General features: G+C 44.6%; 4 protein-coding genes across 6 annotated transcripts; 2 read left to right on the forward strand and 2 right to left on the reverse strand.

The window, feature by feature from the left end:
- Positions 1 to 309: 309 nt before the first annotated feature.
- Positions 310 to 4,942, reverse strand: LOC143776822 (translocator protein-like). 2 transcript variants are annotated; one of them, XM_077266584.1, is made up of 4 exons: positions 4,832 to 4,942; positions 1,428 to 1,610; positions 863 to 1,001; positions 310 to 699 (listed from the first exon to the last, which is right to left on the reverse strand). In XM_077266584.1, exons 2-4 carry the CDS (start codon positions 1,604 to 1,606, stop codon positions 529 to 531), a joined length of 489 nt encoding a protein of 162 aa, XP_077122699.1. In that variant the 5' UTR covers positions 1,607 to 1,610; positions 4,832 to 4,942; the 3' UTR covers positions 310 to 528. The 2 variants fall into 2 exon arrangements, with proteins under 2 accessions (XP_077122699.1, XP_077122700.1); XM_077266585.1 differs by lacking the exon at positions 4,832 to 4,942 and adding an exon at positions 2,851 to 2,874.
- Positions 4,943 to 5,104: 162 nt separating this feature from the next.
- Positions 5,105 to 9,073, forward strand: MCAT (malonyl-CoA-acyl carrier protein transacylase). The gene is made up of 4 exons (XM_077266577.1): positions 5,105 to 5,704; positions 5,835 to 5,922; positions 6,846 to 7,063; positions 7,802 to 9,073. Exons 1-4 carry the CDS (start codon positions 5,279 to 5,281, stop codon positions 8,216 to 8,218), a joined length of 1,149 nt encoding a protein of 382 aa, XP_077122692.1. The 5' UTR covers positions 5,105 to 5,278; the 3' UTR covers positions 8,219 to 9,073.
- A 3,465-nt stretch (positions 9,074 to 12,538) lies between these two features.
- LOC143774016 (uncharacterized) lies at positions 12,539 to 32,538 on the reverse strand. Its single transcript, XM_077261308.1, has 6 exons — positions 32,340 to 32,538; positions 32,187 to 32,220; positions 23,352 to 23,478; positions 16,911 to 17,018; positions 14,757 to 14,868; positions 12,539 to 12,989 (listed from the first exon to the last, which is right to left on the reverse strand). The coding sequence occupies exons 3-6, from the start codon at positions 23,474 to 23,476 to the stop codon at positions 12,888 to 12,890; spliced, it is 447 nt and encodes a 148-aa protein (XP_077117423.1). The 5' UTR covers positions 23,477 to 23,478; positions 32,187 to 32,220; positions 32,340 to 32,538; the 3' UTR covers positions 12,539 to 12,887.
- Positions 32,539 to 36,060: 3,522 nt separating this feature from the next.
- Positions 36,061 to 48,939, forward strand: TTLL1 (TTL family tubulin polyglutamylase complex subunit L1). 2 transcript variants are annotated; one of them, XM_077266586.1, is made up of 10 exons: positions 36,061 to 36,197; positions 37,477 to 37,593; positions 38,327 to 38,535; positions 40,243 to 40,423; positions 41,325 to 41,459; positions 42,046 to 42,154; positions 43,738 to 43,881; positions 45,594 to 45,680; positions 47,089 to 47,252; positions 47,835 to 48,939. In XM_077266586.1, exons 2-10 carry the CDS (start codon positions 37,481 to 37,483, stop codon positions 47,962 to 47,964), a joined length of 1,272 nt encoding a protein of 423 aa, XP_077122701.1. In that variant the 5' UTR covers positions 36,061 to 36,197; positions 37,477 to 37,480; the 3' UTR covers positions 47,965 to 48,939. The 2 variants fall into 2 exon arrangements, with proteins under 2 accessions (XP_077122701.1, XP_077122702.1); XM_077266587.1 differs by lacking the exon at positions 36,061 to 36,197 and adding an exon at positions 36,212 to 36,328.
- Positions 48,940 to 51,622: the final 2,683 nt, after the last annotated feature.

Genomic DNA, 51,622 nt, shown 5'->3' on the forward strand with positions numbered 1-51,622 from the left:
AACCCCACCACAAGGTAACCCAACATATATGACCCATATAAACTGGGAGCTTTTCTCACCAATGGCTCTACATTCACAGGGACTGAATATAATCTTAGTTGCCTGCAGCTACCACTAGAGGGAGCACACTGCATACAGTTGGATTACTGCAATGTGTATGCATTGAGCTCCCTCTAGTGGTGGCCACAGGCAGTATTTTATCTTCCTATGCCATAATACTGCATATCTAGGGGGCATATGGAGCTTTGGATCAATAAACCGAGGTCCAACTGCTAAATGGAAAAAAAAATTGTCCAGCTTAGCCATGCATGCATTATTTCCAATGTCCTTTATTTTGCATTTAGCAATGAGCACATGATTAAGGCACTTAAAGGATAGGATCGGGCATCATTGTGCCCTGGCACTGTAACATTATTAGTGTTCGGCTGGTGTGCAGGCAACAGACAAGTCCGATGCTAAAAAGTGACCATCTATATATCACTTCATCCTCCATCTTGTCCAAATCGACCTCCGGCGCCTAAATCCTCCTCACTCAGACTTGTCCTTGTTGTCCCTCCAAATGACGTAGTTCAGGGTAGAGGCCAACGACAACCAGGCGATGTAAGGGAACATGAGGTAGGCCGCCGTCTTACTGATCGGATACCAAGACGCGGTTGTAAGTACGACTGTACCAGTGAGGAGGACGATTTCAAAAAAACCCTGAAATAAAAAAAAAAATAAAATAAAAAAAAATGTAAAGGGGGACTCCACCAAACACAAATGTGCCCCCTTTCTATATTTCAATCTGCAAACATTTGCTTTTGGGAGAACCCTGGTAAATAAAGACATACTGGTGCCCTCCAGATTATATAGCACCACTTACCCAACCAATTTTGTGGGCTCCAAAGAATATTGGGGTCCAGGCCCAGTTAAGAGCCAGCTGTCCCCCATACAGTCCTAAAGGAACCACAGCGTCTTCAGTGAATCCACCCAACTCTTTATAGATCAGATAGGAACCATAACTAAAAAAAAAAAAAAAAAAAAAAGTAAAATATATATTTATCCAGTTCATAAAACCTATTATCATGTACACATATTGGGGGATTCTGAGTAACAGAGGGGGTCCTATGTGTAGAATCCTAATCTCCTGGTTGCAAAGAGCTTTTTACAATCTGGAGGACCCGTCCAGTCCTATATTAACCATTGATTCCAATAGGCCCTGTGTAATTCTTTATTTCCCCTGAGGGGGCGCTGCAGGGAAACTAAACACTTATTGCTAGTTGTCTCTACAGATCAGTGTTGATCGCTGATCACCTTTTGATAAAGGATCTTTCCTACCAAGATAGGGGAATCACATAGTAAAAAGCCGTGTCGGTTGGAAGTGATGGTGGTGGGATTTCAGTAAATCTCTAGGAATATATATATTTTTTTTTTTGGATCGTACTTACCCCATAGATGTGTACAGGGTTGTCCACACTGGTGCAAACATCCAATTAGGAGGCCGCCATGATGGTTTCGTTAGCGTCGTATACCACGTTTTGACCTCTTTACGGGTAATGAGTCCTCCAAGTATTCCACCCACATGGGGCAAAACAGTGAGACCGATGGCAGGAGCCCAGGAAGGCATTGTACTATTGAAAAAAAAAAAAAAAAGAAGAAAAAAACACTGAAGCGGACAGAGTAAAAACACTTCAAGTGCTATTATTAAAAAAGTGTATGCAGCTCCTCTGCAAACCTATGCGTTTCCAAGTCCACAATTAAACCCAGTATAGCCTGATCCTGAAGAAACATAGCACAGTTGGGAGAAAAAACAAAACAAAACAATGCCTGTCCATAAAGTTTAACTGAGATGTTTGGTACTCTTTTCAATTTGTCCCCTGCAACCATAGAGACATATACATTTGCAGAGGAGCTGTGAACACAAAACGGTAGATTTTTTTTTTAAATCAGGACTATTTGGAAAGCGGTTTTATTTCTAATTTCGGCTCCATTGGTAAACTTTTCTATTGACATATGAAGTGAAAGCCTCACTCTCACTTAAAGGGGTTGTCCACTACTGGACAACCTACCGGTAATTTGGTTTCAAGGTAGTCCCTCAGCACAGCACCACTGGAGGTAGTCCTTCCTTGACCTAAAGCCCTGTCCCACCTCCACCCTCCAGTGTTTTTCAAAGTACCACTGAAGGATGGATGCAAATGGTCTATACGAAACCCTATAAGAGACCCTCGATCTCGAGCCATGGTGACATGATGGATGAATGATCTGCAGGAAGATCGATCTTGTGTAAGACTAAAAAAGAACACAACGGAGAGAAAGCAATGGTGCTGTCCCGAGGGACTACCGGTAGGTCCAATTCCCTTTTTCCAGTACGTCCCTCTGGACAGCACCATGGAGAATATCTAACAAAAGGCCCCAGGGTAGGCACGAAAGCCCCAGTATATGGATAATGGGCCGAGTATTGGGGTTACTCATCTAGGAGCCCAAGGACGTGCATTATGAATCCTTAGATCTCTACGCCTCAACTACGGGGCTGGATATTAATGAAACTAAGAAAAATGCAGGCTGGCTGGCAACATCCCACCATTACCAACACTGGGACCATCCTGAGAACCCCCGATAAGGCAGCGTGGGACATCACTCCGATGATACCGATAATAACGACACAGGGAGTTTGGAAGTGATCAAGCTATCAAACTTGGTCTCAGCCTGGAGGAAATGAAGCCCTAAGGCAACTTGTTGCGTTCCCATACGGTCGGTATGAGGCTAGTATTAGCCCAGAGGACTAGCCTTTCAACAGGGTCAGCTGGTAATGCCGAAAGCCCACCATAGAGGGAATCGGCAAAGTCAGGAGCCACTTCCCGCTCTACTGACCTGGCTGAGGGACCTCTACCCAGCGAGGTATCAGCCCGGAAAGGGAAGGGAAGAGCTGGATGCCCGCCGATCCCCCTGAGCTCCCCAAGTAAATCTTCGTGTTGATGAGCTCTGCTCTCCTACTACCTAAAGGCAAAAATTAAAACCCCCCCAAAATTAACCTTTATACTATTCAATAATTGTTGTCCTTCTAGGGAGAAGAAAAACACTGTAGGGTCGAGGTGGGAGAGGCATTTTAACTTTTCTGCGATCCTGCCTCACAATAGGTGAAGGAAGGACTACCTCCATGGTGCTGTCTGGAGGGACCTGCTGGAAAAAAAAACAAAAACAAAAAAACCCACCTCCTTGACTGGGAGCACCAGTTCTGTTTTATGCGCTCTCTAATCCACCATTCCATGTAGGAGAAAAATCAGCAACGTCTCACATTCCTCTCCGACACTCCTATTCATTTCTATGGAGAGGGGAGCCTCCATATTGGAACCAATCAGAGTTCTTGTTTCACGGTCCCAGAGCAGTTTACAAAAGCTAAGCTACATTCTGATTGGTTGCTATGGGCAGCAGGGTCATTTTTTCCTTAGAGATACACTAGGCCTCATTCAGACTGCTAGATTTTAGGCCGCAATATCCAGACCCCGAGTAAAGCAAACCTAGAGCATGATAATATCCCAAGTTCACGGGAGGGGGATGTGGATCTTGAGTCACCTGAATGTGCCTAAAGGCCATTTTCTCACATGCGAATATTGTGTGGTTTCTTACAAGGGGCGTCTTCCCACATCAGCCCTTTACATACAAGAAGAATCAGCTTTCATCTTCAATAAAATCCCATAAACGCTCCTCCATTGTATAAGATGTCTCCTAACACACCCGTCAGTACACATTTATCTCCTACGAGCAGCCACGTTTTCGGATTTTTGCTGCCACAAGCAGATAAGACTCCAGCGTCGTCCGCACCCTGCGTCCAGTCAAGACTCGCAGACGTCTTGTATTTTAGGGGCACTTTACACCGAATTGGCTGAATATGTTAAGAAATTGCAAAAGTAGCAACTCCATATAACACGCTGAGCACAATTACTGCTTCAGGACAGCGAGTGCAAGATCTCCCTATTGATTTCAATGGGAAAGAATTGTAAAATACAACCTACACCACTTTTTTTTTTTATAGAATAAAAAAAAAAAAGTAAAAACACCAAGCTAAAAAAACCTTCTAAACAATGTAAAACAAGCGGAAAAAAACCCTAAAAAAGTGAAAATAATCAAGCAAAAAAACCCTAAAAATGTAAACATGCCAAGCAAAAAAAACCCTAATACCAAGCAAAAAAAAAAAACCTAAACATGTAAACATGCCAAGCAAAAAAAAAAGAAAAAAAACCCTTACGAAAAAAAAAGTTAAATTACACCTTTTACAGCCAAAACCTCCCCTCCCCCCACACAGACATGAAAATACCATTTCCCCATTGTCAGCCATAGATCATTATGGCTATTCTTCTCCATAACAACTTCCACTCAGGTATCATGGGAGCGCCAAGTATACGTTGTGTAAGCCGAGGGAGTGGTTTACCATTTACTACGGGTGTGGAGCAGTTTTCAATGTAATATGTGCACGGTAATAATAGTAAATAATAATATTAGAAAATAAATGCAAAGTAATACTATAAAAAAAAGCTTAAAAAAAGTGTAATCTTACAAAAATCTAAAGAAAAATAAATTACCGTAAATACTTTACAAATAAAAAAATAAAATATATATATATATATATATATATATATATATATATATATATATAATATGTTACACATGCATTGCTGGGACTTGTAGTTCAACAGTAGCAACAGACAAGTTTTCTATTGCACTAATATATATCTATTGTCTATTTCTACTGTGGAACTACAAGTCCCAGCAGTGCATGTTTAACAAATAAGCGCAGTCTTCTGTGCAATTGTGCATTAATAATAGTCAGGAAGGATTAGCTGGCTGCACTCACCTCTGCTGCTCCTGTCACCTCTGCTATATATGCACCAGCGCAGGGACAGACACATATTTTCAGGGGAGTGCACGAGTCAGCTGACCAGGGGGCGGAGTCTAGAGGGAAGAAGGGAGATGCCCTCATCGGCCATCTTAGCTAAGGGCAAAAAAAACCCCACAAAAATGAACCTTAATGCTATTGAATAATTGTTTTGTGCGATGTACCGTCACATAAGTTGCTCTTTTCATCCTAATATTGTTAAAATGGTAGGAATAAAGTGACGCGGAACATTTGTGTCTGTGATGAATGTTCCCGGGGAGGGGGAAGCCTTTGGCGGTGCACGGCTCACCCGGAAGTGTCCTTGAGAAGTCAGCGTGACCCACGTGTACGAGTGCAGCTTGTGTAGTCACGTGTTATCTGTCAGGGGGACCCTGTAGGGAGTTGGTGGGGGGGTCACCAGCAGGCATGGGGGGCTCCTCTCTTCTCAGGTCGTGCATCTATAGGAGGCTGCTGTATAGTGGGCACAAGGTTGCCCAGTGTCAGAGGTGGGCGTCTAATAGTGAGAAGGAGGACATAGTCAGTTTACTGGCGGAGGCAGAGGTGGACAGAGAAGGCGTAGAAGAGCGCCAGCCATCCAGGTCGCCGCTGGACAGCACGGTGGTCCTGTTCCCGGGGCAGGGCAGCCAGCAGGTGGGCATGGCCCGCGGACTCCTCCAGTACCCCAATGTCAGGGCCATGTTCCTGGCTGCCCACAAGGTGCTGGGTTATGACCTGCTGGACCTATGCCTCAAGGGCCCGGCCGAGATGCTGAATAAGACCGTGCACTGCCAACCGGCCGTCTTCATCACCTCCCTGGCCGCAGCCGAGAAACTCAGCCAAGAGGACCCTGAAGTAAGTACACCCCTCCCCATGCTGGGAGTAGTAGTTCCGTAACCACTGGAGATCACTGCTAATGATTTAGATTGGATCGTTAGGTCATTGCACATCTGTGTATTCATCATTTATCTTTCTCTTCCTCCAGGCCGTGGAGAACTGTGTGGTGACGGCCGGCTTTAGCATTGGGGAATTCGCTGCCCTTGTTTTTGCTGGTGCTTTAGACTTTGCAGAAGGTAAGAAGATGGGGGGGGAGCAAATTGATTTTCAGGACCTTGGTTCACTGGTCGTGTCAGTATACTATGGGCCTTATGAATCGCCTCCTACCGGTATCCTTTTCTTCTCCTTTGGGTAGCCGGCTTCATAGGCTGATGCCGTGCCAGGCTGAATAGCCGGTGATGTAGGTAGGAGGCAGGATACAAGTCTGCCGCAAGTTACTGACCCGACTACAGCACCAAGGTCCTGCAAATTTATTTGTTTGTTTTACTCTAGGAGATAAATGTTGGATTTATAGCGTCAGCTGTTTACTCTGCTCCAATCTATACCTACGGACGATAACTGAGAATGATCATTGGGACCCCTATTTCTGAATAATTGGGAGCCTTTTAAAAGCTGAAAAAAAAAAATAAAAAAATAAAAATATATATATATATATATATATATATATATATATATATATATATATATATATAGTATATATACCGTGTGTGTGTGTGTGTGTATATATATATATATATATATATACATACACACGCACACGGTGTGTATATATATATATATATATATATATATATATATACACATATATATATATATATACACACTGTGTTCGTGTGTGTATGTATGTATGTATATATATATGTATATATATATATATATATATATATATATATATATATATATATATATATATATATAAATTTGGAACAGCACCAAAAACGGTACCTTAACAAAGTGCACGCATCCCCAGCCAGCAATCTCGGAAGGCTCCTTGCTACAGTAGAAAACAAATTTGAGCAATAACAATAAACATCACTTTTTTTTTTTTTTCTGGAAGTCTGCTGTGCTGTTTTATATATATATATATTTCCTGTTAATAATGTAATAATGTTGATGATAAGATTTGATAGTTTTTACGTCTGGAGTATTTTTACTGCAGCTCTTTATGCGGTGAAAGTCCGAGCGGAGGCCATGCAGGAGGCGTCTGATGCTGTACCAAGTGGGATGCTCTCTGTGTTTGGGACGCCTAAGACGAAGTATCACTTGGCCTGTGCTGAGGCTGAAGAGCACTGCAAGACGTTGGGCATAGCGGATCCCGTCTGCAGGGTGGCAAACTTCCTGTTCCCGAATGGCAAAGTCATTGCTGGACATAAGGAGGTGAGATTCTGTATGTGGCGGTCCTACTTATCTACTTGGTCATAGACATAATTGATCTATAGCAGGGGTGTCAAACTGCATTCCTGGAGGGCCTCAACCTCAAACCATGCGGGTTTTCAAGATTTCCTTAGCATTGCACAAGGAGCAGGAATCATTATCTTTGCAGGTGGTTAAATTATCACCTGTGCAATACAAGGAAATCCTGAAAACATGACCTGTTTGCGGCCCTTGAGGAATGCAGTTTGACAACCCTGATCTATAGAGCCAAAGTGACAAGTGGGTCACCTCTATATTGGTTGTCATAAAGGAAACAAGCGGTAATGTAAATGACTGACGGCTTATCTACAATGGGGTGAAACGTTGAGGAGGTTGAAATGGTAAACCCTGGATCCTTCTTCCTACCCACATCGGTAAATATGAAGGATGTTGCAGGGCTTCTATGAACATTAAAGGGTTACTCTTGTTTTGGAAATTTGCGGCATGTCTACCATGTCCGATAGTCTCTCACATAAGACAATAAGGCCCCATCTTGGAGAGGTGGCTGCCGGACATGTGAGACGCTTTCTACTTTCTTGAGGTTTTGACGTGGATTCTCTAAGAAGAAACGTCCCTTTAACCGTAGCATAGTTCCTCTGCCCATTACAGTAATAATTATGGCTACTTTATCCCCTTCCGTGGACTTTCTAAGCAGAACTGTGGCATAAGTTCATGATGATAATTTTACTACTTCTCTTCCAGGCCATTGAGTTCCTGCAAACCAATTCCAAAAAGTTCTCCATCGCTCGGACTAAGTTGTTACCGGTCAGCGGCGCCTTCCATACCCCATTAATGGAGCCGGCTGTGGAGCCTTTACAGAAGGTCCTGAAGACCCTGAACTTTAAGCAGCCGTTGGTCAACGTGTACTGTAACGTAGACGGGAAGAGGTACCGACATGCCTCGGCCATGGAGGACCTCCTGTCCAAGCAGCTGGTCTGCCCTGTGAAATGGGAACAGACGATGCACGCCATCTACGAGAGGAAGCAAGGAACCAACTTTCCTCGCACCTTTGAAATGGGGCCGGGAGTTCAGCTGGGAGCTATGCTCAGGATCTGCAACTTGAAGGCCTGGAGGTCTTATAAAAGTATAGATGTTTTTGAAAGTGAGGAGGTGAAATGATGCATCTGGACTTTTAATGGGCCGCTGAATCGCTGGGTACTGATTTGCTACCTAAGGCCATTTTAAAGGCTTCTCACGTAGCCAACTAGTACTCCGTCCTCCACTGACTGCATACATTTTCCTTCAGGATGAATTGCCCACAAGGAGAATCGGTACTCCCCTAGATGTAGGAAACTTGAGTGACACCCAAAATTCTGCTTTGTCTGGGTCCTATTAAAATTCCAGCTCATTAACAGTGACCCCTCTAATATGATAGCCAATACAATGATCGGTTGATCGTCAGTGGTCCGGCTCACGAGACCTTGGTTGTGTGTTCTTCCCGCCAATGTTCGACCTACTACACTATGCAAATGCAGAATGGTCAGTGTTCTTGTTAGCAGGGTACTTGGGTTTGGTAAAATCCCTAGTTGATAGAAGGGTCCCTTGGCAATAACCTGATTTATTGGGGATCTATGAAGCAGGACGTTTCGTAATCAGCTGCGACCTAAGAGTAAATCTGGTGGTAAGTGTTGAGTTTGCCCACAGTGCCCCCACTGGGGAGGAGAAGTATTGCACATTAATAATGTCTGTGTGGGTTCTCCAGAGTGAGAAGAGATGGGGATCCTGAACAGAGGACGCCCCTCTGTTTGTTATTTAGATACTGTTTATTAACTCAAAATTACCTAAACGAGTATATAAAAATGTTTTTTTGTAAGTCTGACAACCCTTCTAATGTGGTGATCTTTTATCATTTCTCACTGCCCGCCTCTAGGTCTCCACTTTTTGCTTCCATGCGAAGCTTTGTAGAGTTTCATCCTGTATTAAAGTCAAAGTTTTGTGTTATCCGTGTGTGAAAAAGCAAAGAAAAATGTCTGATAAATGTATGATCGTCAGGACCCCCGAGGATCACTAGAACGAGGATCCCACCCCATTCTGGAGGAAATTGAATGGAGCAGTGGTCACGCTTGCGCACAGTGTCTGCAATGGCTGTGAGAAGAGGTATTTACTAGTGATGAGCGAATATACTCGTTACTCGAGATTTCTCGAGCATGCTCGGGTGTCCTCCGAGTATTTTTTAGTGCTCGGAGTTTTAGTTTTTCTTGCCACAGCTGAATGATTTACATCTGATAGCCAGCATAAGTACATGTGGGGATTCCCTAGCAACCAGGCAACCCCCACATGTACTCCGCCTGGCTATCAGATGTAAATCATTCAGATGCGGCAAGAAAAACTAAAACTCCGTGCACTAAAAAATGCTCGGAGGACCCCGAGTGTGCTCGAGAAATCTCGAGTAACTAATATATTCGCTCATCAGTAGTATTTACCCAATGGCGGACTCGGCCAGAGAACTAAGGGGCCTTTTAAAAATGCTGCAGCAGTGACACCTGCTGGCATGAGTCAGTACTTCCAGTAATTAAAGGGTTATCCCCTCTCCAAGTAAGGGTAAGTCTCCACGTTCAGGATTGCATCAGGATTTGGTCAGGATTTTCCATCAGTTTTTGTAAGCCAAAACCAGGAGTGGGTGATAAATACAGAAGTGGTGCATATGTTTCTATTATACTTTTCCTCTGATTGTTCCACTCCTGGTTTTGGCTTACAAAAACTGATGGAAAATCCTGACCAAATCCTGATGCAATCCTGAACGTGGAGACATACCCTAAAGGTATCCGCTATCCATATCATAGGGGGATAACTCGCTGATCGCTGGGGGTCACCCCCCCAGCGTTCTTAGGATCTGTGCCCTAGAATCCCAGAGACAGGGTTCTGCATATTTGGAAAATCAAGACAAGATGTAGTTTTCATTGGTGCCATTTTGGGATACATACAATTTTTTTTATCGCTTTTTATTTCATTTTTCCATGGGGTGAGATGGAAAAAAAAACAGCTATTATTTTTTTTGTGTGTGCGCCTGGGACATAACAGTACAGTAGATTGTGAGAAGCTACTTGCAATCTGGATGTACATTTGAATCCGTTTACGGGAAGCGGTTTAGGACCACAGCGAAGTTCAGCTGTACGTTAATGTGGTCTCCAGTCTTAGATTATATCGCAGTGGAGTTCAGAAAAAGACAGATTTGCATTACAAACTCCCATGTCTTAGCATGCTCGCTGATGGATTCTCTGTTAACTCAAGTACCATCCAAAGTAAAGAGAAACAGAGTCTGTAAAAGCCAAACGGCACCGACAAAGTTTACTTTTTGGAATAAACTTCTACAGTATCCTTCCTGGCTGATTATATCTTCGCATCTACGTCAGGATAGCCGCTTGTGTTTTTACATCATTGTTGGCTGGTTTCCATCAGAGCTCAATTCTCCTGCAATCCCTGTAATTATCAGGCAGTGCGGAGCTGTGTGTGTTGCCCTGTGCTGAGAGATCAGTGATGTGAAACTGCAGCTCCTGCTTGATTGATGCATATGGCAGAAGTTAATCCTCTGCCATTGTGGAGGAATGCAGGAGAGTTGAGCTCGGCTATAAACCAGGTAATAATGATAACACACAGAACATCTATGCTGATGTAGATGGCAGATGATATAGTTGGCGGACTGTACAGAAGCAGTCAGTACACAGAAGCATAAGGTGAATTCTACATTTAGCTTGGCCTGATAACAGAGGTGGGGCTAGTAACGAGTACACAGGAGAGTGGGGAGGGGGTCTGCAGCACTGAGGAGAAGCAAGTGCTGCTGAGAAATGTAGTTTTAGCAGAGTAAGAATAAGGCAGCCCATTTATGTGAAGCTGTATGCACAAGGGGCAGATGGATGAAAAAAGACATAAACGTATGAGAAAGAAACTCTTGGGATTAATTTCTATATTACCAATAAGTATGCCTTTACCGTGCTTTGTGAAGAAAAAAAAAAAATGCAATCTGCGGAATCTTCTTTTAGAACAGCACTGTATCAGTATGTAGATTCTGAGGCTCTTTTGTATGCCTTCTGTAATGATTTGTTGCCTGTGATATTGTTCCTTTTTTACACTGCTTACATTTTTTTCTAATGGCCCAGTTGTTCCTTCCTCAAACGGCAGAGTCTGTGTATCCCATGTGATTAATCTTCAACCCTCCAGAGTCTGAGTGCATCCTATGAGATGCAGTTTCAGCCCATTTACCATGCCTCCTGCTTGTGATACGTTTCTTCTTGTCAGTTACAAGCAGGAGTCAGGCTGAAGCTGCATTTCATAGAATACATTAAGACTCTGCAAAGTGAAGATACATCGTATAAGGTTCATTAAGACTCCTATATACGTCACATAGGGTACAATGAGACTGCTGTATCCATCACATAGGGTACACTGAGACTTTGCACACAACCCTCACAGATACTAATGACTGTGTGAGTCAGGGGAGAGAATATGCATATTCCTACCTATAATAGAAGGGTAATATTTTATTTTTTTAATGTTAGAGCTGAACAAATTGATTTGCAAGACCCTGGTCCAGTGTCCATGGTCCCTGGATGAGAGCCCTCCAAACCTGCTAGGTCAGAGCTAAGCCGGAGCGTACGTAGACTCTAACTTTGTGCAATATTTATATAATCTGTAATTTTCCTTGATCTTTGCAGTACTTATAATCCCGGCTATTACCGTTCTGTCCGCCTTCTCGCCCCCGCAGTTCACGGTGCGTTCTTCTGTCGATGGGTATTTTGTAAACAGTCTGAGATTTCGCTTCCTGGTATCGGATAATGAGGAAGTCGGCGGTTTCCAATGTCCGAATCCTTTTATATAAGGAGCAGGTTTTATGCCATGATCTCTATCGTTTAGATTCTGGCCAGTGAATCTCCTCCCTGCTGTGCGGGTGGGCTTCTATGTTCAGTTTGCGGGGGGGTTCTGGGACTGATAAGTGCATGGCCCTTCCCTGATCTGCCGATCATGCACACGTCCGATCCAGAATTCAGTGGCACCGAATAACTCTTATAACGTGACTAAACACCTTAGATTAAAGCATTCACCCAAAACCTGTTCCCCTACATGTGCACGCTTCATTGGGCTGAGTATTGTTCAAGTTCGCTGCTGTCCTCAAACTCCGGCATCAGTTTATCATGCTTGATAACCAAGGAGTGGGCATATCGAAATCCAACATGCCCAATCTTTTTTTCCTGATATTTGCCTTTGCGAATATTCAGACACCTTTTTTTTTTTTTTTTTTCTTTGCAGACTAGTTCTGCCGCTGTTTTTCATCTCTAGAACTCATCCTTTGGATAACTTTTGGGTCTGTTCACACATCTGACACACATTCTTAGGAGTTCATTTTGTTTGGTTTTTTTTTCAGCAAAATGCTTCAAAATCTCTTTTTCCTTTTAGTATATGTTTCGTACCACTCCAGAACAGACACGAGGTGTCGCTTAGTCATGGATTTGTAGAATTAAATCATTTTATTAAACATTTGATTCACAGATTGAGGGCAGATTTTGGGGGTGAGAAGAGGATGACCCGCATTCCTTCACTCACGGGTACAAAAAAAAAAATAAAAAAATCCGGTCCGGAGAAGATCTCGCAGGAAAACCGTCTAAGTGCTTACATGTAAAAACCCCCACAATTAATCAAGAGACCACCACATTTTAAAATTTATCATATTTTTTTTTTTTTCGTAAGTGACCCAGCACTATAAGATAAAAGATAAAAAATATTCCAGTGTATAAATGGCACCACCAGGGCGGCACGTGACGGCCAGAGTCCTGCCGTGGCCTCTTCCAGGATTTCAGTCATCCAGTCCCAGCTTGATGATGATTCCGAAAACTGCAACCAGCGCAGCTACGAGCAAAAGGTTGGGGTTAATGGTCACGGGATCCCTTGTGGATACCTGTGCGGATGGAGGAAAAAAATATATATACATTAAGGTTATTAAAAGGGGATGAGATATATAATTTCTGGGACCGAAAAATCAGTTATTCCCATTAGGATGGGAAATATATATATATTTCTGTATTTTCATGACTATGAAAATTGTACATTCACACTGAAGGCATCAAAACTATGAACTAACACATGTGGAATTATATACTTAACAAAAAAGTGTGAAACAACTGAAATGATGTCTTATATTCTAGGTTCTTCAAAGTAGCCACCTTTTGCATTGATGACTGCTTTGCACACTCTTGGCATTCTCTTGATGAGCTTCAAGAGGTAGTCACCGGAAATGGTCTTCACTTCATAGGTGTGCCCTGTCAGGTTTAATAAGTAGGATTTCTTGCCTTATAAATGGGGTTGGGACCATCAGTTGTGTTGAGCAGAAGTCTGGTGGATACACAGCTGATAGTCCTACTGAATAGACTGTTAGCTGGTTTTTTCTTGCCATAATACAAATTCTAAGTAAAGAAAAACGAGTGGCCATCATTACTTTAAGAAATGAAGGTTAGTCAGTCCGAAAAATTGGGAAAACTTTGAAAGTGTCCCCAAGTGCAGTGGCAAAAACCATCAAGCGCTACAAACAAAATGGCTCACATGAGGACCGCCCCAGGAAAGGAAGACCAAGAGTCACCTCTGCTTCTGAGGATAAGTTTATCCGAGTCACTAGCCTCAGAAATCGCAGGTTAACAGCAGCTCAGATTAGAGACCAGGTCAATGCCACACAGAGTTCTAGCAGCAGACACATCTCTACAACAACTGTTAAGAGGAGACTTTGTGCAGCAGGCCTTCATGGTAAAATAGCTGCTAGGAAACCACTGCTAAGGACAGGCAACAAGCAGAAGAGACTTGTTTGGGCTAAAGAACACAAGGAATGGACATTAGACCAGTGGAAATCTGTGCTTTGGTCTGATGAGTCCAAATTTGAGATCTTTGGTTCCAACCACCGTGTCTTTGTGTGATGCAGAAAAGGTGAACGGACGGACTCTACATGCCTGGTTCCCACCGTGAAGCATGGAGGAGGAGGTGTGATGGTGTGGAGGTGCTTTGCTGGTGACACTGTTGGGGATTTATTCAAAATTGAAGGCATACTGAACCAGCATGGCTACCACAGCATCTTGCAGCGGCATGCTATTCCATCCGGTTTGCGTTTAGTTAGACCGTCATTTATTTTTCAACAGGACAATGACCCCAAACACACCTCCAGGCTGTGTAAGGGCTATTTGACCGAGAAGGAGAGTGATGGGGTGCTACGCCAGATGACCTGGCCTCCAGTCACCAGACCTGAACCCAATCGAGATGGTTTGGGGTGAGCTGGACCGCAGAGTGAAGGCAAAAGGGCCAACAAGTGCTAAGCATCTCTGGGAACTCCTTCAAGATTGTTGGAAGACCATTCCCGGTGACTACCTCTTGTAGCTCATCAAGAGAATGCCAAGAGTGTGCAAAGCAGTCATCAAAGCAAAAGGTGGCTACTTTGAAGAACCTAGAATATAAGACATAATTTCAGTTTCACACTTTTTTGTTAAGTATATAATTCCACATGTGTTAATTCATAGTTTTGATGCCTTCAGTGTGAATGTACAATTTTCAGTGTCATGAAAATACAGAAAATCTTTAAATGAGAAGGTGTGTCCAAACTTTTGGTCTGTACTGTATATATTTATATATAATTTTTTTTAGTTTTCTTTTCATTTATTAAAAAAAAAAAAAAAAAAATTCTTACCAGCTCCCCCCTGCCAGGAGTTCGGGTCACACCATGATCCACACGGCTCGTGATATTTTTAACACTTCTCAAAAGGCTCAGCGCAAAATTTTGGCAATTACCCACAACACGTCTGCGAAGGTATAAAACATTCAGATTATTTTTTCCTTTTTTTTTTTTTTTAAATTTTGCTGTATTTGTTCCCGCTTTTGTGCCAAATTCTTCCAAACATTTTTAAAGCAAAAAAAAATTACAAAACCCTTTAAAATGTGGCACACGTTTCTAACATTTGCGCAAAAAAATTCTGGCAGGTAAAAAAAAAAATAATAATTCACTATGGGGGTAACGAGAACATTTTTTGTAAAAAAGAAAAAAAGTTTTTCTTTTTTTTTTTTTTATAATGGCAAATTAATTGGCTACAAATATCTGGATGACCAATACAGCGTCCGGGATGGTGGAGGAAAAAAAAAAAGATGAATAAGTAGAAATTAGACTTTAAAAAGTGCAATCTTATAAAAAAAAAAAAAAAAAAAAAAAAAGCCCTAAAACTGGACAGACTATACAAAAGATGCAATAATGAATATATGGCAATGGATTCACAGTGAGCGCTGCTGCCCCCTTCCGGTCTCTATTTCCCAGCCCCGCCTTGATAAACAGTAGCAGCCAATCACTGGCCACAGTGGTTACCCAGCTGAGCCAGTGATTGGTTGAGGAGCCATTTCCTGTGTGTAGAGACTGGACCAGGAAGTTGTGACCAGCAGGGACCCTGTACGGGAGAGGATGTGAATGAGCAGCATCGAGATTCAATTCCTTCTTTTATTTATTTTTTTAAAGCACCCTGAGCCCTTTGCAAAATATTTTTTAAACCCCTTCTCAACCCCTTTAAGCCTAGGGCCAAATGGTTACATGACAACTGAAATATGTGACGGGGGTCAGATTTTTACCTACGATCTAATATGACGCAACAGTCACATAAACCCAAATCTTGTTTGACTTTTGGTCCCAAGTTGCAAAGAAATAATTTTTTTTACTTGGTTGTGAGTATGCTGCAGTACCATACCCAACCTCTTGTCAGTGAGTGGCGCTGTTTCCTACAACCCCGTGAAGCTTTTCTGACGGGTTTCCATTTGCTTTCACCATATTAACCCTTACTTTAGTAATATATATATATATTTTTTATATATATAGATCCTCCCCGACTCTCTCGGTGCACTTACTGTACCCGATGATTTTGCGGAGTTGAAATGTGGGTTATGCAAATCAGTATTTCAAGAGCAAATATTTGGCCGCAGAAACTTTACCGACCACGAGAGCAAATAGAGAAAGAAAACGGCGCTGAATAAACAGGGTTATCGGAGTGAGTCTCGTCCTGTTTTATGCACACAATGCATTTTTAAAGAGACAGTAACCCCTGTAGCTGTTGAAATGGTGCCACCCCTGACCATGGGTTGTTCGTGGTACTGCAGTTGAGCTTTCTTCACTTAAATGGGGCCAAGTTGCAATACCAGCTCAAGCATCATAAGGTGGGTGATTTCCAAAAGAAATCATTATTTTCTAATCTTGGACAACCCCTTTAATTAGACGGTAGACCCCTTTAATGAAAGGAAGATCCCCCTTTTTAGACTCTTATCTATTACCCAGTGCAGAGATTGGCTGCATAGATCGTCATTCACAGTGGAGGACCCAACATGTAATACCTCATTTCCCCTGTGGCGTCACTGTAGGCATTTTAAAGTACCTGCTCCCAGAGATTACACATGATTCCGAGCAGCAGAAGATCCTTAAAGGCAAAAAGTATTTTCTATATCTGATTGAGGATTAGACCCCCCAATCATCACTGGTTTGGGCTCCAATAGGAAGTAAAGTAGGCCAAACCTCACGAACACCTTATCAGCGGGACTAGAAAGGATCGCACTGCCCCTTTAAATATAAAATGCAGCATGTAATATGTCATTGACAATAATAAAAAAAAGGGGCTGATTTATGAATCATTTGATACGTAGACTCCTAGGAGCGCTCATAAAATATAAGTGATGTAATTACCGGTGACTGTTATTCGGTGTAATCCATCAATTGACCTTTTACAATGGACTCTGAACTGAATCATTAAACAAAATCTTTTCCTAAAGCAAACAGTATATCATAAAAGCAAACAGAAGAGAGATAGTCACCTACATGGACTGGCGGATAACGTGCGCCATCTTGTTCTCGAATCCTTTCCCGTAACTTCTGTTAAATTCGTCCCCAATAGCGGCCAACCTCTGTCCAATCTGCGCAGCAGAACTGAAGGGAAAACACCAGACCCTGGTAACTGATGTGACACAGAAAAATGGTCCTGGTCCCTGGTTACTGATATGTGACACAGAATAACGGTCCCGACCCCTGGTTACTGATATGTGACACAGAATAATGGTCCCGACCCCTGGTTACTTATATGTGACACAGAATAAGGGTCCCTGGTTACTGATATGTGACACGGTCCTGATCCCTGGTTACTGATACGTGACACAGAATAAGGGTCCCGACCCCTGGTTACTGATATGTGACACAGAATAAGGGTCCCGACCCCTGGTTACTGATATGTGACACAGAATAAGGGCCCTGACCCCTGGTTACTGATGTGACACAGAAAAATGATCCTGGCCACTGATATGTGACACAGAATAATGGTCCCGACCCCTGGTAACTGATGTGACACAGAAAAATGGTCCTGGCCCTTGGTTACTTATATGCGACACAGAATAATGGTCCCGACCCCTGGTTACTGATCTGTGACACAGAATAAGGGTCCCTGGTTACTGATATGTGACACAGAATAATGGTCCCGACCCCTGGTTACTGATATGTGACACAGAATAAGGGTCCCGACCCCTGGTAACTGATGTGACACAGAAAAATGGTCCTGGTCCCTGGTTACTGATATGTGACACAGAATAATGGTCCCGACCCCTGGTAACTGATGTGACACAGAAAAATGGTCCTGGCCCTTGGTTACTTATATGTGACGCAGAATAATGGTCCCGACCCCTGGTTACTGATCTGTGACAGAATAAGGGTCCTGGCCCTTGGTTACTTATATGTGACACAGAATAATGGTCCCGACCCCTGGTTACTGATATGTGACCCAGAATAATGGTCCTGACACCTGGTTACTTATATGTGACACAGAATAAGGGTCCCTGGTTACTGATATGTGACACAGAATAAGGGTCCCTGGTTACTGATATGTGACACAGAATAATGGTCCCGGTCCCTGGTAACTGATGTGACACAGAAAAATGGTCCTGGCCCCTGGTTACTGATATGTGACACAGAATAAGGGTCCCTGGTTACTGATATGTGACACAGAATAATGGTCCTGATCCCTGGTTACTGATATGTGACACAGAATAAGGGTCCCGACCCCTGGTTACTGATATGTGACACAGAATAAGGGCCCTGACCCCTGGTTACTGATGTGACACAGAAAAATGGTCCTGGCCCCTGGTTACTGATATGTGACACAGAATAATGGTTCCGACCCCTGGTTACTGATATGTGACACAGAATAAGGGTCCCGACCACTGGTTACTGATATGTGATACAGGATAAGGGTCCTGACCCCTGGTTACTGATGTGACACAGAAAAATGGTCCTGCCCCTGGTTACTGATATGTGACACAGAATAATGGTCCTGGTCCCTGGTTACTGATATGTGACACAGAATGGTCCCGACCCCTGGTTACTGATATGCGACACAGAATAAGGGTCCCGACCCCTGGTTACTGATATGTGACACAGAATAATGGTCCCTGGTTACTGGTATGTGACACAGAATAAGGTTCCCGACCCCTGGTTACTGATATGTGACACAGAATAAGGGTCCTGACCCCTGGTAACTGATGTGACACAGAAAAATGGTCCTGGTCCCTGGTTACTGATATGTGACACAGAATAATGGTCCCGACCCCTGGTAACTGATGTGACACAGAAAAATGGTCCTGGCCCTTGGTTACTTATATGTGACGCAGAATAATGGTCCCGACCCCTGGTTACTGATCTGTGACAGAATAAGGGTCCTGGCCCTTGGTTACTTATATGTGACACAGAATAATGGTCCCGACCCCTGGTTACTGATATGTGACCCAGAATAATGGTCCTGACACCTGGTTACTTATATGTGACACAGAATAAGGGTCCCTGGTTACTGATATGTGACACAGAATAAGGGTCCCTGGTTACTGATATGTGACACAGAATAATGGTCCCGGTCCCTGGTAACTGATGTGACACAGAAAAATGGTCCTGGCCCCTGGTTACTGATATGTGACACAGAATAAGGGTCCCTGGTTACTGATATGTGACACAGAATAATGGTCCTGATCCCTGGTTACTGATATGTGACACAGAATAAGGGTCCCGACCCCTGGTTACTGATATGTGACACAGAATAAGGGCCCTGACCCCTGGTTACTGATGTGACACAGAAAAATGGTCCTGGCCCCTGGTTACTGATATGTGACACAGAATAATGGTCCCGACCCCTGGTTACTGATATGCGACACAGAATAAGGGTCCCGACCCCTGGTTACTGATATGTGACACAGAATAATGGTCCCTGGTTACTGGTATGTGACACAGAATAAGGTTCCCGACCCCTGGTTACTGATATGTGACACAGAATAAGGGTCCCGACCCCTGGTAACTGATGTGACACAGAAAAATGGTCCTGGTCCCTGGTTACTGATATGTGACACAGAATAATGGTCCCGACCCCTGGTAACTGATGTGACACAGAAAAATGGTCCTGGCCCTTGGTTACTTATATGTGACGCAGAATAATGGTCCCGACCCCTGGTTACTGATCTGTGACAGAATAAGGGTCCTGGCCCTCGGTTACTTATATGTGACACAGAATAATGGTCCCGACCCCTGGTTACTGATATGTGACCCAGAATAATGGTCCTGACACCTGGTTACTTATATGTGACACAGAATAAGGGTCCCTGGTTACTGATATGTGACACAGAATAAGGGTCCCTGGTTACTGATATGTGACACAGAATAATGGTCCCGGTCCCTGGTAACTGATGTGACACAGAAAAATGGTCCTGGCCCCTGGTTACTGATATGTGACACAGAATAAGGGTCCCTGGTTACTGATATGTGACACAGAATAATGGTCCTGATCCCTGGTTACTGATATGTGACACAGAATAAGGGTCCCGACCCCTGGTTACTGATATGTGACACAGAATAAGGGCCCTGACCCCTGGTTACTGATGTGACACAGAAAAATGGTCCTGGCCCCTGGTTACTGATATGTGACACAGAATAATGGTTCCGACCCCTGGTTACTGATATGTGACACAGAATAAGGGTCCCGACCACTGGTTACTGATATGTGATACAGGATAAGGGTCCTGACCCCTGGTTACTGATGTGGCACAGAAAAATGGTCCTGCCCCTGGTTACTGATATGTGACACAGAATAATGGTCCTGGTCCCTGGTTACTGATATGTGACACAGAATAATGGTCCCGACCCCTGGTTACTGATATGCGACACAGAATAAGGGTCCCGACCCCTGGTTACTGATATGTGACACAGAATAATGGTCCCTGGTTACTGGTATGTGACACAGAATAAGGTTCCCGACCCCTGGTTACTGATATGTGACACAGAATAAGGGTCCTGGCCCCTGGTTACTGATATGTGACACAGAATAATTGTCCCTGGTTACTGATATGTGACACAGAATAATGGTCCTGACCACCGGTTACTGATATGTGACACAGAATAATGGTCCCTGGTTACTGATATGTGACACAGAATAATGGTCCTGGTCCCTGGTTACTGATATGTGACACAGAATAAGGTCCTGACCCCTGGTTACTGATATGTGACACAGAATAAGGGTCCTGACCCCTGGTTACTGATATGTGACACAGAATAATGGTCCTGACCCCTGGTTACTGATATGTGACACAGAATAATTGTCCCTGGTTACTAATATGTGACACAAGAATGGTCCTGACCCCCAGTTACTGATATGTGACACAGAATAAGGGTCCTGACCTCTGGTTACTGATATGTGACACAGAATAATGGTCCCGATCCCTGGTTACTGATATGTGACACAGAATAATGGTCCCGGTCCCTGGTTACTGATATGTAACACAGAATAAGGGTCCTGACCCCTGGTTACTGATATGTGACAGAATAAGGGTCCTGACCCCTGGTTACTGATATGTGACACAGAATAAGGGTCCTGACCCCTGGTGGTTACTGATATGTGACACAGAATAATGGTCCTGGTCCCTGGTTACTGATATGTGACACAGAATAATGGTCCTGACCCCTGGTTACTGATATGTGACACAGAATAAGGGTCCTGACCCCTGGTTACTGATATGTGACACAGAATAAGGTTCCTGACCCCTGGTTACTGATATGTGACACAGAATAATGGTCCTGGTCCCTGGTTACTGATATGTGACACAGAATAATGGTCCTGACCCCTGGTTACTGATATGTGACACAGAATAAGGGTCCTGACCCCTGGTTATTGATATGTGACACAGAATAAGGGTCCTGACCCCTGGTTACTGATATGTGACACAGAATAAGGGTCCTGACCCCTGGTTACTGATATGTGACACAGAATAAGGGTCCTGACCCCTGGTTACTGATATGTGACACAGAATAATGGTCCTGACCCCTGGTTACTGATATGTGACACAGAATAATGGTCCTGGTCCCTGGTTACTGATATGTGACACAGAATAAGGGTCCTGACCGCTGGTTACTGATATGTGACACAGAATAATGGTCCTGGTCCCTGGTTACTGATATGTGACACAGAATAAGGGTCCTGACCCCTGGTTACTGATGTGTGACACAAAATAAGGGTCCTGGCCCCTTGTTACTGATGTGACACAGAATAAGGGTCCCGGCCCCTGGTTACTGATATATGACACAGAATAATGGTCCTGGTCCCTGGTTACTGATATGTGACACAGAATAATGGTCCCTGGTTAGTGATATGTGACACAGAATAATGGTCCTGACCCCCGGTTACTTATATGCAACACGGAATAAGGGTCCCGGCCCCTGATTACTAATATGTAACACAGAGTAAGGGTCCTGGCCCCTGGTTACTGATGTGACACAGAATAAGGGTCCTGGTCCCTGATGACTAATATGTAACACAGAATAATGGTCCTGGTCCCTGGTTACTGATATGTGACACAGAATAATGGTCCTGGTCCCTGGTTACTGATATGCGACACAAATTTTAGGCCCCTCCCTGGTTACTGATATGTGACACAAATTTTTGGTCTTGGCCCCTGGTTACTGACACATAATACAGAATAAGGGTCCCAAACCCTGGTTACTGAAATATACCGTAGGTGAGGTGGATCCTGTGTTATCTACTGTATATAGAGGTGTTATCAGACACTGTACAGGAGGAGGAGGTGAGCTGTGACATCACCTATTGTGAATGGTGGATCCTGTGTCATTACTGTATATAGAGGAGGAGGTGAGCTGTGACATCACCTATTGTGAATGATGGATCCTGTGTTATCTACTGTATATAGAGGTTATCAGTCATTGTACAGGATGGGGAGGAGGTGAGCTGTGACATCGCCTATTGTGAATGGTGGATCCTGTGTTATCTACTGTGGATCCTGTGTCTACTGTACATAGAGGTGTTATCAGTCATTGTACAGGAGGAGGAGGTGAGCTGTGATATCACTTATTGTGAATGGTGGATCCTGTGTTATCTACTGTATATAGAGGTGTTATCAGTCATTATACAGGAGGAGTAGGTGAGCTGTGACATCACCTATTGTGAATGGTGGATCCTGTGTCATCTACTGTATATAGAGGTGTTATCAGTCATTGTACAGGAGGAGGAGGTGAGCTGTGACATCACCTATTGTGAATGGTGGATCCTGTGTCATCTACTGTATATAGAGGAGTTATCAGTCATTGTACAGGAGGAGGAGGTGAGCTGTAACATCACCTATTGTGAATGATGGATCCTGTGTTATCTATTGTATATAGAGGTGTTATCAGTCATTGTACAGGAGGAGGAGGTGAGCTGTGACATCACCTATTGTGAATGGTGGATCCTGTGTCATCTACTGTACATAGAGGTGTTATCAGTCATTGTACAGGAGGAGGAGGTGAGCTGTGATATCACCTATTGTGAATGGTGGATCCTGTGTTATCTACTGTATATAGAGGTGTTATCAGTCATTGTACAGGAGGAGGAGGAGGTGAGCTGTGACATCACCTATTGTGAATGGTGGATCCTGTGTCATCTACTGTATATAGAGGTGTTATCAGTCATTGTACAGGAGGAGGAGGTGAGCTGTGACATCACCTGTTGTGAATGGTGGATCCTGTGTTATCTACTGTATATAGAGGTTGTCATTGTACAGGAGGAGGAGGTGAGCTGTGACATCACCTATTGTGAATGGTGGATCCTGTGTCATCTACTGTATATAGAGGTGTTATCAGTCATTGTACAGGAGGAGGAGGTGAGCTGTGACATCACCTATTGTGAATGGTGGATCCTGTGTTATCTACTGTATATAGAGGTTGTCATTGTACAACCATGTAGATTACCTGTGGTTGACATCAGTTGGATTTGAGGTATCGGGGCTAATGGTATTCTGGAGCCCGCTTTGTGGGTGACTATGGGAGACAACATAGCAGCCAGATGAGATGCTCCCCGGGACGTGTTGTGGCATTTCTGTCCAAAATAAAAGTTATAATTATATATAAATTATTGAAAAAATATATACAATAATGAAACAATACCTTCACTTATAGAGTTAGGATATATACAGATGTGAGCTTCTTTACTGTTCCTCCTGACACTGCATATCCCAAGATGAATAGTGTGACTAGCTTTATAAAAAAATTTTTTTTTTTTTGTTATACTCTGTCGGGAGATGTTTTTGCTACATGTGTCTATTTGTGGTCACCCAGTGGCTGTGATGTGAATTGCAGCCTGACAGGTGTTTTTTTTTTTTTTTTTTTTAGTGTGTCTAGTGAATGTATTGTATTAAGTCCTTAAAGAAATGTGTGGAAGGTTAAAGGTGGACACATCAGCAATGCAGGATCAGATGAGGGCAGTAGTTGAACAACGTAGTACAAGTATTAAAGGGGTTGTCCGAATAGGTTAACTCTGAAAGTTGTAGAGAACTGTATAAGGGACTGAAGTGAACCTCTTTATGTCCATGTGAGATGTGGGATGCTTTTTGGTGGGGTCCCCATGTTGAAATCTATAGCCAAAACTTTTTTTTTTTTTTTTATTTAGGAGTGACTATTAGAGTTTGTTCACACGGAGCATTTTTGTAGCTTCTTTTTTTGTGTGCAGGAAAAATGCTGCTCGTTTTTTAAGCGGAATTTTTGTTGCATTTTTACTAGTGTTTTTTTTGTTTTTAATCCATTTATTTGAATGGGTAATAATTGCTGCAAAAGATTGAAAAATTGCCGCAGATTTCCGAAACGAATTAATGCTTTTAAAAACTCAAGAAAAACAAAAACTTAGCATCTGGATGACAATTTGGAAACAAAAATAATTATGCTTTACTGTTTTGGCTCACGAAAAACAAAAAGATGCAAATGCTAAGTGTATGAACGAGCTCTAATGATCACATGGTGTCCTGGTGCTAGAACCCACAGCGATCGGCCGCAATCTGTAGGAGAATCCAGTGTTTGGTTTCCCTGCAGCGCCCCCGCAGGAGAAATGGAGCATTACACATTCCTATTAAAAATGAGTGGGAATGGGAGACGCTCTTGTAACCGTTCTCTATGCTAGAATAAATGGGGGTCCTGAACAGAGAAAAGCCACCTAATGCTTGGAAGTGTGCAATACTGGGTTTGTGCCCTATATACGGTAACGACGCAATAAAAGAAGCCTCTCCGTAATCCCTTCAGCCCTGCTATACCTTCAGGGTTATTTACCCATAAAGTACATATTTGCAGTAACTCGTGGAAACCAATCAGGATTGAGCTTTTGACGGACATATGTAAGGTGACTCTTTGTTAGCGGCTGGCCCCCACTCCGCAGCGAGCAGACAGTAGAGCCGCCTGGTTATGACCTGCGACGAGACACCAGACATCACAACACAAAGACATTCACCCCGGTGTAACACACACGTCACTAAACACCTGCCGTGCTAATCGCCTTCCCCCCAGAGGCTATAACAGAAGCCGCCATTGTATTGTCCGCACCGTCCCCAGAGTCACACACCCTAAATTATGTCAGCTGACGCCCCTCCGTAACAAGGCCACTAAATACGGTAATCCCTTAGAGCTTCCCGTAACATTCGAGCCAGGTGAGATCATTAAAGAGGAACACTTCCTAATATTCAGTGGTACAAACAATGGCCCCTGGGTGCCTATGAGGGGTATGGGGTCCTCCATTTCTGCTGGCGGCACCATAGAAATCATAGAGACTTTTTAGGGACAGTGGGTAGGCAGAGTAGGCAGCTGCCTAGGGTCCCATTGGGAAAAGATGCTTTGCCTTTAAAAGTGAACTTGCCAGGTTGTATTTTGTAGAGCAGGAGGCGCTGAGCAGATTGATATATGGTTTTATGGGAAAATATCCAACACAACTTGTTATTTATCACTTTAAATCTCTGTTTTTCTTTGCGTTTTAAGAGTCCAGTAGATGAATTTAGGGCCGCCCACTGGACTCCTAAGCCAAGAACGAGCGGAGATTTAAATGAATAAAATACAAGAGATATTTAATATTTTCCCACAACCCTATATATCGTTCCGCTCAGCTGCTCGTGCTCTATAACATGGCACAAGTTCGAGACAGTGTGACTTCATCGAAGAGATTAGGTTACTGAAGACGGGGCAGTGATCCGATGTTAGAAACTCACCCCCAAAAATGAAAAAAACGGATCTCCAGGGGTATTTCAGTACAGTAGATGACTTGAGTTGGAGGCTGTTAGACCTGATCATTGATGTTACTGCGCCTATCATGATGATGATGTCGTGTGTTGATCCATTGATTGCCCACATGGGCACCCAAAACTTGGCCCTAAATTGGTAAGTAATCCCCTGAGAGCTTCAGCCACAAGTATCACAGTCTTATTCAGTCCATGACTGGTGTCATTGTGGAGCCCGAGCCTAAAGGTAGCCTTACACGTTGACCGGCTATTCCTCACGATTCCCACCCCACGCATCCTCCAATACACATAATCTTATAGGTTGGCCTCTCATACATGCCAACTATTCTAAATTTTCTTAAAAAAAATTTTTTCCTTACATTTTTGGGTGTCCCGATTTGAAAAGGGGCGGTGTTTACCCAAACCACGCCCACGAATTTGTGGTCAGGACTAAATGTCTCTGCATTTCCAGCACCAATGCATTTACAGCCTCTGATTTATCAGCCGTGAGAATAAAAAGGATTAGGCATATTGAAATCCAACATGGCCCACCCTCCTTGATACTTGACAACTCTCCCGGGAATGTCTATGAGGCTCCCTTAAAAAAAAGGAGACTTTTCTAAAACTTTCCAAAATTTCTGGATAATGCCAAGATGAGTACAAGGGTCTAATTGCACCACGAGGGGGGACGGGTAACATAAAGTAAAGGGCTGTGGCTATGGTCAAAATTTTTTAGCAGTGCCCTTCACGCAGGCAACGGCTACAAAATTGGCCAAGTATGCCCTTCTTACCCCCGGCATCTGCCATGGGGTGAGACTTAAGACTCGGATTGTTCTGCTGACGGTTATCTGATATATATAGGCCGATGATACCCCTGATTTCGGCTGGACAAGTCAGCGGTAGATATTGAGCAAAGAAAGAATGATCGGGCATGCTGAGTTTCAACATGGCTGATCCCCTGTAGATACGTTGATACAGGAGGACCTGGCTACTATTGCATTGTGCATCCACATGATGTAATATCGCAGAAAACACAAGATGTTCTCGCATGGATCAAGTCGAGCACAAACACTCTCCCAATTTACCAGCTGCAAATGCAAAATGCCATTGAAATGGCAAACAAATGACCAGCGAAAATTTGCATCGAGGCGTAGTCATCATTGCCTGCATTCTCCGCAGACGTGACCTAATCCCAGGACTCTGAGCGCAGAAATGAAAACATCAGAGAAGAGTCACATGAGTTTAGACACTCGAATGTACACAAAACACACCATCTCGCCTTTCACCCTAGGGCTGACGGCAGCAGCCTGGCACTGTGCAGACAGCATTTGGACACTTATAGGGAAGAAGAGGTGGCTGAAAAGGGGCTTTTAAGGGAAGTCGAGCAGAAAAACAGCTTCAGACATGTCACCAAAACATTACTGGAGGGGATGTGTTTACGTGGATCCCGACAATTATGTCAGCTACTTAAAGGGAATCTGTCCGTAGGCTCAGCCCTCCTAAGCCGTCTATATGGGCATGCAGGTCATAGGAAGCTGAATAAAATGATACCTTGATATCTGCGATCTGATATCTAATTCCTGAGAAATCAACGTTTTTCTTAATATGTAAATGAGCTGTTAGGATCTATGGGCCGGACATAGATCTCCCGGAGAATCTGCCTCCAGAGCTTATTTTAAATGAAACGGGACGTTACCGACATGTAGATCAGGAGAGAAGACTGTCAGTCATTACATGTCTCACACTGGTAACTCTCCCATTTAATTTAAAATAAGCTCCGGAGGCAGATCCTCAGGGAGATCTATGTCCCGCCCATAGATCTATGGGTGGCAGTAGTGTAGGTGTATGACTCCTTCCCGATAGATTGTCGATGGTCATACATGTGTATAGGGAGGATGCAGGACCCTCGCTCTTGTGATTAGTTGGGGGTCCCCCATGTATTATACATTATCACCTATCCTGAAGATAGTGATAAACATGGCCGCCTTACTGATTTAACAGGCATCAAACATGGCAGACTCGGGGGTCTTCAAAAGGCCAATGCCATCAGCACCCCGCAGTTATATTGCAGTGGCGGTATTGCTCCTGAACCCTCTGGCATGGTGGATATTGCAAAGTGAACCTTAGGCAATATGGGCCCACCAGGTTCGGCAGGTGTATAGATCGTCCCTGGTTTTCAATGTTTTTTTGTTAAGGAATAACCCCTTCCAATTAGATCGGTAAAGCCTAAATTTTAAAGAGTTATTCCCATCTTCATAATATGGATATTGTCAGATAGTACTCAAAAAAACAAGCACTTTTGCAATTTATTGCTTACCAAAATCTGCAATCGTTCTTGAGATGTTAACACTTTTCTTGTGCTTACAGCTCGTTGCCTAGGAGACCGACCACCGCTGCTGTATGGTTTGTAAACACTGCGCTGAAGCTGGCCGGGATTAGGAGGTAAAAGCGAGCTCCAGCGATCCTGCCAACTTCAAAGCAAGGCTTACAAGCTCAATAGAAAGAGCCTGTAAGCACTGAACATGTTCTGTTGTATAACAGCGGTGGTCGGTCTCCACGGCAACGAACGGTAAACAAAAGAAAAACGTTAATATCTCAAGAACGGCGTAAAATTTTAACAAGCAGTAAATTGCAAATTTGCTTGTTATTATACGTACTGTCCGACAATACCTATTCATGAAGACGGCAATAATCCCTTTAAGTGTATCGTTTGTACATTACCTACTATGTACATAAAGAAACGACGTGTACTTCTCCTTCCTGCTGGATACAGGAAAAACAGGAACTAGAAATGTCAGAAACAAAGTCTCACAGCCATCCCGCCATTCTAGGAACGGACCAGGGAGGCGTCGTCATGAGGTTTATCAGGAGCGAGAATAACACGGATCATGTTCAATGGCAGAAATTAGTTTGTTTACAGATCGGTTACAGGATGGCATCGGCACCAGGATACGGCCGGGTGTAGCAGCCTGTGCCAGGTCCCGCGCCACGACTTCTAAAAACAAGTGACAAGCGCACACGGTGCATGGGGTTGTCAGGTTAGGATGGCTCCCTGACACCATCTGATCATGGGGGAGGGGCACAGCTCTTATCAGCTGTTATCAGCCAAAGTGCAGGGTAAAAAAAAACCAAAACAATGCTGGGCACCGAATTAAAATTAAAGCGTCGGTACTCCTCCACTAATTTCTATAGACTCCTGATCCAATATGGTCGCACTGGCCCTTTAATGCATGCGAGACTACGACTCTCAGTACGGCAGCTGCTGTGAAACTACAAGTCTCAGAATTCCCTGTTCTTAGCGCATGCTGGGAATTGTAGTATCACAACCGCCAGCTGTTAAGCCTATCTATCAAGAACCTATGATAGAAGTGAAGGAATTGCTATTTAGGCAGTTGTCTGTAATTTTTTTAATGGGTGACAACCATTAGGCGACTAAAATTAATATTATAGTCGAGAACTATTAACAAATGGCCAACTGGTGGCTAGTAGTAGCCATTTTACCGAAGTTTTAAAGGGTACAGACTGGGAGAAACTAGTGCTGAGGAAACAGGGCCTAGTTGCCCATAGCAACCAATCACATTGCTCCTTTCATTCACAAAAGGGCCTCTGAAAACTCTAAGCTTGAATCTGATTGGTTGATAGTGGCAACTGCACCATTTTTTTTCCCCTTAGTACTAGTTTGATCAGTTTCCGCCATGACGGTGTTCACAGAATCTCTCCCCTCCGTGATTTCTTGTTCAATATACACCGCAATACTGTAATATGGTAAAATTACAATTACCAAAGGCTGAGCTTCTTAGGTGTACAAACATGGCAGACAAATGGGTCTTCAATAGGCCCCTGGCTACCATGACAGCGCCATCAGTACCCCATTTTCAACCTCTTAAATGCTGCTGTCACAATTGGGGTATTCACATCTCCAGGATGCTATCCCAATATGTAGCAGGTGTAATAATAATAATAATAATAACAAATACCTCCCATTAGAAATGTAGTATAGTTCTTCTGATTCGCTATGTCACTTACCCCAAGTGCAGGGCATTAAGTAGCTTGGATATCCATGGTTACGACCACTCATATAGTGACAGCTGTTATTGGTCATAACCATGGATATCTAAGCTACTGTAATCCCCTGCACATGGGGTAATCGATAGAAAATCAGAAGAACTATACTAGGTTTCTAATTGGAGGTATTTGCTGCTGCTATTATTATTAGAGCTACTAAATATTGGGATAGGATCTTGGAGCTGGGAATACCCTTTTAAGCTTCTGTAATCAGAGCTACCTCGCACTTAGGGCTCATGCAGAAGTCTGTGCAAACTGGTCCAAGCACGGACTGCTAATGCCTGGACTGGCGGGAGCATGACAGCCTCATAGAAATACGTGAAGCTGTAATGTTCCTGTCGTGACACTTGTGGCCAGTCCGTGCTTGGCGGTCCGAAATCGGACTAATTTGCCCAGACGTCTGAATAAGCCCTTAGACTCAGGTGCTGGCTGTACAACACAGCCGGCAGCCATGCCATATGGTGCAGGCTCAGTTTCTGAGGCCGCTCCATACATGCAGTGCACACAGGGCAAAGTGGGACCCTCCTCTGCACTTGCCTTGGTTCACTGGGTGCCGGCCCAAAGGTTCCTCTGCCACATAAGAAAGACCAGTTTTGTAAATGGCGGGGCTGGGGGCATATACTTCACAGGAGACATGGGGTGTATACATCACAGGAAGGTCTGGGGGCATCAATATATTACAGGAGGAGCCTGGGGCATATACATCACAGGAGGGACTGGGGGCATATACATCACCGGAGGCGCTGGGGGCATCTATATATTACAGGATAAGCTGGGGGCATCTATATATTACAAGAAGAGCTGGGGGCATCTATGTATCACAGGAGGAGCTGCGGGCATATACATCACAGGAGGGACTGGAGGCATCTATATATTACAGGAGGAGCTGTGGGCATATACATCACAGGAGGAGCTCGTGGCATATACATCACAGGAGGAGCTGGGTGCATATACATAACAGGAGGGACTGGGTACATCTATATATTACAGGAAGAGCTGGGGGCATATACATCACAGGAGGGGCTGGGGGCTTATATATCACAGGAGGGGCTGGGGGCATATACTGTACATCACAGGAGGGACTGGAGGCATCTATGTATTACAGGAAGAGCTGTGGGCATCTATATATTACAGGAGAAGCTGGGGGTATATACATCACAGAGGGGAAGAGTGCGTATACATCACAGGACACATGGAGTGTATACATCATAGGGGAGACTGGGGGCATCTATATATTACAGGAGAAGCTGGGTACATAAACATCACAGGAGGGGCTGGGGACATACGGTACATCGCAAGAGGGGCTAGGACCATCTATATACTACAGGAGGATCTGGGAGGCAGCTATACATCACAGGAGGGGCTGGGGGAATATGTTCATCACACGAGGGGCTGGGGGCATATACATGACAGAGGGCTGGGCCATCTATACATCACAAGAGGGGTTGGGGGCAGTTATATATCACAGGAGGGGCTGGGGGCATATACATCACAGGAGGGGCTGGGGACATACGGTACATCGCAAGAGGGGCTAGGACCATCTATATACTACAGGAGGATCTGGGGGCAGCTATACATCACAGGAGGGGATGGGGGAATATGTTCATCACACGAGGGGCTGGGGGCATATACATGACAGAGGGCTGGGCCATCTATACATCACAAGAGGGGTTGGGGGCAGTTATATATCACAGGAGGGGCTGGGGGCATATACATCACAGGAGGGGCTGGGGGCATCTATATATTACAGGAGTCCTAGGGCATATCCCATATACCAGGTGCCCAGATGCCGTGATTAGCACCTCCTGTCCACCCACCCCGTGGTATATGGCCATACAGTGTACTGATTGCTGTACCATACAACAAGCACCATTCACTATGGTGTCCATATGACAGTGCCATACATAAGCCAAAAACAAATCCTATAGCGTTACCTAAGTAATATTGTCATACAGTGCCGAAACAACCATACACTTCGCAAATAATATATAATAAGCCAATAATAATAAAATAATAAAGAACCTAATGCATAAATAAATACCGCCATACAGTGCTCCAATATTACCGGTCCATTATGATAACGCCATAATAATGCTACAAAAATCAGTGACTAACAGACCGTGTTTTCCAATTTAATATCAAAACACCGAGACATGGGGACAAGGAACCTCCGACACGTGCCGACGGTTTGTTTTGCAAACGACAAAGGGAATCTGCGTCGTCAGGAGATGATTATCACATAATGACTGTTTTATTTTTGCCGCTCGCTCTCGACTACTGTTTAGGGTTGCGGTCCTCCCGTCATGTAAAAACCTAATATCACGTATGAACATCAATAGGGGAGCATTATCACGGGGCGGCACTATTAACCGTGTCGGCGCCAGGCAGGGCAGATCTAAAACAAGGCAAAAAATACAGCAGCGACACAAACATAAAAGCGTAAAAGAAGCGTAAATTAGGCAAAGCTATGAAAATTGGAGATATTTACCTTATTTTTTGGGGGGGTGGAAGCGACAGCTGCCCTGGAGGTAGATAGAATGGTAGGATTATCATATAATATGCCGCCATCCATGATATGTATAGAATGTGCATGGTATATAGTAGCGGTATTTTTTATACTGTAAGGGTAGAGAATACTTACAGCAGCGTCACTTGCAGGCGGTGGTAATGAGCTTACTTTCACTTTACCGAATTACAAGTCTTGGGGTGGAGACAGCCTGCACCTCCCCCTCCCTGTGGGTTGTTGTGATCGAGGGACAAAGCAATGACAGTCTTCCTGCCGCCTCCAAACATGTCAGCCAGACTAGTATAATGCCGCCATAACATTGCTCCACTGCACCAATAGCGACAAGTTGCACCAATTTTATAAACTGGGAGTTGACCGTTTCAAATTTTTTACCTGCCCAATTTTTGATAAGGGGCACCGGCAACGTCCCCTTTGGCTTTTTTTTTCTACGCCTTTTGCGTACCAGCCCAATTTACACAGCACCCTTATTTTTAGGCCAGTGGGGGTCTCCGGGACACAATACTCGCCTATAATAACACCGATTTGGGTCTCCTGAGCATTTCACGCCATTGATAAAAATGCTATAAAGTCCGGCACACCCACTGGGCCCGATTCATTAGTGCCTTTTTTTGTCTAGGTTTTTTGGGGGTCCCGATTCATTATTGCATTTGTGCCTGTTTTTTTTTTTTTTTTTTTTTTTTCACCCCCTTGCCAATCCAGAATAATTTTTTTGCATGACTGAAATTTTGGGGCAAATTTTGTCCAATTTTAGCAAAATATTCAACATTTTTTCCTAATAAAGGCACACAACAGGTGAAAAAGGCAAAATAAAAAGAACAAAATTTAATTGGAGCAAAATTCATAAAGCACGCACAAAAAAATGACAAGGAATATAAGACCAAAAAGAACAGTAACTTTACCCCCCAATACACAAATGATGAATTGGGACCAATGATTCTTTCCAGTGGTGGGAGAATTGTTCGACTATTGTCGGCTATTGCCATAATAAATGCCATTTCTTGGTCTTGCAGCCTCACTCGTATCTTCCATGTGGTCTTTTACAGGCCATGCCCAGTCCACGACCGTTTTCCACCTACCCCGTGCCCAATCTCTGCCACCTTTACACCTCGGACCATGACTCTCTGAGACGCTGAGCTAGAGAGTGAGGTCATTTCGCCTGGTCATTAACTCGCTTCAGGCAGTACGATGCCGCCTGAGTATTCAGGTACTTGGCTTTATTGCCGCTGCTAGATTAGTCCTCCCTGTTCCAGCTCTGCTAGATTAGTCCTCGCTGTTCCAGCTCTGCTAGATTAGTCCTCTCTGTTCCAGCTCTCCTAGATTAATCCTCGCTGTTCCAGCTCTGCTAGATTAGTCCTCGCTGTTCCAGCTCTGCTAGATTAGTCCCCGCTGTTCTAGCTCTCCTAGATTAGTCCTCGCTGTTCCAGCTCTGCTATATTAGTCCTCCCTGTTATAGCTCTGCTAGATTAGTCCTCCCTGTTCCAGCTCTCCTAGATTAGTACTTGCTGTTCCAGCTCTGCTAGATTAGTCCTCGCTGTTCCAGCTCTCCTAGATTAGTCTTTGCTGTTCCAGCTCTGCTAGATTAGTCCTCGCTGTTCCAGCTCTCCTAGATTAGTCTTTGCTGTTCCAGCTCTGCTAGATTAGTCCTCGCTGTTCCAGCTCTGCTAGATTAGTCCTCTCTGTTCCAGCTCTACTAGATTAGTCCTTGCTGGTCCAGCTCTGCTTGATTAGTCCTCTCTGTTCCAGCTCTCCTAGATTAGTCCTAGCTGCTCCAGCTCTGCTAGATTAATCGTTGCTGGTCCAGCTCTGCTAGATTAGTCCTCTCTGTTCCAGCTCTCCTAGATTAGTCCTAGCTGCTCCAGCTCTGCTAGATTAGTCCTCGCTGTTCCAGCTCTGCTAGATTAGTCCTTTCTGTTTCAGATCTGCTAGATTAGTCCTCCCTGTTCCAGCTCTGCTAGATTAGTCTTTGCTGTTCCAGCTCTGCTAGATTAGTCCTTTCTGTTCCAGCTCTGCTAGATTAGTCCTTTCTGTTCCAGCTCTGCTAGATTAGTCCTCTCTGTTCCAGCTCTGCTAGATTAGTCCCCGCTGTTCCAGCTCTGCTAGATTAGTCCTCTCTGTTCCAGCTCTGCTAGATTAGTCCTCGCTGTTCCAGCTCTGCTAGATTAGTCCTCCCTGTTCCAACTCTGCTAGATTAGTCCTCTCTGTTCCAGCTCTGCTAGATTAGTCCTCGCTGTTCCAGCTCTGCTAGATTAGTCCTCCCTGTTCCAACTCTGCTAGATTAGTCCTCCCTGTTCCAACTCTGCTAGATTAGTCCTCTCTGTTCCAGCTCTGCTAGAATAGTCCTCACTGTTCCAGCTCTGCTAGATTAGTCCTCGCTGTTCCAGCTCTGCTAGATTAGTCCTCTCTGTTCCAGCTCTGCTAGATTAGTCCTCGCTGTTCCAGCTCTGCTAGATTAGTCCTCTCTGTTCCAGCTCTGCTAGATTAGTCCTCTCTGTTCCAGCTCTGCTAGATTAGTCATCGCTGTTCCAGCTCTGCTAGATTAGTCATCGCTGTTCCAGCTCTGCTAGATTAGTCCTCGCTGTTCCAGCTCTGTTAGATTAGTCCTCTCTGTTCCAACTCTGCTAGATTAGTCCTCACTGTTCCAGCTCTGCTAGATTAGTCCTCTCTGTTCCAGCTCTGCTAGATTAGTCCTCTCTGTTCCAGCTCTGCTAGATTAGTCATCGCTGTTCCAGCTCTGCTAGATTAGTCATCGCTGTTCCAGCTCTGCTAGATTAGTCATCGCTGTTCCAGCTCTGCTAGATTAGTCCTCACTGTTCCAGCTCTGCTAGATTAGTCCTCGCTGTTCCAGCTCGGTTAGATTAGTCCTCTCTGTTCCAGCTCTGCTAGATTAGTCCTCTCTGTTCCAGCTCTGCTAGATTAGTCCTCGCTGTTCCAGCTCTGCTAGATTAGTCATCGCTGTTCCAGCTCTGCTAGATTAGTCATTGCTGTTCCAGCTCTGCTAGATTAGTCCTCACTGTTCCAGCTCTGCTAGATTAGTCCTCGCTGTTCCAGCTCGGTTAGATTAGTCCTCTCTGTTCCAGCTCTGCTAGATTAGTCCTCTCTGTTCCAGCTCTGCTAGATTAGTCCTCGCTGTTCCAGCTCTGCTAGATTAGTCATCGCTGTTCCAGCTCTGCTAGATTAGTCATCGCTGTTCCAGCTCTGCTAGATTAGTCCTCGCTGTTACAGCTGTTAGATTAGTCCTCTCTGTTCCAACTCTGCTAGATTAGTCCTCACTGTTCCAGCTCTGCTAGATTAGTCCTCGCTGTTCCAGCTCGGTTAGATTAATCCTCGGTGTTCTAACTGTTCTAGCTCCGCTACATTGTTCTTCGCTGTTCCAGCTCTGCTTCATCAGTCATCCTATTCCAGTTCTGCTTCATAAGCTATCGCTGTCCTAGCTCTGCTACACCAGTTCCCATATCCTCTACAGCCAGTTACATCCTCAAAAACTCCTCTCAAGTCTATACTGCCCTGCACCAGCGCCTCCTGGCCGGGCTGAATAAGGACTATTCTTCCGGAGTAGGGACTATTCTTATTCCCTGATTCACGTGACAAATTTCCATGGCTGATTATCCTCAGAATTTCCACACATTTCGTTTTCACAGTTTTTTTCTGCAGCGTGAGATCCCATTCACATTGCTCCTACAGTAATACGCCGCAGATTGCTGCACTGGATCTGAGGCATGACAGGGAGTCCATGAAAGGACTATTATTGCCATTACCCCAAAATACCAGCAGGTGGCTGCTCCCTTGAGCTGTCATGGGCATTTCTCCTCATTAGCTGGGTGTTATAAGAAAAGGACTGAAAGCTGCAAGAGGGGGAAGGGCAGCTATTCACAGCCAGAATGGGCTTGGTCGGTTACCATAGAGATGACCCGGAAGTGGATGTGTCAGCTGCACCTGCTCCTCTTGCTGCAGGGCTCTGGCTGCATCTCCACTGTGAGTATATTATGGGGGGATAATGGAGGAGAGGGCAGGACCTGGGGTCATTATTAGAGAGTGCGGACTACTATAACCGTGCCGTCTTGTCCTGCCCCATCTGTATACTCTCCTGGTACATAGAATCATTGGTAATTAACCCTCTGTGTCCAAAGCAAAATCTCAACCTCTGATAGAGAGAGAGAGAGCCCCCAAGTAATCGTGCCACACTGCTCCCCAATAATATGCCCTTAATGGGGTATTTCTTCTGGCACTGCTAATGGGGGCACTTTCTGTGTTGCACTGTAACGAGGGTACTTTTTATCTGCCAATTTTTATGGGAGTAATTCTGGCACTGGTAATGGGGGCACTTTCTGTCTGGCACTGGTAATGGGCGCACTTTCTGTCTGGCACTGGTAATGGGGGCACTTTCTGAGTTGCACTGGTAATGGGGGCACTTTCTGTCTGGCACTGGTAATGGGGGGCACTTTCTGTCTGGCACTGGTAATGGGGGGCACTTTCTGTCTGGCACTGGTAATGGGGGGCACTTTCTGTCTGGCACTGGTAATGGGGGCACTTTCTGTCTGGCACTGGTAATGGGGGCACTTTCTGTCTGGCACCGGTAATGGGGGCACTTTCTGTCTGGCACCGGTAATGGGGGCACTTTCTGTCTGGCACCGGTAATGGGGGCACTTTCTGTCTGGCACCGGTAATGGGGGCACTTTCTGTCTGGCATCGGTAATGGGGCACTTTCTGTCTGGCACCGGTAATGGGGGCACTTTCTGTCTGGCACCGGTAATGGGGGCACTTTCTGTCTGGCACCGGTAATGGGGGCACTTTCTGTCTGGCATCGGTAATGGGGCACTTTCTGTCTGGCACTGGTAATGGGGCACTTTCTGTCTGGCACCGGTAATGGGGGCACTTTCTGTCTGACATCGGTAATGGGGGCACTTTCTGTCTGGCACCGGTAATGGGGGCACTTTCTGTCTGACATCGGTAATGGGGCACTTTCTGTCTGGCACTGGTAATGGGGCACTTTCTGTCTGGCACCGGTAATGGGGCACTTTCTGTCTGGCACTGGTAATGGGGCACTTTCTGTCTGGCACCGGTAATGGGGGCACTTTCTGTCTGGCACCGGTAATGGGGGCACTTTCTGTCTGGCATCGGTAATGGGGCACTTTCTGTCTGGCACTGGTAATGGGGCACTTTCTGTCTGGCACTGGTAATGGGGCACTTTCTGTTTGGTCATTTAAGCACTGTGTGGCCGGCACTCATGTTGTCGCCCCTCTCTGCCGTCCAGGGCCATGTCGGGAAAATTGAAATGGGTGACGGATATTGAGAAGTCGGTGCTGATTAATAACTTTGAGAAGCGCGGATGGGTCCAGGTGTCGGAGAGCGAAGACTGGAATTTCTACTGGTAAGAAAATACCTATGGGTGGGATATGCACTTGGAAAATGGGGTCATCCTTAAAGTAGACGTCCCTGTGGTGGGGGGAGTCACGTAGTATGCAGCCCTCGGATGTGGCCCCCTTTTATTTTGGTGCCCCGTAGCCGTTGCCTCTATGGCATGTACCTACTTGATTCTGCCAATGAGTAATTAATTCCATATATCGGCCATTGAATTAAAACAGATCAAAGACAAATGTCTTGAAACATGGTTGCGCTTCTGTCGCGCGTCTAAGATAAATTTGAGTCATTTTCAGACAGAACTAAAAAGTGTAAATCCTACGTAAGCCACAAGGTGGCGCATTAGAACTACTTGTATGGCAAGTATGCATGTACAGTATTTGGGCTAAAAAAAAAAAAAATTTCTCATCATTTGACATTTACAGGTTGTTTTCCTGCGTGTTTTGACTGCAGGATGGGTTAACTGAGAGTCAGTCAGTGAGCTTGTTCTGATGGGGAGTTGGTAACTCTTTTACCTGTATTTTTTTCTTTGCTCCTCCTTGTTGTTTTATGAGTTCAGACCACAGCAAAGTGGAGCTGAACTTTGATGTGGTCATAAATCAACACAGAGGCGCTCAGAAACACAAAGCTTCGGCGACAGTAGTTTTTACTTACATCCCTAGACTCCAAACCTTGCTAATTGAATTGTTGGACTCCTCACTAATGTCGGGGTTCTTTCCTCCTCCCCAATCGCTCTCTTCCAGGATGAGCGTGCAGACCATCAGAAACTGCTTCAGCGTAGAGACCGGCTTCCGCTTGTCAGATGATCAACTTGTCAATCACTTTCCTAATCACTACGAACTCACCAGGAAGGATCTGATGGTGAAAAACATCAAGAGGTACCGGAAAGAGCTGGAAAAGGAAGGCAGCCCCCTGGCCGAGAAGGACGAGAATGGCAAATATCTGTACTTGGGTCAGTGTGAACCCCACTACCACCCCCCGAGCTTTTACCGTCCGCTGGGGTTGAGTAACTATCTATGGCAGGAATACTACTGTTTCTCTATGGTAGATTTCACTTCTGTATCATTTCTACCGATTCATATATCTCTGGAGTCATAAATGATCCCTAAAAGGTCAAATATAGGCCAGTTGTTGGAGCAGCGGTTTGTTTTCCAGAGCTGCTCTTCCGGTACTTGTCTAAATAGTAAATTCGCAACCAAAGTCGGCCACTTTGGGAGTTTCTAAAACTTTTACTCGCCTATCTCTACACTAGCCTTTTCCATGACCTCTCCTCCCTCTTTCTTGGCCATACACCTTAGATAAAGTGGTGCAAGTAGAGTCTGATCGGCTCCGGTGCAAAATTGGACCTGGGCCACCACCTGATTGGTCAGATGTATTGGCTCCTATAGCATTCTAAATCCTAAAAAGACATGCGTGTTGTCCCCCCCCCTTCAATCATATACTAATGTCCCCTATCGTGGGCCCCTTCTGGTAAATAATGTCCCCATTCTCCATTCTGTGCCCCTTCTAGTAAGAATGTCATCCATCCTGGGCCCCTTGCAGTAATAGCATCCCTATCCTTGCTCCTTCCGGTGTAATGTCCCACATAATGGGCACCTTCCTGCTTTAATGCCCTTTCCTGATATAATGTTCCACATCCTGGACCTCTTACTGCTGTAATGTCCGCCATCCTGAATGCTTCCATTGTTGATGTCCTCCATCCCGGTGTAATGTCCCCATCCTGGGTCCCTTGTAGTAATAATGTCCCTATCCTGGCCCCTTCCTGTATAATGTTCCCCATCCTGAGCACCTTCCTGCTATAATGTCCCTATCCTGGGCCACCTCCACTGCTAATGTCCTCCATCCTGGTGTACTTTCCCCATCCTTGTGGTAATAATATCCCTATCCTGGCCCCTTCCTGGTATAATGTTCCCCATCCTGAGCACCTTCCTGCTATAATGTCCCCATCCTGGGCCTCTTCCACTGGTAATGTCCTCCATGGTGTAATGTCCCCATCCTGGGCCCCGTGTAGTAATAACGTCCCTATCCTGGCCACTCCTGGTATAATGGTCCCAATCCTGAGCACCTTCCTGCTATAATGTTCCTATCCTGGGCTGCTTCCAGTAATAATAATATTCCTCATCCTGGGCCCCTTCCTGCTATAATGTCCCTATCCTGGGCCGCTTCATCTTGTAATGTCCTCCTTCCTGGGCCTCTTCCAGTAATAATATCCCTCATCCTGGGCCCCTTCCTGGTATATTTTTCCCATTCCTGCAATAATGTTCCCCTTTCTGCCACTGTTTCCCAACACATTTGAAAAAGAAAACGGCAGCGTGTAACCGGCGGGTTTCTGTGCAGCAGTACATTTCAGCTGGATGTTCGTCCAAGGATACACATCCAGTTGAAATAGCTGCTGGCATCGGCGGATCCTCCTTCTGCACGGGCCCGGACACGGTCACACCCTCTGCAACTCCGATCGTTACACCCCTGCCTTGATAAATCTTATGCAAATCTGCTAATTTTGGAGGGATACGCAGGGGTGCTCGTTCAGTTGAAGGAAACACCATCAGAACGGTCCGAAATCGGACATGCCCGATCCTTATGTCCCTTGGCAATGTATCGACCTTCTATTTCGGTTTACAGCACAACACGTCGTTTATTTTGTGTCCGTCTCCTTTAGATTTTGTGCCGGTCACCTTTATGCTACCAGCTGATTATAACTTATTCGTAGAAGAATTCCGGAAAAACCCGTCCAGCACCTGGATCATGAAACCATGCGGGAAAGCCCAAGGAAAAGGGATATTCCTCATCAACAAGCTCTCACAGATTAAGAAGTGGTCCAGGGATAGCAAGACTTCCTCGTGAGTGACAGAAAAACGCGCCGTCATACGTTGCAATACTCTTAAAGGGGCTGTCCAGGACATATATTGCAGACCAGTCCTTAGCATAGGTCATCACCTGATCAGCTGTTTGCTGGTTCCGCTGCGGCTGCTCGTTCGCAGTGTACGGAGTTGGAACAGCACAGCTCCATACACCATGTAGTGGCCGTTCTTGGGTACTGCAGCTCATCTCTTATTGAAGTGAATGTGATCTGAGCTGCAGTACCTAAGAACGGCCACTACATACACTGTGTACTTTACACTCACTGGGATTTAGCACCACTTAGGTGGATCATCAGTATGTTCTCAGCTCCCCCTAGTGGTGGCTGCAAGGTTTTATCATTTAAAGGGGTTGTCCACATTTAGGTACTCTTTTTAATTGAGGCTAAAAAAATAATTTTTTTGCATTTGGGTTTAATAACAAATTTTGCATTGTTTGCCTTCTATAGTCTTTATGTTGTATTGTCTCTCGTTGGCTGCAGAACTGATTAACTGAGAATCCATCAGTGAGCTTGTTCTGGCGGTGAGATGGGGAGTATATAACTCTTCTATCTGTCTTTTTTTTTAGCTCCTTTCACACAAGTCCTCAATGTGCAGGGAAAAAAAGAGCCGGTAAAAGAGAAACGATGCAACATTTTTAATGAAACCCAATTGTAAAAAAATGATTTTAGCCCCAAATTTGTGCAATTAAGTTTAAAAAAAAAATAAAATAATATATATATATATATATATATATATATATTTTTTTTTTATTTATTTATTTTTTTTGTGTATATAATATGTTTTTTTTTTCCCAAGATGGACTACCCCTTTAACTTAAGTAAAGTATGTTAGAGCATATTGGGTTAGATATATATTTATATTTTTAAATCTACCTTTTCAGGTTTGTGTCGCAGTCCTCTAAGGAAGCCTATGTCATCTCCTTATATATTGATAATCCTTTGCTGATCGGTGGGAAGAAATTTGATCTGCGTCTGTACGTGCTTGTGACGACATACCGGCCTCTCAAGTGTTACATGTAAGTAATGGATATGTGATGTATACACTTACTGTATCATACAAAACTGACCGTACAAATCCGCTCCAGAAAATAGCCTCTATAAAACCACCTATATGTCTGACTCTTCAAAGGAAGTCTGTCACCCCTAAAACTCAATTTTAAAAGCATCTGTCACCAGATCAAAAGCATCCAGTTTTTATTCCCGCTGCTCCCCTGAGTATTCTGATTTTTGCTTTTTGTAAATCCGCCATACGGTTCCAGAGATATGGACCTTATTATCTAGTGCTACTTCTTATGGTCTTTATGGAGAGGGCGTGGCTCGCAGAGTAATTATGCAGAGCAGCCTAATGACACGCCCCCGAGGATCCTGTGAAACACGATCTCTTAGTAAAAATGTGGTGGCATCGCTGTAATTAACCACTTAGTTTTTTAGCCAATTGTATTATGAGCACAATTCCATCTCAGGGGTAAAAAAAATAAAAAAAAGTTTGTACATCTTGGAATACGGCAAAAAAATATTAAAAAATATATTAGTGCAAAAGTAGTAACACATTGGGCCCCTCATCTTCTTAGACACCATCTTGTTACATTCTTCCCGATCCAGGTACAAGCTTGGATTCTGCCGTTTCTGCACCGTGAAATACACCCCAAGCACAAGCGAGCTGGACAATATGTTTGTGCATCTGACGAACGTCGCTATTCAGAAACATGGGGTAAGGCGATTGCTGCTGTCTGGAGGGGTTTACAAAATCTGACATCATCTAGCCGGGTCTGTTATCAGCTGGAGGACACTAGGACCCAGTTCTGAAAACAATGTAAAAGAATAACTGTCCATGTTGTCCCTAGCAACCAATCACAGGCCGGCTATCTTTAAATCAGAACTGTTGAAAACATGAAAGATGAGCTCTGATTGGTTACTATGGGAAACAGACCTCTCTTCTTCCAGACGGGCCAACTATGTAAGCAGCCGGGATGTCCCGGGCCACAGGCTGAATGCAGGCCGCCATAGAGGGTAGCTTATATCCTGCGGAGGGTAGTGAAGGGCAGTGACGGTAGCTTGGGAATATCTTGTTCTAGATTTCTCGTGATTAACATTGACGAAGGCGTAATTCCTAGAATTGAGGGACTTAACAAAATTGCTGTACATAACTAATATGAAGACAGTTTAATTCCTACAATCTGGCATCTAATTATCCAGAAAATCTGATCACATCTATCCTATCTATCTATCTATCTATCTATCTATCTATCTATCTATCTATCTATCTATCTATCTATCTATCTATCTATCTATCTATCTATCTATCTATCTATCTATCTATCTATCTATCTATCTCTACTATGACATTAACCACAGCAAGTGAGGTTGTAGGGAGTCCCTGGTGTACGGCGGTTCTCGTGGGGTGTCCCCGGTGTACGGCGGTTCTCGTGGGGTGTCCCCGGTGTACGGCGGTTCTCGTGGGGTGTCCCCGGTGTACGGCGGTTCTCGTGGGGTGTCCCCGGTGTACGGCGGTTCTCGTGGGGTGTCCCCGGTGTACGGCGGTTCTCGTGGGGTGTCCCCGGTGTACGGCGGTTCTCGTGGGGTGTCCCCGGTGTACGGCGGTTCTCGTGGGGTGTCCCCGGTGTACGGCGGTTCTCGTGGGGTGTCCCCGGTGTACGGCGGGTCTCGTGGGGTGTCCCCGGTGTTCTGCGGGTCTTGTGACGTGCCCCTGGTATGTAGTGGTTAGCACCAGCTTTCTGTGTAGTCACAGATCAGCCAGCGTCCATGATAACCAGTCTCATTTGCTGATATCCCCCACACTGGGCACTTGTTCATCAGAAGACGTGATGATATGGTAGAATATGGCGCTGGCCAGGTGACTCGCGCGTTCCATCATGTGGACGGCCGGTGCGCCTGCGCCACTTTCCCGGGTTCTGGTGAATGAGGGGTCTTGCACAGTACTAGGCGGTTAATGTTCTAGCTGGTCATTGTTTAGTGTGTGTTTATTTATCTATCTATATCTCTTTTGTAGATTGTGAGCCCTCGCGGGCAGGGTCCTCTCTCCTACTGTACCAGTCGTGACTTGTATTGTTCAAGATTATTGTACTTGTTTTTATTATGTATACCCCTCCTCACATGTAAAGCGCCATGGAATAAATGGCGCTATAACAATAATAATATATATGTCCAGTGACTGAGTCAGAGATCCGCTCTGTCCATGACCCACTACAGAGGGTCGCGCTCGTCCTTCCTCCTGTACACCGGCCCCTGCCCGCGGCTCCTCGCTGGGGTATAAGACGCTGTTCTCTCTTGCAGGATGACTACAATCACGTCCACGGCGGGAAATGGACGGTCAGTAATTTACGTCTGTACCTGGAGAGCACGAGAGGACGGGAGGTCACTGATAAACTGTTTGATGAAATCCACTGGATAATCGTCCAGTCCCTGAAGGCCGTGGCGGTGAGTCAGTCATCGACCTGAACGGAAGCGGGGCACGTCTCCGGGCACCGCGGTCATATCACTGCCAGCCGGGCAGAGCGCTGCCGACAGCGGCCGGTGACTACTGGGAGCATCGGGCGAAAGGCTCAGCTCTGATGATTACGGGAGACGACTGCAGCAGTTACTTCTCTCTCCCTTTTCTTTCTTTCTCCCTTTTTCCTTACTCTTTCGTTTTTGTTTTTGTTTTTTTTATCTTCATTCATTCTTTCTTTCTCTTTCTACTCTTGTTTTTCTTTCTTTTCTCACTTATATTCTCTAGCTTTCCTTTTCTCTTTGTTTTTCTTTCTTTCCTTTTTTTTCTCACTCTCCTTTTCTTTCCTTCTATATTTTCAGCTCTTTTGTTCTTTTTCTTCCTCTTTTTTCATTCTTTTTTATCTTTATCTTTGTTTTTCTCACGCTCTTTCATTCTCTTTTTCTCATTTCTATTTTTTTCCTCTTTTTAGCCCTCTCGCTTTCATTCTCTATCTTTCCTTTACTCTTTTTTTATTTTTCTTTCTCACCTTCCTTTTTTTATTTCTCTCTCTCTCTCTCTCTTTCTCTGTTGCTTTCTCCCTGCATATACTGAACACAACCGTTGGCTCTTATTTATCCTATGGGGCCAATATAGTGTCTATTTGGCTTCTGTTGACGCCGTATACGGATCGGCATAAATGGTGGCGTTTACCATTGTTTCGCTTTACTGGTCTTGAGCCCTTTTTTTATTTTTTATCTTTTTCAGGGTGTCTGATTTTTTTTTTTTTTTTTTTTTGCTCCTCTTTCATGTTGAGGTACCATGCAGACGGGCTGTGATGTGCTGTAAATGATATGTAGCGCACTGCCGGTGAGCGGCCAGCAGGTGGCGGCAGTGTAGCGGTCGGTGATGCGGTTGCTTGTCGCAGCGGGATCTGACGCCAGAATGTTATTACCGGCGGCTCATGTGGTCGGTGGTAGACAGTATGTGGGATATAATTACACGCTGCTGCCCGCGCACTTATGTGGTTATCTGCGACCTACATACATGTGTTAGCTGGAACCGCAGTCAATTACAGCTGGGGGGGGTCTGGATTCCATCAAAGAAGCCAACCCCAAATCATTGGGTAGCGGACGTACAATGGGGGGGGAATCATAAGGGGAGCTGCCATTACATTGATCCCATTGCAGCTGTTACAGGAGAAACCTCCTCCCGATACCGCAGCATTTTGAAGACTTACCTTCGGAGTGGAGTAAAATTAAAGCTCTGGTTTTTCAGAAGGCAATTGGTTTTGGTCCCAGCGGTCGGACCCCTACTGATCACTAAGTTATCACCTATCCTGGCGGGTTGGTAGTAGTTTATCACCGGACAATCCCTCTAATAGAATATTTTGACCAATATTGTCTCATCCGGTGAAAGGATTCCCCACATCACAAGCATTCCCCCCCCATACACATGTACGCTCGGCTTGGAAGAGCATTCATGTGTTTACATAGGGCAGAGGGGAAAAAGCCGCTGTCATACACCTCTGCCAGCGGGTTATGCCTTGTCCATATCCCAAACATATCAGTGGAGTGCGCTAAAATCGGCTAAAAATGATGCCCCCCCCCCTCAAATAACTCATATCTTTAATTGTTTAATATCTTTTATTACTTAATTTTTATTTATTTTTTATTTAGATTTTTCAATTATTTATTCAAATATATATTTTTTTTTTAATCAGCCGGTGATGAATAACGACAAGCATTGCTTCGAATGCTACGGATACGATATCATCATAGACGACCGGCTGAAGCCCTGGCTGATTGAGGTGAGTGCCCCCCTTATTTTCCAGGGAACGTTTTCACTTCTTTGCTACTTTAAGGGGTTCTCAAACTTCTTTTTATATTCCAGTAAAGAATTATGAGTTAAAGGGATTGTTCACTACTTAAAGTCCTAAAAAGGGGCACTTGTTGGCCTTAAAGGGAATCTGTCAGTAGGACCAACCCTCCTAAGCCGTCTGTATGGGCATGTAGGTCATAGGGAGCTGAATAAAATGATACCTTGATATCTGCGATACGATGTCTTATTCCAGAGAAATCCATGTTTTTCTTAATATGTAAATTAGCTGTTAAGATCTCTGGGCGGGACAGATGTTCTCAAGAGTCCGCCTCCAAAGCTTATGTTAATGCCAGAGCGGAGACAAGTCATAAAGAGCGCCTCTTCCTGTGGAGGACCTCTCCTGTTCTGTATTTCATTAATATGAACGGACACTGTAATACTTCATTCCACCTGTGGGAGCGCTGCAGGGAAACTAAACACTTATTGCCAGGTTTTCTCACCAATCACAGGAGTCAAGGACTGGAGGCTTTAACAATGATGTCCTAAATGTTATGTCTCCCAGTGAACGTCCTTCCTGCTCCTCTTCAAAGTCCCGCACTCTCGAGTAGCGATTTGTGACCGACTTCCTATTTTCATTCCAGTCTTTCCTCTTTTAGACGTCTTTTGTAATATTCCACATACGTAGATCACACGGCCGATGTTATTACATGTGTCACTGGCTCCGATGTGATCACAGATTTCCAGTGTCCAGGAATAGTTTCTAAAAAAAAAACAAAAAACCCCAAAACAGGAAAGTATCTCAATATACGGAACTAAGAGCTTATTTGTTATCTGTGACCATGGAAACTCAGTGCCCTGCATGGGAGCTGCTGTACAAAAAAAAAAAAGTTGAAAAAAAATATATTTTTTTTGAAAGGGAATTGTCCAAGACTTAGTAAGTTTTGTTTTAATTTTTATTTAATAAATCAATGCTACATGAAAATAAGTAATTTTGTAATATATCTTATCAGAGAAATCTGCTTCTTCTCCTGGATGGATTTTACAGTTACAAAATTAAATTCACGGGTAAAATCTGTCTTCAATGTAGACAGATTTTTACTTTACTGAGATAGGAGAAGATAGTTGCTACTCTTGACATTCTATGTAGACCGGAGGGGGTGGAGCTCAGGCGATAGCTCCTCCCTCTTCTTCCCCTCTACATAGAATGTTAGATGACAGTTGCTGCTCTTAACATTCTATGGAGGAGGGAGGAGCTCTAGCTCCTCCCACTTTCTCCCCTCTACATAGAATGTTAGGAAATAGCAGTTGCTTTTCTGGACAATCCCTTTAAATGCATTGACACAAGGGTGTAATTGCGTACGAGGGCAGACTGCTAATTTCCTTTCTGTATCTGACAGGTTAACGCATCTCCGTCGCTCACGTCAAGCACGGCCAACGACCGTATACTGAAGTACAACCTCATCAATGACACTCTGAATATCGTTGTCCCAAACGGGGAGATCCCGGACTGCAAGTGGAATAAAGTCCCCCCCAAAGAAGCCCTGGGAAGCTACGAAATCTTGTAAGACTCGGCCACTGTAGCATTGGCCCATGTAAAAATGGCAGCAATCTACTGAGGAGCGAGGAAATCGCATGCATCGGCTGATTGCATCTAAACAAATAGGGGGGAGGCTCCTGCTGCAGGCAGTTGAGGAGGATGGGGACACAGAGATGATTCCTTTATAGATTTCTCAGTTTTATCTTTCTCACCTGTCATTGCTGATTCAGTGATTGCACCAGGTTACAGTGTTTGTTCCTGCTGTCTACCCTGTCCCTGCTGCCACCACTGATCCACCAGTGCCAGCCTGCCCCCTCCAGATTGTCACTGGTGTGGGTGCACTGCGACTGGATCTGGTAAGGAGCATAGTAGCTGAAGCTGTTATGGCGCAGCGATACTGTTATGGGGGCACTACGCTGTAACTGTAAAGGGGGCACCATACTGTAACGGCTATGGGGGGCACAGCGGCCGTAAGTGTTAAGGGGGCGCCGTAACTGCCCTGGAAATGTTCACCATCTCTCTCTGACATTTTTGACTGGTTTTGTGGGACAGGCACCGTTTTGGGTTTTGCTAGTCATCCGCCCCCCATTTTGTGTCCTGTCGTAGATATGACGAGGAGGCGGCTCAGGCAGACGGGTCAGAACGGGACCTGAGGAACCGACCAGGACAGACGTTTGGTGTCAAAGGCGGCCGAAGCAAGGAGCCCGGGAGATCGGCCCCCACAACGTGGAAGTAGCTGGTTTTTGGGGAAATCAGGGGAGAAGTTCTATAGTTTTTCCGGAGCAAAAGGATTTCACCTTTGTAATGTGCAGTACAGGGAGCAAGAAAAATGGGAAAAGGGACGGAAATCGACCCGGTGGCTTCTGGTCTGCACATTTTGGAGATTCATAGGTTTGCAGGAGTCTTGTGTCCACCATGTGAATGGAGCGGTAAAGTGCATGTATTACCACCACTCCATAGAAGTGAATGGAGAGGTGGTCACTTGTGCAGTCCCATAAAAGTGAATGGAACAGTGGTCACGCATGCATCCCCCCATAGAAGTGACTGGAGATGTTGTCACTGGTGTGCACTCCCATAGAAGTGAATGGAAGAGTGGTCACCCATGCACCCCCCATAAAAGTGACTGGAGTTGTCTTCACTGGTGTGCACTCCCATAGTAGTGAACGGAGATGTGCTCACTCGTAAATGCATTAAAGCAGTAAAAAAAACTACATTTGTTGCTTTAGACTTTGTAAAAATGACATTCAGCTCAGCTGCAAGGACTCGCAGAGCTCTGCTACATCAGCCATAGTCGCAGACGACCCTACAGGGGTCTTACCCATCCTGATGCCCCCTCTTATTTCAAGATTAATAGCTGAATATTTCCAACACTCTTATAACCAGCCGAGATTCGTCGCTGACCTCTACGGGAGGCGAATGTTATTTATAGGATGACGGAGACCATTGTTCTCGCTGGAGAATATGTGATGTTCAGTATGTAAATAAACAGCTCGGCAGGACACGTCTGGCTTGGGGTTATGCATAACAACACTGCGTATTGCACTAATCTTGGCTGCACAACTTTGTAGTATTTCATGCTGGATTATGCCTTGATGCTGGCAAGTTCCAGGGTCAGGACGTTCTTTGTAGGCAGAGTTATCGCACTCTATGCTCACGGCCTCCTTTGAGATGTATGTATATCAGCCCGTGTCTCCTATGTGATATATATACAGCAGTCTCTGTGTCTCCTATGTGATGTATACACAGCAGTCCCGATGTCTCATATGTGATGTATATACAATAGTCCTGGGGTATCATATGTGATGTATGTACAGCAGTCCCGGTGTCTTCTTTGTGATATATATACAGCAGTCTCTGTGTCTCCTATGTAATATATATATATATATATATATATATATATAGCAGTCTCTGTGTCTCCTATGTGATGTATACACAGCAGTCCCGATGTCTCATATGTGATGTATATACAATAGTCCCGGTGTCTCCTATGTGATGTATATACAATAGTCCCGGTGTCTCCTATGTGATGTATATACAGCAGTCCCGGTGTCTCGCATGTGATGCATATACAGCAGTCGGTGTCTCGTATGTGATGTATATACAGCAGTCCCGGTGTCTCGTATGTGATGCATATACAGCAGTCGGTGTCTCGTATGTGATGTATATACAGCAGTCTCAGGATCTCCTATGTGATGTATATACAGCAGCCTCAGTCCTATACTATATGACATCCATATGCCCTAGAAGTGTGTGTAGTGTCATAAAAGTGATTTTCTGTTTTCATAAAATCCCTTTCACCCAGCTGCTTTGTTTAAAAGGAAAAAAAAAAAAGAAAACAACTTTAATCCTCCTTCCCTGGTCCAGCGCTGAGTCTCCGTCGCTGTTCCTCGTGTCTGGAGTTGACTACATGTGCCGCTGAGCACATTGATTGGCTGCAGTTCTGTTGACATGACGTCAGCACTGCAGACAATAGACACCGGGAGGAGTGGTGATTCGTTGCTGGACCCGGGGAGGGGGAGTAAGGTATATTTATTTTAATTACTGTAAGTTGTATTTTTTTTTAGTTTCACCAACTCTGCCTAAATCTGCGTCTGCTGCGGGTTTGGTGGCGTCTTGAGGATTTGGTGTTTTTTTTTTGGTCAGGCCTCGCAGTCTGCCATATGTTTATAGGTCTCTTTAATTGCATCTTAAAGGCATGGGCGAGTCCTAAACACTCTACCCTTTATGATATAATTAGTGTTTTTGTTTTCTTTTTTTTCCAGCGAGCGGCGAACATCCAGTTAGAGGATACCATTTACCTCCTGCTCCTTTCTTCCCTTGTGAATATGACAAGTGCTGGCGGCACAATCCACCGCAGAAACATGCAAGGAATGTGACACAAATGCCTCTTGCCTTGAACTCCTGTGTGTACACAGCGAGGCCGTCTGCGAGACCCCGAGGGGGTTAATAATTAATTTTCACCCAAACTTTTTTTTTTTTTACTGCCTCCACCAACAATGGTTCAGATAAAAGAAAACAATAGCTGCCACAATCTCACTTTCCTATTCCCGAGATAAGCGGAGTCCGATAAATCCGGTGACCTTTGATCTTGCTCTTTACGCCCTTTGAGTAGCTCTGGGTATATTCTGATAGCATCATCAAGGGAAGATCTCAGCCATGTTCTTACGATGCATTTCTTTTGCAGTGATTTTCTGAAAACTGACAGGTTTTCCTCCAGGATTGCCCTGTATTTAGCTTCATCCGTCAACTCTGAACAGCTTCCCTGCCCCTGCTGAAGAAAAGCCTCCCCACAGCATGATGCTGCCACCACCATGTGTGACAGTGGGGATGGTGTTTTCAAGGTGTTGTGCAGTGCTAGTTTTTGGTTACACATAGCGTTTTGCATTTAGCCCAAAAAATTCTACCTTGGTCTCATCTGACCTGAGCACCTTCTTCCACATGCTCGCTGTGTCCGCTACATGGCTTTTTCCAAATATTGGTTTGTTTTCAAACATGTCTTTCTTCTTGTCACTCTTCTTGTGGAGTATACAACTAATAGTTATCCTTTGGTCACATTCTCCCTTCTGAGCTGTGGGTCTCCGCAGCTCCTCCAGGGTAACCGTGGGCTTCTTGCCTCCTCTAATTAGCGTTCTCCTCGCTTGGGATGTCCATTTAGGTGGACGGCCATGTCTTGGTAGGTTTACACTTGTGCCATACTCCTTCCATTTGTGGATGATGTGAGATGTCCAGATCTTGAGCTATTTTTTTTATTTTATTTTATATAGCCTAACCCTGTTTTACACTTTTCCACAACTTTATCCTTGACTTGTCTGGTGGGCTCGTTGGTTTTCATGATGTTATTCCATCCGTAATGTTCTCAAACAAACCTCTGAGGCCTTCACAGAACAGCTGTAGTTATACTGAGGATAACTCACACCAAGGTGGACTCAATTTATTAATTTTGTGATTTCTGGAAGCGATTGGTCACTCAAGATTTTATTTAGGGGTATCAGACAACAGGGGAATACATATGTACGTCAACACGATCTCTGCACCAGAGCTTCCTGGTGGCCCCGTGCTTATATTTGTGATACAGAGACCCTGAAGTCACAATTCACACCCTAATACCTCCATCCACACCCCATAATACAATTTCTAAAGATTTTTTTGGCCCAGTGCTTGTGCCCCTTTCCCAAGCCGCCTGTTATCTGCTGGAGCAGCTAGTGTTACCCGTCCTGCCTCCCGAACCATCTGTCCCTTTCAGCTGCTCATTTAATTTATTCCATCGTCCCGGCTGGCGCACGTGAATCTCCTCTCGTCACCCGTCACCGCCGCTGCCAGGCGGCAGAACAAAACGTCTCTTGATCACATCAAAGATTGGGCTGGATTGTAGATATAAAAAAAAACCAACCTGC

This window comes from Ranitomeya variabilis, chromosome 5 (genome assembly GCF_051348905.1).
Source record: "Ranitomeya variabilis isolate aRanVar5 chromosome 5, aRanVar5.hap1, whole genome shotgun sequence".
Taxonomy (NCBI): domain Eukaryota; kingdom Metazoa; phylum Chordata; class Amphibia; order Anura; family Dendrobatidae; genus Ranitomeya; species Ranitomeya variabilis.

Coding starts and splice junctions, on each gene's coding strand:
- LOC143776822 (XM_077266584.1), bottom strand. CDS start 1,606: ATGCCTTCCTGGGCTCCTGCCATCGGTCTCACTGTTTTGCCCCATGTG. Junction 1,002..1,427: donor ACCCTGTACACATCTATGGG/GTAAGTACGATC, acceptor TTTTTTTTTTAG/TTATGGTTCCTATCTGATCT. Junction 700..862: donor GAGCCCACAAAATTGGTTGG/GTAAGTGGTGCT, acceptor TTTTTATTTCAG/GGTTTTTTTGAAATCGTCCT.
- MCAT (XM_077266577.1), top strand. CDS start 5,279: ATGGGGGGCTCCTCTCTTCTCAGGTCGTGCATCTATAGGAGGCTGCTG. Junction 5,705..5,834: donor TCAGCCAAGAGGACCCTGAA/GTAAGTACACCC, acceptor CTCTTCCTCCAG/GCCGTGGAGAACTGTGTGGT. Junction 5,923..6,845: donor TGCTTTAGACTTTGCAGAAG/GTAAGAAGATGG, acceptor TTTTTACTGCAG/CTCTTTATGCGGTGAAAGTC.
- LOC143774016 (XM_077261308.1), bottom strand. CDS start 23,476: ATGCCACAACACGTCCCGGGGAGCATCTCATCTGGCTGCTATGTTGTC. Junction 17,019..23,351: donor CCAACTGATGTCAACCACAG/GTAATCTACATG, acceptor TTTTCCCTTCAG/TTCTGCTGCGCAGATTGGAC. Junction 12,990..14,756: donor CTCCTGGCAGGGGGGAGCTG/GTAAGAATTTTT, acceptor CCATCCGCACAG/GTATCCACAAGGGATCCCGT.
- TTLL1 (XM_077266586.1), top strand. CDS start 37,481: ATGTCGGGAAAATTGAAATGGGTGACGGATATTGAGAAGTCGGTGCTG. Junction 38,536..40,242: donor TGGCAAATATCTGTACTTGG/GTCAGTGTGAAC, acceptor CGTCTCCTTTAG/ATTTTGTGCCGGTCACCTTT. Junction 47,253..47,834: donor CTGGGAAGCTACGAAATCTT/GTAAGACTCGGC, acceptor GTCCTGTCGTAG/ATATGACGAGGAGGCGGCTC.